Raw genomic sequence first — 72,089 nt, 5'->3', positions numbered from 1 at the left:
GATATGCCGGTTGAGATGTTTTTCTCCACCCAGGAAGAAAATAGGAGGGACTATAAGACACAGATTGGGTCTCCGTTCATAAACACAGCAAATTAATAAGCCTCTTTAAAGCACAAGAGTCAAATTTAAATCTCCCAACAGGCTATACATTTTGTCTTGATTGTGTTCTTTAGATCTAAATGACAATAGGGACATAGACTAAAGAACTATGAAGGCAAATTTTGTGATACGAGGTTTTCACCTTTATTAGAAGCGACGATTACACTGCGCTAGATGAATGGGCAGCCTCTGAGATAAGGTTCCATCCCATCTCTCTCTCTTTCTCTGTCTCTGCCTCTATCTCTGTGTCTGTGTCTGACTCTGTTTCTCTGTCCCTTTTTTCCCAACTAAATTTCTTTAAAAATTGTTGCTGTCCCCACTCACTCCTGAATGAACACTGCCATTTGACTTTGGTCCACAGCATTTCATTAAAACTGCTCTCTGCAGGATCGGTAACATCATCCTTCTGGCTAACTCCTCTAGACAATTTTTGTGTCATGGGGGCATCATTTAGGAACCTCTCTAACCCTTGAGCCCTCAAGGAAATTGCTTTAATATCCCTTAATTCTATGGCCAATAGAAGCCCAAAGCCCTTGCAAAGGGTTTTGTGAAAATAACCAATGTCTATCAAGGGCCTATTAAGTCCAGGCACACATAGTAACTCATTTAACCCCGACAACAATCCTGAGTTAGGAAGCACTATTGTCCTCATTTTTGAGGACAAGGAGACTAAGACCCAGGGTGGCTCCACAGCTGACAAGTGGGGGCCCAGACTTAAACCTAGACAGCCTTTCCCACCTCCACCCGACTCTGCCACCCTGGTCTCCAGGGCTCCTCTGTACCCTCAGCTCTGGGTTTCTTATCTGCTCTCTGATTCCTACCACACTTTCTCCAATGTGAAATTCAGCCCCTCTTCCAGTTTCTATAAAATAATAATAATTATTTCAATCAAGCACACGTTTATTAAATTTCACAGAATTTTTGTGAGGGTCCATGAAAGTGTCCCATCATGCAGAGTCTGGGGCCTTTGTTATCTCCCTGGCTCCTTCCTTTCAGTCTCTTCTCTTTGCCGTCTCCCTCCAGAATTACTCCAAGACCTCTAAATCCTCCTTCTATCCTGAAGGTGAACATTTCCTTGTTTTGAAACCACAACATGAGTGGTTTTATTATCAAGTGTTAACAGAATTTCTTTTTTTTTTTTTCCCAACAAGCCCATATCTCTCTGCAATAGGTATTCTGGTACCATGTCTTAGACAAGCAGAAACAGTAATTTCCCCTAACTTACAACAGTTCTGTGAACATAAATAGCATTTTTGACTCATCACCACTCTCTCTCCTTGACATATTCTCCAGTCTCGGCCTCTGAGGCCCCCGTCTCCGTATTTGTCTTCTGCCTTTCTGATGAATCTTATCTGGGCTCCTTTTGGGGCCATTTCTCCTCTGCTCTTCCTCTAAATATTGGTGTTTTACAAGATTCAGCCTCAAGCCCTCTTTTTTTTTCCCCCTTACCTAACACATTGACTCCAAAATATCTCATCTATAATTATGGGTTCTGTTACATCCACATCTCTCAAATTCATATCCCCAGCACAGCTCTCACTTTCCTGACAGAGAAGGCCAGAGCACTCCACAACCTGTCCCACATTTCACAGCAGATGTACCAAACACCTCAGGCCGAATTCTCCAATAATGAAGGTCTCCTCTTGCAAAACTTCTGCTTCTGTGAAGTTCTCCCTCCACAGCACCACCAGCCAGTGCCCAAGCCGGGAACCTCGGCGTCTTCCGTGCTCCTCCTTCCCTCTCTCCACCCAGTCAGCCTTCACAGTCTCTTTACTCTAACTCTTATTAAGCTCTCTAATCCATTCATTTCTCTCCAGCTCTACAGCCACCGCTAGGAAAGGCCACCGCCGTGGCACACTAACAGGGCTCCTCGTCTTGCCCCACGTCGATGCATTTGCTACGTGACTGTCAGAGAGGTACTTCTAGGATGGAGTTTAGACCTTGCAGTGCCCCAGCGAAGACTCTTCCCCTTGCCTTGAGGATAAAGTTCTACATTGTCCAACCACGCACAACCTCTCCTGCCTTGTGTCTCCGTGGTGCTCCGGCCTCTGCCCCTTCTTGCACTCTGCATGCCAACCGGAGGGAAGGGCTTTTAACTCTCCCACACGCTGTGCTCTCTCTCAGCCCGACATGCTGTTTTCTTTACTGAAAACACTCTCTTTTCCCTCTTAGGCTAACTTGCATTGGGAGACCATTTAGATATGACTTTCCCAGGAAGTTTTTCTGATTTCCTTGGACCACACTAGGCACCTCTGTTGTATGCATTTTCATTGCAGGTGACAGAGACCCTCTCAAAGTGATTTAAGAAAAAAGAGGGATAATTTATTGGCTCACATGACCAAAAAGTCCATAGGCTTAGTTTCAAGCCTAGCTAAACTCAAGTACTCAAAAATGATCTCATTAAAATGTCTCTTTCTTCACCATTCAATTCTTTTTTTTTTTTTTTCTTCTGTGTTCAGCTTTATTTTCATATAACATCTCCACATTTGATGACAAAATGGTCATGAGCAGCTCCAGGACTAAACTCTACCAATTTAGCATTCCTAGGTGAGAGTGCCTTTTCCCAGTAACTCCAGCTAAAATCCCAGGAACTCCTCTCACTGGCCAGACCTGGTTCCCATGTCCTGTCCTGAAGCTAAGGTGGACACTGGGCCTCACTCAACTACATGGGCTGGCAGTGGAAGAAGGTGGACTTCCCAAGAAAAATCAGGGTGCTATTTCCAGGAGAGAGGGAATGAGGTTGAAGCTAGGCAGTCCAAAAATAGTTAGAGAGACATGACAGATACGAGAGATACAATAGATAGACTGGTAAGGAGGTAGTAGGTGAAAAAAGGGAGAAAGGAAATGTTTACTTCCTTAAATTACCCTTGAGAGTAATTCGATCTGTTAGCTGTAAGAGCATGGTTTCTCGTTTCCCTGATGCCTCCAAAGGATCCCTCTGAGAAACACGTGGTATAGTCAAGAAAAAGGTAAAGAAAGGAAACAAGGAGACTACTGTCAGACTGTAAATTCCTTCGTGGGGTCTGTGTCCTGTCTTCACTCTGTACCCACCCCAGCTACGAACTTCATATTTGGTAAATAAATGAACGACTAGGTTAACTCGGGAGTGGGCAATCCTTCCAGAGAGAACTCCTAAACATCCAACCTCTGCTTTCCATCTCAGAGTAATTCATCTTGAGAGAAAGATGCAGCCGGAGAAGGCATTAGCTTCCAAAGAGGTAGCAACAAGTATGGGCAAAGGGGCCAAGCTCATTAATACTAAGTGAAATAATTTAGTATTCTAGAGAAATTAAATATGTGGGTATCCTCAGATTTAAATAGCCATTTTGAAAGAAAAACATATTAAAAGAAAATTTGGTTTTAGAAGGTGGGAAGGATGTGAAACTAAAATTCCTTTTAGAGAAGCATTTCTCAAGTAATTTGTGAGTTTTCATTCGTTTGTGTGTTTTTAATCTTGTTATGGTTTCTAAGGTATATAGACTTCAGCTAAATGACTTGTATTATTGCATTTCCAAGCTGTTCACAGCTCAACTTCTAAATATGATGAATAAATCAGAAAACGATCATGAAAGGAGTTTCAAAAACGATGATAAAAACTATGTGAAATTTTAAAATCTCAAGAAAAAATAAAAAAGTGAAAATGAGCTCACTGATCTCTGCTCCCTGAGTCAGATATAACTATAACTTTTTGGAAAAGTTTTGCAAATTATGCCTGTGGTATGTGCAGCCTCTCATATGTAAATCAAACTGACACAATTCTCTTGTGGTAAAGGGAAAATGGTCTTCTGTAAAGTTTAAATTCTACTATTATATTCATTCAATTGCTTGTGCCTTCTAGAAATTTTCTGTGCCAGAAACGGTCAGGGACTAAGGATACAAAAATTTGTAAGGCCTAAACCTGCCTCTAGGAAGTCTCAGTATAATGGGATAAAGAGATGTTTAAATACATCCTTGCAATAACTGCATTAGGAGTATGTCCTAGACCAGTGTGGGCAGAAGAAAACGTGTGCTCAATTTCACCACAGATTAAATTTAACAAGATACCAGCTCTATTTTCTATTGGAAATAGTTTCAGCCATTTCGTGGTTTATTATAATGTTTGCTATTGGGTTTTGGTAAAAAGAATCTATCATATTTAAATAGTTTCCTTTATTTCTAAATTACTTGGAATTTTTATTGAAAATGACTGTTTAATTTTATGATGCCTTTCAGGCATCTATTGATACAATCATTGACTTTCTTCATTTAATTTGTTGATGTAATAAATTACATTAATAGATTTCCTAATACTGAACCACCCTTATGGTCTTAGAATAAACTCCACTAGGTCTATATTATACTGTTCTCATAACATGCAGCTGGAATCAATTGGTATATGCTATACAGAATTTTTATATTTATATGCATATAGGAAATTATAGTTGTTCCTTTTTTATAATATATTGATCAACTTTTAGTATTCAAGTTATGCTGGCATTATAAAAAGAATCAGGAGAACTTTCTCCGTTTTCCATGGTCTGGAATAAATCAAATAATTTTCAAAAAATTCATTGAATTTTTTTTATTTTAAAGGATAGATAAAAAATAAAATAAAATAAAGTTTCAAAAATAAAGGATAGATAAAATTTCAAAAAACCTACACATGTTCTTTCTTTCACAATCCATCTCTCAGTCTGGCAAAATATTATGTGGAATTTTATACCTTCAAGAACATTATTTGATCAATGAAGATAGGAAATGTTAAAGCAATAGTGTAACAAACTGCAGATATTTCACAATGACTGCTAGGTACTTCAGAGATAAGGTGAAGTTGTGAGGAGAGAAACTCTCATCTGAGAGGCTCAAAGCTTCTCATTCCTGAATGCAAAAATCATTGTATTTGCCAAATGGAGAGATTGTTCATGTACTCTTAGTGGTCCTATTTGAAAATTGCCATGTTGAAGTCCACTGAGCATCCAAGTTTCTAGATAAAATTGTGAGATTAAAGGCACAAGGATGTTTCAGAAAACTTGGAAATTATTGATCCTTGCTAATATTTGTTCTATGGGGACAAAGTGCAAAATTTAGTCCAACTAAAGTATATGCAGTGGATATAGTGGTGCACCACTCAGACCCACTCATTCAGGACCAGCATATGCCCACTGCCTCAGCTGCTACAAGTGTTGGCTGTGGATACCTCACAACTGAGTCTGTCCCACAGATGTGTCCTTGGCCTGAAGGAGCTGACTCCCCCAGGTGAGGTTTCCTGCACAGAGGCGATTCCCATCCAGGGGCTGATTAAGCAAGGATACAAAGACCAAGATACAAAGAACCCTGTTACCTCACCCCATACCACATTTGGGGGTGTGAGGATTAATTTTATGTGTCAACTTGACTGGTCCATGGTGTGGTCAAATATCAATATTTCTGGATATGTCTATGGATTGTATCATGTCATCTGCAAACAGTGACAGTTTTACTTCTTCTTTTCCAATTTGGATTCGTTTTATTTCTTTATCTTCTCTAACTGCTGTGGCTAGGACTTCCAAAGCCATGCTGAAAAAAAAGCGGTGAGAGTAAATATCCTTATCTTAGAGGAAACACTTTCAGGCTCTCACCATTGAGTATGATGTCAGCTGCAGGTTTGCCATCTATGGCCTTTATTATGTTGAGGTATGTTCCCTTTACGCCCACTTTCTGGAGAGTTTTTATCATAAGTGGATATTGAACTTTATCAAAAGCTTTTCCTGCATTTATTGAGATGGGCTTATGGTTTTTATCCTTCAATTTGTTAATGTGGTATATCACACTAATTGATTTGCAGACATTGAAAAATCCTTATACACCTGGGATAAATCCCACTTGATCATGGCATATGATCTTTTTTAATATATTGTTGGAGTTGATTTGCTGGTATGTTGTTGAGGATTTTTGCATCTATATTCATAAGTGATATTGGCCTGTAATTTTCTCCTTTTGTGATACATTTGTCTGGTTTTGATATCAGGATGATGGTTGCCTCATAGAATGAATTCGGAAGTTCCCTCCTCTGCAACTTTTTGGAATAGTTTCAGAAGGATAAGTAGGTATTAACTCTTCTCTAAATGTTTGGTAGAATTCCCCGGTGAAGCCATCTGGTCCTGGGCTTTTGTTTGTTGGGAGTTTTTTAACTACTGATCCAATTTCAGTGCTGGTAATTGATCTGTTCATATTTTCTATTTCTTCCTGATTCAGTCTTGGGAGATTGTACCTTTCTAAGGAGTTGTCCATTTCTTCTAGGTTGTCCATTTTGTTAGCATATAGTTGCTCATAGCAGTCTCTTGTGATCCCTCATATTTCTGTGATGTTGGTTGTAATTTCTCCTTTTTCATTTCTGATTTTATTAATTTGGGCCCTCTCCCTTTTTTTCTAGATGAGTCAAAGAACCAGCTTTTAGTTTCATTGATCCTATTGTTTTTTTAGTCTCTATTTCATTTATTTCTCCTTGAATCTTTATGAATTCTTTCCTTCTAACAACTTTGGCTTGTTTCTTCTTCTTTCTCTAATTGCTTTAGGTGTAAGGTTCAGTTGTTTGAGATTTTTCTTGTTTCCCGAGGTAGGCTTGTATCGTTATAAACTTCCCTCTGAGAACTGCTTTTGCTGCATCCCGTACATTTTGGATCATCATATTTTCACTTTCATTTGTCTCTAAGCAGTTTTGATTTCCTCTTTGATTTCTTCAGTGATCCACTGGTTGTTTAGTAGCATATTGTTGAGCCTCCATATGTGTCTTGACCTACTTTTGAAGCCATCTCTAAAAACTCTCAAGTCCCTTTCCGAGCAGTTTGCTACACCCCACAACAAACACTCCCCTTGTCAGGCTCTCCCTCTCCAAGGCCATGAAGCATACACCCCAATCAGGCCCCTTATGAGGCTCCCACATTCCCAGGCCAGATACTAATGTTCCAGAGCCATGTAATTATTCAAATTAATCAATCCCCAGGAAGCCTGCAAAACCTAGCTAGCACATCCACCCAGTTTGCCATAGGCAAATGTCATCCACAGCTCAGTTACTCAGGAGTAACCCTCTGAGGCCCTATGAGGCAGCCTTCTCTCTTTGGAGGAATAAGTAACAGTGGTCTGCCTTTCATCTACCCCAGTGTCAGTGTGTATGTCCAAACAATCAAAAGAATCTGTAAATTTGATAAAACACAAATCTGCTTATTTGTACGCCCTCTTCTCTGCCTCCAGACATTTACTTACCCTGTTTTTCCCTTGTGTGACATTCTCCTACCTGACTTCATCCTCAGTTGTGAGAAACCTGTCATTTTAATTCAGAAATCAACCTGAAATTCTCTACTTTTAGGGACCCTTTCCCATGTTTATGGTCCTCATGTGTCCTTGGGCCTTTCTTTAGGCCACGTTAAGGCACACATCCCTATGCGTTATATTACAATGCTTTATGGGCAGATTCATTGTCTTCACCATTTAGTGCGCCATTTGAAAACATTACAGTATTTTATTTTCTTTGCCCCACAGTCTCTGGCATGAGGTCTGTTATAGGCTAGTCCCCTCAACAAATATTTATTGAATTCAATTTGTTGGAGCAGTGCTATGCCACTTCAACCCTGCCCGAAAGTGACATGTCACATCCCTGCCATTCTGATGCTTCTTTCTTTTGCCCAACTCTGCTGCAAGGTGGAAGGGCTGCAGGCGCGCAGACGAGGAGGATGGAGGGAAAGCAAATGCGGAGAGGAAGGGCTGCAGTCCTGCCCCAGTGGAAAGGGGTGAACAGAAGCACGGCAACAAGAACAAAATACTTCAGGAGAGTTAAGTGTAAGGACACACAGAAGGTGAACAACAAATATTTGTTGAATGTAACAACCAGATTTCAGAATCTTAAAATGGCTGTTCCAGGATTAGGTCACGTATCACTTGAGTTACATGAATATAGAGGACCACACTGGATCAAAATTTTCCCTTTCGCAGTTAATTTGCCTCGCTGAATTATTCACATGGTAATTAAGTTCACTTGGCTCTTAATTGCATAAGATATTGTTTTAAAGACAAAACCCTTTTTTCTTTATAATTCATGAGTGGTGGGATTTTTTCCCCCTGAAAGATTCTTGAAGTCTTATTCTAAATTATTTTCTTGAGTTCAAAAAAAAAATCTAATAAAATGTTCTCTCTTAAATCACAGCTAATTTAAGATACAGGGTGCTTAACAGACATCTCTAAGGAAAAGATGGTTTTATTTTGTTATTAATGCAAAGTACTATTTGCACTGGCAGATTGGTATAACTATCGTATGGCTAATTAAATGAATGTAATGACAAAAGGCAAGTATGTATATTTAAAGGAATAAGAAGTTACACTGAGTGTGGACAGCTCTCAGCCTGGCTTCCTTTCCAGTCTCAATCTCTCAGTCACTCAGCATGTCTGTCTGTCTCTTTTTCTCTCTCTCTTTCTCTGTCGCTCTACCTCTACCTCTAAAGGCACCTCTCTCATTCCTTGTTTCCTGTTACCTACTCTTTTCCCCATTCTGTGGTCTAATTCTGGAGGCAGTTAGCAAGTAGGCTCACCTCACGACCACCTGACTACTAAACCCTATCATTTTTCAGTGTTATCTCCTGGGTTTGGGCTTCCTTAAGTCTGAAGCACACTCCAGATCTAATCAAGACCTTCCCTGCACAAAGAACAATCCAGTTCTGCTCCCCCAAGCCATGGACTGTTGACACAGAACTTAAAACTAGAAAAAGGAATGCTGAGTGGCAGACAAATTAAGCCAACAATCATTCTTATCTTCCATTTTTCCATGATGGAAAATAGGAGCTAAAAACTTACGATGAGTCTAGGCTTCAAAAATTCGTAACCAAATTGCAGAAATCTTAATCTTTGGTTTATTTCAGCAGGACTTCAGGATGAGTGAAATCAATGGATATTCAGTAACCATCTAGCTCTTTGCTTCATGTTCCACCACATCCAGAAACAGGACAGAACTCCAGAACTGGACAAGAGCTTAGGAATTATTTTTTATTCTCTATAAAGTATAAAAGTTGAGGCCTGGAACACTTGGATTTATTTAGAAGACCTAGCTCTTACCTAAGAGAACGTTTAGACCTAGTTCATGATACAAGGCATAGTCCTTGACACAGCTTAAAAAAAAAAGAAAAAAGGAAAACCCTGAGCACACTTTAATCAATAGCTACATTGCCTAACACAGTCTTCAAATTCTATAGGAATTTAGGGAAGTGGAAAATTACTAAGGTGGCCCAGGCGTAGCCCTGTAAGGAGAGAATTCGGAATGGTGGTGAAGGTACGGCCTCTAGCCTGGAAGGAAGATCTGCAGGAGGAGACAGGCTGGGTAACAAACAGGAGAGGAGCAAGGCTGGACGGCTGGGGTCATGTGCTTAACGATTTTCTGTGTCAGATCAAAGAGTTTGCAATTAATCCTAAAAAGTAATCTATTAATCTTAAAACAAGTCATGGTAAGTTTTGAAGTAGGAACGAAACATCATGAAAACAGCATTTGACCAAAGAAAATCCAACACAGCACAGTGGTTAAGAGCATGAATTTTGGAGCCAGGCAGCCGGGATCTGAATTTGGGCTCCACCACCTACTTGCTCTGCAGCCCTGGCGAGTCACTTAACCTCAGTGTCCTCATCTGTAAAAGCAGAATAGTAATAATACCTGCCTCACAGGGCTATTGAGAGGACTAAGTGAGTTCATATTAATACACATCTAGAGCAATATTTGCTCTTATTAATAGTGTTATGACCCCAGATATCACTGGGAGCAAGGAAGGGGGGTACGAAAATCCCTCTCCAGAGAGATTAGTTTGATGGCTTCTGGCAAAAACCAGAAAGCAGATGATGAGATGTGAATTTAGGACCAGGTGGTAAGGAATCCCAGGTGAGCCCACAAGACTATACTGGAAATATAGGGGGTTCACTAAAATTAGCAACTTTGGAGAAATGAATGCTAGGCATAAGAAAATGTATGTTTTTAAATTGGGAGTTCGAGATTTCCAAATACTAACAACTATATATATGTATAATAGATAAACAACAAGTTTCTCCCATATAGCACAGGGAAGTATAGTCAATATCCTGTAGTAACCTATAATGAAAAAGAATATGAAAATGAATATATGTATGTACATGCATGATTGAAACATTATGCTGTACACCAGAAATTGGCACACTGTAAGTGAGTATACTTCAATAAAAAAAAAAAAGAAAATGTATGTTTTCACAACTTTGGAGTTACCATGATTTATCTTTAACATGATTTATCTAAGACACAATCTTTAATATGATTTATCTAAGACACTTATCCCCAGAGATTCACAGATTCCACCACTTCTCATTATCTCTCACGGTCTCACAGTCTCAGGGTTCAGAACTGCTTGGTTCTTTTCATTCCTCACTTGCATATCCAACAATATCCTCATCAAAAATTCCCCTAGGTGTCTTCTTGCCTCCCGACTTATCTTGCTCACTCCATTTCCCTAAAGTCCCCACTAGTTCCCACCATACCTGGAAGGATCTATATTACAGGTGTCAGAATAAGCACATTCAGTGTCACCACATTTGATTGTAGCATGACCCAGAAGAGAGACTTAAAATCCCATCTCAGTGCCCTCTTGTCTGGTGGTAAGACCGCAGGGCATGCATGTTTGAAGCAAGATGTGAAGGAGGAGGCTTTCTTACCTCCAAACACAGAACTTGGGACATGAGCCACTACCTCGATCCTCCCTTCCACTCACCTTATGTATCCCCTCTGAAGCTCTCCTTTCAAAAAAAAAAAACACAACCAGGGCTCTGTGAGGACCTCATGCATGCTGAGCATGTGCTCTACCACTCGAGCTGTACCCTCCCCACATATAAGTTTTTTATCTTCCTATTTGACACCTCAAGGTCAAACACGTTGGCTGATAAAATCCAGTCAGCACACCAGCATACGGAGCAGAGAAAAATTAGGTAAAGGCGACAAATTTTCTCTATAAATCCTTGCATTTTCATCTGAACAGGAAAATATTTTGAAATGCTCCCTAACAGACTTCCTACTGACAGGTTATTGGGCAGAACTGAATCACATGACCACTTCTGGCTGCAAGGGTGGCTGGGAAAATCTGCTGAAGGGGAAAGGGAACTCCATGACTGACTTAGACCAAAGCTGATTCAATCCTTGGAGCAGGGCACTTGGCCTTTCTGACCAAAATGCAGGTTTGGTTTACAAGGAAGTCGAGGGGAATGGCTATTGGTTAGACTAAAAATATTTGCCATACAGACACTCCATACAGCATGTCTAACATTTTTTTTTTTGCATGATTTATGACTTGGGAAGAGAACCTGTGTGTGTACAAGATCTTAAGTTAAGCAATGGTTCCACTCTGTCAAATGCTTTCTCCTGATCCAGCTTTACAAAGCAACCAAACTCTCTCCTTGTTTCTGTGTGTTTTGTTATTTCCTTTAAAATTTCTGCAAGGTCTACAATTTTTATTGCCCAATTTTGTACTTCACTGTGAGTCATTCTGCCAGTTACCACTATAAAAGGCTTTGCAATCAAATTCCCAGCAAAAAACAAAAAACAAAAAACTTAAGAAAGTCTAATTTTCTTACCCCTCATCCTTAAGCTATAATAATTGAAGCCTGAAGGTGACAAGTCTTCCAGGGCCTTTCCTATAGCAGTGGGCAAATCCCTAATTCAAATCAGCACAAGCACAATCTCTCCTTAAGGGTTTATGTTTTTGAACTTCTCTCTGACACCTACTTTGACCTTTAGAACTTTTTTTTTCTTGCTACATCAAGAGCAAACCAACATGAATTTCCAAATATTCCTTTGTTTCCTCTCTTCTTCCTTCTTCTTTAAAGGAATATAAAAATTAAATTTTTTTTGTTCCTGACTTTATCATTTTTCCTCCTATTTCTCTCTTCCAACTACCTCCTGATTATTCCTGAGTATTTAATGATCCTTACCAAATTGAGAACTCCTCTTCCTCAAAATTCAATTATACACAGGCTGTAAGTCATAAATTCAAAATTACTGGACTTCCATTGTAGTCACCATGATTTGTAGCAAATATTATACATACAAAGCATTATGACTTTTTTGTCTGCACCTCTATACAAATGTTTAATGCAAGTCATTAAAATTATAGAGGTGGACACAAGAGAAGGGCATAGGAAGAAATCCTGAAAAATTTATAAGGAGTGTAGTCTGATAAATGTCAATTAATTACACAGAACTAAGAATAATTTAAAATATAATGAAAATGGGATTTGTACCAGTTAGCGTTAGGTGCAGCTGAGTAACAGAGACCTTTGAAATATAGTAACTTAATGTAGACATTAATTTCTCCCTCATTGCTTATAGCCCACTGGCCCTAACTTGGTCAGGTGGTCAAAGGGAGTCTATAAGGAAGGCTAAGAAAGGTAATCCTTTAGCACAGTGTTTTTGTTCTCAGCTAGCCAAAGGGAAGGTGTCAGGGGGAGACTAGAGAATACATAGTCCTCTAGTTTGATGGTTATGCTTAGTTAAAAATTTGCAACTGGTTACTTAGGAAGAATTGACGATCTCTGCTGCATTACTGCGTCTCTATGAACTGAATAAAGAAACGTATTTTAAGTGCTTTCATAGTTTTACTCCAGTGTGTAACCTTCTAATCCATGCATTCTCAACAGGGTGATATTGCTCCCAATGAGGTAAAATTGGTTCTTGGGAGGGGAAGAGCAGGGCAAAAAGATTTTACTCTTATTATGTATAAAACACAGAAATACACATATAATACATAACAAATATACAATTTAATTGTGGTATTAAAATTTCATGGGGGGAGGCTTTTACTTTAAAAAAAGTCTCAAAAGTCTCTTTGAATGGTGGCAGGGGGAAAGATACTGACAGAAAAGTTGAAAAACATTGTTCTAACCTAACGCAAGGGCTTTCAGAAATACAGACGTCAAGGTTGAAGAAGGAAAGTGTCTCTTGCCAAAGCTTCTTTTTAGTACTTTACATATATACATGGTTATACAGCACAATATATAGAAAGAACTTGCAATTTCAAATTGTACTGATCATTCATTCAACAATTATTTTTTAGTGCACACATATGAAAAATATGCTAAGTTCCGGGGACACAGCCAAAAACAGAGCAGACACTCCTGCTTCCATGGGGCTTACGGGCTATCAGAGATGGGAGATGTTGGACATTAAGGGCAATCACAAGGTCGTGTCCAAGGCATCTAACTCAGCTTCTGAATTTGAATCTTCTTCATGACTTCCTTGCTCAGTGACCTGGGAAAACTATTACTTTCTATAGGCCACAACTTCTGCCTAATGTTCACCTAACAACATCTTTGTAAAGATTCAAGCTGAGGTTGAATATATTATGACCATATCTGGCATACAACAGGTGCTTAAGAAAATAGTATTATTCATATCATTATCTGGTGGTTTCCTCTTACCTGTTTTGGCTGAATCCATGTTATTCTCCTACCTTGAATTTGACTAACTGTGCATTCGTTGCTTTTTCCTCCTTTACTCCTCAACTCATCCTGCTAATATTTTCTGACGGCTCTGGGACTAGACTTTTCAAACCATTTGGGGTTATATATGGTCTAAAAGGCCGAACGCCCAGAAAATCTAGGGCATACAATTATCCATACTATTTCATCTATTCATTCAAAATGTACATTGGGCACCTACCACATGGCAGGATCTATGTTAGGTTAGATGTTAAAGAGGCTGGAAAAAACAAAATGGACCCATCCCTGTACTTGAGGAATGATGCACATTTATAAGTGAGAGTATAAAAGCACTCTTTTATAGAGTAATAAAAAGGACTATATGCTATAGGAACATTTGAAGGTCTTGCCTGATGAGAGAAGTCTCCTTTGAAAGATGGAGGTGTCTGGTGAAGGCAGGGAAAGCACATTTCAAGAAGAGGGAACGGGGTGCACACGTCCATGAAATGAGATAGAACAGAGAATGTTGGGAGGATGTCCGGTAAGAATGGAGCATAGGGACACTAGTCATCTAAGGATACTGGTCTCACTCTCTAATTGTTCCCATGTTCCCACTCTTCTTGTCCTTCTTTTTATTTGTATTATCTTACTAAAATTACAAAGCTACCCTGAAAGGAGTTCAGCTTTGTCTCCATCTCTCCCTGTCTTTGTCTCTGTCTGTCTGTCTGTCTGTCTGTCTCTCCCTCTCTCACACACACATACACGGGCACAACTAGTCTCCTTACATTTTACCCAAACTTCCATGTTTTCTCAATTGTCACCTTTGGTATCATAAAACCTACCTTTGCGACTCAAGGTGAAATCCGTGGACCAGCATCTCTTCCATCACCTAGGAACTTGTTAGAAACGCATGCCCTCAGGTCCTCCCACCCCAGCAACATACACACACACACACACACACACACACACACACACACACACACATACAATGAGTCAGAGCTCCAGCGCCACACCACCACTGAATGAATCAGAATCTGCATTTTAACAAGCTCCTCAGGGCATTCATATGCACATCAAAGCTAAAGAAGCCTGCTTGCTCTAAAGCAAAAGATCCAGGGTTGTACCTCACCCAGGGCTCTGCTATGACCACCCTGATCTCCCATCTGTTTTTTTTTTATCGTGACTTACATTCCTCTAAGAACCAGATCATCTGATCCTTTGATGAAATATTTGTCCAAGGAAGGTTCTAGTCTCCTGAAAAGTGGGATGTTTGATATGAGATCACAAAGAAAAGCATTTTGATGTCATCCCATTTCATCTCCTAAACTTAAACACTGTTTCTCTTTCACTTCCTATTTCAAATAGCTTTTCTTTTGGATGTTTAGATTTTGTCACATTAACTTTCTCTCCCACTCTGCCTAAAAATGAACTTTCTGGCTCTGGAGTGTGTTATGTAACACTAGACATCTTCCTTCCTAAATTCTTAAATCAAGTTTTGAAAAAATTTATTTTGCATGTTTTTTGGTGTGTCATCTCCTACATCTTTTAACCTTCTCAGCAATGTGCTACAGTATAACCTAAACATATTTTTTCCTAATATATGGCATGGGTCCTATAACCCTTTAAATATATTTCCTTGCTTTCTGCCAAGGTGCCATATCTTATGGTCATATCCAATTGATGCACTGGTAGTTCACCGCTCCCCTACTGAAATCACCTCCGTTCATCTTCCTACGGGAATGTCAAATACCGTGCATACCTGCAGGATACAATAAACACACAGAGGATGACAAACGCTGGGGAATTTTTATTCAGGGATTGGAAAAACTCTCCTTCCTGCCTCTACTCCCCCTTGCCTGGCACTGCTGTCTCGGTGTGTCCAGAACAGAGGGCGGGATCACCCCCCATCTTCAAGTATCCTCCTCCTCCATCACTGGTGCTCCCTGCAGAACTGCCACTGCCTCCACAGACTCTTCTCGAACTTGCCTCCATCAAAGGCCTTGAGCTTCTCTGCTTCTTTACTGTGTAAGAACTGGGTGTATTTATTTAGACCTCCTGCTCTCTACTCAGGATACACCTTTCCATTAAAACTGCCCTCAATTAAAACACCCTTATACACTCTTTACCCACTTACACCTTATCCCTTTGCAGTCTTTAACTGGTACTTGTCGTCTTCAAAAGGTTTTTCTTGTATTTGTCACAGAGCGAGATGAGTTACTGACAAAAAGAACAATCGGCATCTATGGTCCAGATGCTATGCCGAGCACTTTACATTTTTTGTCTTGTATCTTCTTCATAATCCCTTGATCAGTGGGATGTGCTCCCAAAGTGCCAGCTTTAAGTCCAACTTGATGGGGTTGAATTCCAGCTCCACCACTTACTGTCTATGAGACCTTGGGTGAAGCACTTAACCTTTCTATACTTCAATTTCCTTTTCTAGAAAGTAAGGATCATAATAGCACCTCCTTCACAGGACTGTTATTCAACATTAAAGTATGTTGCATGTAAAATGCTTTCAGCAGGGCCCAACCCAACCAATTTTAATTATTGTCTCTATTACTATCCCCATCTTACATATGAGAAAAATAAGGCACAAAGAAATGTTATGGCTTGTCCAGGTTACCTACATGCTGGTTATTGACAGCGCATTTTGCTCTGTAATGGGTGCCACCAGAAGAAATTAAGGAACTAAACCAGGTAACTTCAGAAAGGCAGTGAAAGAATCCAACCGTGCAGCCAAGGCTGGACGGTTGATGGTGGTGCACAGGAGGTGCCCAGGGAGGGATTACACTTCTGGACGGGAGGAAGCCTCTTCATGAGTGCTCAGCTCACAAGTTCCCTCTCTCCTACCAAACACCAGGGAAACAGAAGAACCCTCATACAGAGGCGCACAGAGAAGAACACATTTTTAGAAGGTATATGAAAGTATACATTTAGAACAATGCTGCACACTCAGAAATTTCTAACTTGCACAGATTTGTGCAGTATCAAACAGGACAAAAATAGCTACATCCTACATATACATGTGTCTATTCAACACATAGTTACTGAGTGCCTACTACGTGCCAGGTAAGGTTCTAAGTACTGGACACAGAAGGGAAATAAGCCCCGCTTTCACAGAGCTGACATTTAGGGGTGCAAGGAATACACAAACAATCTGAGGTAGTGAGAAGAGTTATGGACAAAATTTAAAGGATTAATGTAATATGATAAAAATTTTTATTCTTTAAATGTTAAGGAACATCAAAGTAGAGACAGAATTCTCTGTAATAAATGAGTATAGTTGTTGTGAGCCAGAGTAGTGACCAGTATCGCATGGACTGACACAGATTAGCACAGAGCCAAGAAACAAATCAAGAAACCACATGGAATCAGGACCTCCAGAAGAGGATCCAGGCAGACGTACTGTAAAGGCATTTTCCTTAGCCACTCTTAATAAGAAGTGATCCACTCTGAAGTTGCCATACATATGTCTGTGCGCCTACATTGTATGTAAGAGCTGCCTTCACAGTCTTTTTTGTCACTTTATAAAATCTGGAATTAAAATAGCCCCTTCAGGTGCTCTTTGATGGTGCTAGAACAGGACAGGGCTAGCTGACAGTTATGGCTGCAGGTTGGAGCCTGGAGGAGATAAACCCCAATAAGCTGCCTCTTCTGCACACAGGTGACTGAGCAGGGATTCTGGCTCTTTCACTCATCACATCTTCGTCAGCATACCTTCCACTCTGTGACCTTTTCCTGTGCTGTCTTTGACCTATGAATTGCACATCGTACACTACAAAACCTGAAGCTCCCATGTTGCTATAAGAACACAAAGAGTACTTAGGTTGTTTCTACCTCGCCTTGAAGTCCACTTCCTGCATCAAAGGATGGCTACTGTGAGCTCATCTTTTAAACTCCTGTTTATATTTCATGTCTCATTTACCTGAGTCCCACACAGTGCCAGATACAACGCCTTAGCAAAGCAAGTTACGTCTGTAAAGTGGGGTACTCTTCCTGCTTTAAAAGAAGCTGGTAACAAAACTTAATTCAAAGTGGATCAAAGACCTAAAAGTAAGCCATGAAGCTCTTAGAAGAAAACAAATCAAAGCTTCATGACACCGGATTTGTGCATGATTTCTGGAATATGACACCAAAAGTACAGGCAACATAAGAAAAAATAAACTGGACTACATCAAAATTTAAAACCTCTGTGCATGAAGGACACTATCAACTGAGTGAATAAGCAACCACAGAATGGAAGAAAATATTTGTAAATCATATATCCGATAAAGTGTTAATAAACAGAATAGATTTTTAAAAAGTCCTATAATTCAACAATAAAACAACAAATAAACCAATATAAAAATGGGCGAAGGAACTTGAAAAGACATCTCTCTGAAGTATCTCTACACATGGACAATTCAGTACATAAAAACATATTCATCATTGCTAATCATTAGAGAATTGCAAATCAAAACCTCCATGAGATGTCACTTCATACACATTAGGATGAACATTTGTGTGGCTTCCACCCATTGGATAAACAAATGTGATATATACATACAGCAACATATTGTTCAGCCTTTAAAAAGGAAGGGCGTTCTGACACATGCTGCACCGTGGATGGACCTTAAAAATATTATGCTGAGTGAAATAAGCCAGCTGCAGAAGGACAAATACAGGATGAATCCACTTATATGAGGTGCCTACACTAGTCAGATTCATACAGACAGACAGCAGAATGGTGGTTTCCAGGGGCTGACAGGGGCCGAGACCAGGAATTATCATTTCATAGGTACTGAGTTTCAGATTTGCAAGATGAAAAAAAAACAGAGACGGATGATGATGATAGTTGCACAATGCTGTGAATGTGCTTAATGTCCCTGAACTGTACACTTAAAAATGGTTAAGATGGTAAATTGTATGTACCCTTTATTATCTGAAAAGAATTTAAAAGAAAGTGAAGAAGGCAATGAGGAAGAAAAAGAGGAAAAGGAAGGAGTAGAAAAAAAAAGGAGGGGGAGGAACAGCAATAAGAACAACCATAATCTGTACCACTACCTGGGAAAGTTGAAAAAATTGCCCTACTGCTTCCATCATCCTGAGGCCCACCTTCCTTTTATTTTCATTGGCTTGTGCCTTGGTACTTCTGCCAAGGAACTGGGATGAATATTAATTTGGAAGGATAATGATGTTAAAGGCATTATGATAAAAGGATCAATGGATGTTATACTTACATCTCTCTCTCATTTTCTCTTTCCCTTTCTCTACACACACACGCACATATACACACACATGCACACATACACACACACTTGATATTATTCACATAGGTAGATAATTTTGCTTACTTTGAACCCAATCTAACAATATCATCTTCCCAAAAAAGTCTGAAATAAATGGGATTAATCATAAAACTATTTATGAACTCCTGCTAGAAAGGAACAATGCAGCTACAATGTGGGTAGATCAACCTTATATATACACAGCAATTCTGCAAAAGAAAACCAAGCCAATGGTTTTACTACGATGTTAGAATAGAAGGAAGATAAGGTTGCTAGGGGCAAAAAAACAGTGGCCTCTCAACTCGCTCCCTGGGGCTTTAAACATTCCAAGTGTGGTGTATTTTTCAGACTTTTCAGAAAGAACAGCCAATCTCTAAAGAATCTGGGTAAAAGCTGTGCCCAGTTATTTCTGTGGTCATTTGTGGTTTGTTGTGACACTCTCCAGTCTACCTCCCGTTGCATGAAACAACCGAAGGAGGCGCTCAGTTGGACCTTCTGCAGAGCTCTCCCTTCGTGCTGCATGTTTCGTTCAGACCGCTGGGGAGAAAAGTTTCTTTGGTCCCTTTACAGTCAGTCGTCACAACAACACTGGGACCCTGCCACTTTTCTCAAGGCTTTGTCCTACCTGAGCTGTGAGGCCGTCTTACCACAGCCGATCTGCATCCACTGTGCTAATCCCTGCCTGCCCGGTGTTTGATCTGATCACACTGAATCCTTGCTTTAGTGTATGGCCAAAAAGAGGCCAAACAAGGGTAAATTGCTATTAGTTTAAATGTCCCACAGCCAACCACCTTCTGGAATCTGTGTTCAGATTCTGTCTCCATTATCCTGGAAAGTAGAAGAAAACCAAAAAGAAGGCTTTCCTCCTTCTGGGTCTTTCCTCAAACATCAACAAGAGGAGGAAAAGTGATGGAAGGTGGGCACTGCCAGCCTCACTTTACAGATGAGAAGTTTGAAAAACTGGAGCAACAAAGAAGAATGACAACTCAGGAAACTGCTCGAGAGCCAGGATCCCAGCCTCAGTCATGACCAAGACCAAACCCTAGCTCTGTCGCTCACCAGGTATGTGATCTTTGGCAAGTTACTTAACTCTCTGCCTCAGTTTTCTCATCTATAAATATACATGATGTTAACGATACATATTCCACCAAACAGCTGTGAAAAAGAAAGCACGGAAGACAATGCCTGGCACGTAGTTAAGTGCCGATTAAAGTTAACTGTTGGTATAATTATTATGATTATCATGACCATTAAGAGACATTCTATCTCTTGGTTCTTGCAAAGCTAATATATTTGTATCTGTCAAGATGCTCTCAGTTACGCCACATTAACAACGAACCCTCAAAATCTCAGTGGCTTACCACAAAGGATGCCTTTTTTTCTCACTCTTGCAACACAATGGTCGCAGCCAGCTGTGGTTCTCCTCCACATCATCTTCATCCTGGGGCCCGGGTGAATGAAGCAGCATCCTCAGGACCACGGCCCAGGTTGTGGCTGAGGAAAAAGAGAACAGGGTGAGGTCGAAACTGGCTTTTTAAGGCTTCTACCTGGAAATGGCCGTGCTCCACTTGCACTCATAGTCCACTGACCAAAGCAAGCCAAAACTCCACAGCATGGAGAATTATAATTCCCCACGTAGGCAGGGAACAGAGTGGGTTAATGGAGATAGATCCACTGCAGTGGAAGAGCCGGGATCAAAGCTCTAAGGCTCTTTCCTCTATGCCACTCTGTCCTGTAAATTAAAGTTTATGATACTGTTTTTCTGTAAAATTAAATTTGGGATACTAAAACATAAAATTTTTAAGAGTGATAGTTGGGAAACTTGCTCTTTTTCTGGGTGCTATTCTTTCCATAAATGTACCCTGATGCCATTATGCCTTCATGCAATGAAGATGAAGTGACCAGAGGCAGCAGCAACTTGAGTCTGCTGAAGCCTTGCAGCCCCTTGGGTCCCCTGCTGCTTGGTGAGTCCTACTTTCTTCACACCCCACACTGACCAGTGGTTATTGTCTGAGGACGATGTCAAAGGGACCGACTTCCATTACATTCATCTTGCCATTTGACCTTTCAGTAACACGAGGTCCTTCCACAAAGAAAGAGACTGACAACACTATCAGCCCTATCCTTTGAGTCCCTGTTTATAAATAAACTCGGGAAATACACTGAGTCACAGTCTTTATCTCATGCCATAGAATCACAAAAGATTAGCATGAACAGGACCCTTGAGTTCAACTAAGTTAACATGAAATGCAAAGCACAGCCAGTCAATTTGAACGCTTGAGTACTTCTCAGCAACCCAGTCTCAGCCAGAATGCCTTCAGCAATGGGAAACTCTCTACCCTAGAGGCAAGCAATTCCACTATTGGAATGTGATGACTTTCAGAATGATTCTCCTCTTGTTGAGCTGAAATCTGGCTGGGCAGGTTCCAACTCCTTGTCCTAACTCAGCATTATGGTGGAACATGGCATCTCAAGAAAGACCTTCCAATACCTGCAGAAAGTCCTTGGAACCTTTTACTGGTCCTCTTTCTTGTTCCTCCCATTATTTTTCACATGACAGGAGTTCCAGAGCCCTCCACACCTACTTTGCCAATCTGGCTACCAGACACCTCATGAAAAACTCAAAACTTCTAAATCAGAGGCAAATACACCCCTAAGCCACTGACAAGGAATTAGGAAGATTGAATAGGAAGATAAGGGAAATCCATAAGGTTTGAGAATGTCATGTATCGTTCTATTTGTATTCAACTAATAAATAGTAATGAGAACCTTCCAGAAATACTTAGTGGTTGAAGAGAAAGACTGAATTTTACATTACATGTTTAGCAATTTATTTTATAATATTAAAAAAAATGTTGTGCTTTTTGAGATTGTCTCACTATAAATTCTTTCAGGAGGGCCTGCCTTTGAATTGTCTTCCAGAAGTAGATCCAAATAAGACAAAACACTTTTTCCCCATAGGACAAACAACCTGCAAAGGTGAACAGCTACACATCTTGGGATGTAGAACTGATTTTCCACACTGAATAGTAAAGCAAGTTGACCCTTAAGGGGAACAGAATTTTCATTTGGAACATCCACTGATCTTATAAGCCCAGTTACAAAAGAATAAGAATGAAGAGATTTCATCAGGTTTCCCTAGGTTGACGTGTGTGTCCAATTACAAAATAAATAAGTCATGTGTGTAATAAATGCGTAGGGAATACAGTCAATAATATTGTAGGAACTTAGTACGGTAATGGATGGTAACGCATCTTTTTGGGGTGATCATTTTGTAACATATAAAAATACCAAATAACTATTTTGTACACTTGAAACTAATCTAATATTGTATGTTAATTATTACTTAATTTTTTTACAAAGATAAAAGAATAATAGTAAGTTTTTTAATCAAAAAAAGTAAGCAGAGTGATGTGATGGCAAATAAAGGGGGCGGTCAGGGAGGGCTTCTTGGAGGTGGTTTCATTTGAGCAGTGATGAAAAAATGAGTTAGCCACTTGAACAGAGATGGCAGAAGTACATCTGGGCAGAGGGAACCTCAAGCATAATGTGTTGACGACAGAACAAGCTGGATTGAGAACAGAAATTGAGCCAAGGGACCTGGAGTGTTATGATCCAAAGAAAAAGGGGTGAAGTCGGAGATACAGACAGGAGCCCAATGCTGGAAAGCTTCCTTCTCTCATTCTCATTACTAATGACAGTGTGGGTCACCAAAGCCCTTTCTGTACCTGATTTGAACATTGTTTCTTAGGCTCTCTAAGCTCTTTCTCATTATTCAGGCCTCTAAGTGGAAATACCACTTCTTCAAAATGGACTTTCCTGGATGTTTGTGTGCACACACACACGCACGCACGCACACGCGCACACACACACACACACCAGCAACAATCTCACTTTATCTTGTTTAATGTCCTTGATAGCATTTATCACTATCTGACATTTTCTTTTGTTTACTGTTGGCCTCACCCCATCCCTTACCAGAATACAAGCCCTATGAGAATAAGGACCTTTTCTCTCTTACTCAGTATTCCCAGAGTCTAGAACCATGCTTAGCACATGATAGAGGCTCAAAATTATTTGATGAACATCTTACATCATTGTCCCTAGGAAGCAGACTCTGAGGCAGAGATTTGTGCTCAGGAAGTTAACAGGGAGTGGTCTTGGGAATAAAGTGAGGTGGAAAGAACTGGACAGAGGGATGAACGCAACCCTCCGATGCAACTGAGCTAGGATGGCCCTTCAGAGATGCTCTGGATGGAAACAATCAGGCTCAGCCTTACAGTTCCATGTGGACAAGTCACAGCAAATGGGCTGCCTCTAGGGAGGGGCTGGGGAGTAATTTGGGGCAAGGCACCTCGCTTCACCAGGACAAAGCCTGAAGAAGCCCTCAGCTGTGACCCATCAGCAACCAACACTTAGGGCAAGTGGGAAATTGAGAGCTTCAGTTCTAAAGGGGGTCATCTAGGCAGCACATATGGCACCCACTGCAATAAATAAACAAATGATGAATGAATGAGGGATTACTACCAAAACTAACAGTATCTCTAATAGAGTTGACTATATCCAATACAGTCTTATCAGCCCTATTTTGGGCACATCCCTTTACTCATCTTAACAATTGTGCATAAAATACATACCTGTATATATAACCCCAGAATTACTTCCGTCTAGAAGATTTTAAAGTCTTTGTTTATGTCACAAATAGCTTTAGCTCATTTCTGTTACCCTATTTCATTGTAGTTCTTGAACATAAAAAAAATTCTTTTGTAGGCATATCACAAGCATTTTCATGTTGATTTTAGTTAAGAAATGAACCTGTATAAGGTTTTATTTCCATCAACAGAGATATTAATATATTCTATAGGCTTGTTTTATTCAGTGTTTCCTTATTACCTGGCTATTTTTTTTCTTTTTGCCTTTAGCCATAATGAAAATTCAAGCTAAATGACTCTCATGGAAACTTATTTGTGAATGGTTTGTATTGTTCCTTCTGGTGTTTTAAATGGTTGAAAGTAGTAACAGTAATACTGAACTGTAAAAAGTCATCTTCTGAAAGTATGCCAGGTAAACATGGAGATGACAATAAAACAGTCCTTTTACTAGAAACACCCATGTCTCAGGGAGCTAGATACAGGCAAATAGTTTGTACCATGTTCTAGAAAGCTATTTTCATGCCCAAGCTCAATGCACAAAATAGAGGAATTTATGACAAAAATGACCTAGCATAATAGCTCCTCCTCTTTTAAACTTTCCTTAAAAACTACTAATGTGTAGCAGAGTAACTAGAAAGCACAAGGAATTATTTTCATTTTCAAGCTGGAAAATCAGTCTCTCACCTACACAGATATGCCTGACGTCCTCCTCCACCCCTAACACATGACACCAGGCACTGGGGCTCCTACTGGACAGAGACTCTGAAGTCACCCAAAAATGGGACCAGGAAGGTGAGAACCATGTGAGCAAGTCACAAACAGGAAGAGAGCAGTCCTGAGTAATTCCCTCAGTAGGAGGTCTGTCTTCCTGAGCCAGAGGGGGCATGGTACATGAGAGGCTTGGCCCTGTTTAAAACATCCAGAAACAGAGTAGACACTGACTATAAAACTGACCACCTTAAAATGTCTGGGAAAGATGCAACCTATGTCATGAACTGTAGTGACTAGTGGTAGGAGAGGAACTGGCTTGCTTATGACGTAAGGAATGTGTTTCTGCCAAATCCATTTTTATTCTATGGCTGGACATGCAGACTAACTGACCTAGGTCTCCACACAATATCCTAAAGTCCTCAGGCCAGCTTCCACTTCCAACAGTGATAAACTTCATCACGTTCATCCATCAGTATGGCTGCATACCCACTGTATTGAATCTTGTCTACAATCATTATTAACAGTTTGCTAAAATGAGAGATAAACGGGAAAGAAAGAAAATACGCAGTGGGAAGAAAGAGAAAGAAATTTGATTGAGGAGTCTTACTGAGTTTGATGACACATAACTTGGCAGCAAGGAGCATTCCTAGCTCTGACACCCACATAAATATGGGAATTCTTCCAGACAGGCTGCTTTACAGAGATAGAGTAAGTTATTGCCTGCATCATGTATGTTTAAGGGCATGGGAAAGCTCACTGTTCTCTAGAATACTCTTCCATTCATTAAATAATGTGAGAAGTGCCACATTTTGAGTTTTGCTCCTTTGGGGTGGTGGCAAAAGAATGAGGAGATGGGGTAACAGTGATCATTTTTTTTCTCCCTCCCCTTTTGTCTACTACCAACCCTGCCTCTTTTGGGTTGTAAGCCAATTTTATGGATAGATGCTGGCTCCAAAAAGGAACCTTACTGATGAGATGATCTAATTTTCACATTCTGTAAGTGAAGAATGGGGTAAGGGGACAAGCCAGAGAGACCAAATGACATGCTCAGGAGATAAAGAGCTAGGTCTAGAATTAGGGTCTCCTGCCACCAGCACAAGGACTATCGCCCCCTTTGATCCTTCTGCAAGGCTCTATTTCCAGAGGGCTGATTTGTGTAGATACATGAAGGACATAAGATGATAGAATATCAAACTCAGTGCAGTATTTAAATGATTCTCGGTGAGTTAGATCATAGATACTCAACCTGGTAGAACTTGGATGTGGTGTGAAGAAAAATCATAACATAATGTTATAGTCGGAAATTCTACAAACCTCCACATTTTATGTATTACAAGCCACAGAAAGAACAACTGGACAAAATCTTCTTGGCTAGTGGGGGCACAGAGAATCTGAAATTTTTTTTTCCTGAACAGGGGTAAGACAAACAGTTAAATCAATTTCCCTTCTCCTCACCCAAGGGCATGCTAGAATCTTCCATGGAACACGTTTGGGGTATTTATCAGAAGTGGGAATAGGTTCAGAACACCAGGCTGAAGCCTACTTCTGATACAGAGAAGGTCAGAGGAGGAATGTTCTTCAAGTTTCACTTTCCTTATGGAGCAAATGCTTAACCTCTTCATTTGTAGCTGACTGCACCCAAAATGTGTACATATGGAAAGAGAACATTGTAAAGCTACTGCCACTGCTCAACCAATAGCCAGAAGCATTCAGCTTTTCCAAGGAAGCTCCACAATATCGCTTCTGCATGTGAAGGACTACATACTTTCCTTAGAACTGTTACAGAATAAAGTCCGCAGTTCTTACCATGAACTTCAGGCTGTGATTTGGCTCTTCTTCCTTGTCACTCTCCTCTTTGCTCCTTCTGTCCCAGACAAGCCCCCTTTCTATTACTCAAACTCCTAAGCTACTACTTGTCCCAAGGCCTTTGCATTTAATGTCCCCTCTCCCTCTTCCCTAGATCTTCAAATGACTGCATCGTTTCCTAAATTAGGTATCGGCTTAACAAAGAGGCCTTTCCTGACCAGCTTATCTAAAATGGAGTGTTCCAGTCAATTCTCCATTTTCTTTTCTTCAAAGCTTTTAGCACCATTTAAAATTATTTATTTCTTTATGTGTGTTTTGATTACCCTCCCAGTAAGCTTCATGAAGACGGGGACCTTATTTCTATTTTCACTGCCATATCCCCAGTCCCAGGGCAATAGCAGAGCCCACAGCCACTCATTAAAAACATTAAAAACAATAGGTCAACTAACATGGCAGTAATTCCCACATCCTCTCCACCCATCCAGAGACACAAAATTTGTGGCACAGACCAGAGAGATCTTGGACCCAGGTATCGGTAGGTATTAAGAGCACTTAATAATAAAAAGGGAAGAGAAATCATCTACTGAAAGCCTCCTCTATTGGGTTATACACACATTCTCCAGGCCCCATAAAACCCCTTGGGGTGGGAATTTTTGTTATTCATTCCATTTTACAAATGAGAAAACTGAGGTAGGAGATCTTAGGAAATTTGCTCTGTGTATTTAGCAGATGGCAAAGTCCAGGTTTGAACCCATGCAATCTGACTCTTAGGAACTATCTTTAGTGTGTTTCCTCATTTGTGCTTTAGTTTCAGTGCTCCATCAACTTCCCCCAGTTCTGGGACACCTGGAGCTTCATTTGCTATATTCTGAAGAGTAGACTTTTTAGAAAATAAACCGTTCTGGAGGTCATCACTTATTTCTCCTTCTTAATGCCATAAAAACTAATATCTTATCTCAGCTGCCTGACGTCTGGAGTCATCTGAGTTTTACCATGGAAGGTAAATATTTTTAAACTTTTATTTGCTACTCTCTGCTGTGATTACCTCATTTTATAGTACTCTGCATCGCTGTGTAAACAAACTCCTTATGACCTAAGGAAGAGAATTTGCTGAAAAGGGACAAAAAAACGGGGAGGAAAACAAAATCTAGCTTTTATTTCTGAACTTTAGGATTCTGCTTTGATAAAGCAAACCAAACAATCAGCTTAAAAGCATTCTGAAAAATCCCTGCAGGTAAAGGCTCTACATTGTTCAAACTTCCAAATCTTATTTTATGACTTGGTTTGTCCCCCATTTTGTATGCTAGTATTTTCAGAGTGAGTAAAGGAATCAAGAGGTAGGTAATCTGTTTCCTCTTTCTGTTTTTAAGAGTATGTTACTAGTCGTAGTTGTGAAACATTTTTTAATTGAGATCTTCAACCAAGCTTATCAAAGTGCCAGGTTATGCCTGCGTGGCACATATATAAAGCTTCCCACTGGAAAAATTAAGCTGTTGCAAAGTCCCTTTGGAGGGAGTTACTCTTCTAAGTGCTGGATTTAAGGTTTGGGAGACTGGATTTTGTGTTTATCAGAGCAAATAAAAATAAAATTTCAGGTCTCTTAATAAATTTAAAGGAAATCCTTGGACCACATATTGTTCCCCTTTAAGCAGGCAGTCTGTGTGAAATTTTTTATTGTAAAATAAATCAATCAATACCTCACAGCAACCAAAATAGTACATATACTTACATAATTCCCCCAGCTTTGAAACTTCTTCTTCTTTATAAACATAATTATTTTTAAAAATCAAATAAAAAGCATCTCTGGTGTATTATTGAACACACCAACAAATCCAAAATAAGTAACTGGAGGAATGGCCTAATTTTATTGGATTGTTCATAGAATGAGAGAATGGCTCAAATTCATTTTCAACCAGAATGGTTTTTTATTAACCTGCAGACCCTGGCTAATCTCAATGGGAATCTCTTTTAAAGCTGACGAGTCTAATGTACACGAAGTTCAGCTTAGCGAAAGTTAAAGACTTTTGGACACAGAGCTGTCTATGTAAGAATTATCCTCTCATCCTTTCCCACAGAAAGTGACAGAGTGTTCGAGCAAAGATGAACTGTAGATGCAATAAAAGTAGAGGGAAGGAGCAGAAAGGAGAATAAAAAGGAAGAGGAAAGGACAGAGGAAGGAAAGAAGGAGAAGGAAGAAAGATGAAAAGAGAAAAATTATATTCTGCCTTTGCAAGATGGCTCATAAGCATTTTGGTTTGGGACCTTTTTTTATCTGCAGGAGGTAAATGGCCTTTGTGCCTGATACAACACATTCCTGAAAGATGGTCTATACAAATGTTTTAGGCTTAAGGATGTAAGGAAACACACACCATACACTTTAAAAGACTAAATGTAGAGCCTTGTATATGTCTATCAAGTTGGAAATACCTTCACCATGTTCAGAATATTAGTCAAATAGTCCTCATGCTATTTGCAGTTGTCTTTGCATTTGCCAGTACCTCAGAACCTTGGCTAGAGCAAGTGGCTAAAAACCTAGGTAATTAATCCTATTCTTGTTACCTGGATGAAGTTGAATAAAGCTTCTGAGTCTAGATTCAGGGAAACATTACTACCATTAAAACTTAAACTGGTGTCTGCAAATTGTAGTCCACAGAACATTAGACCCATGTGATGTTAATCAGTCTTCTAGGGGGAAAGGTGACATCATCCACTAAGTTTGAAAAACTGGTTTCTACAAAATGCAAATCTAACCATGTGGCTCTTCGTGAAGGAGATATTTACGCCAAATTTCCCAAAAGTTTTTGTGCAGAGAATATCCAGGGACAAGTGACCCAAGGAACGTACGTAGGAAACATCAGTCTGGACCAGATCCCCCTACCCTTCCTTCACTGAAAAATTTGTTCGCTTTCAGGGGTAACCGGAAGGCTGCAATACAAGAAGACAAGCTTCCTTTTACTTAGAATTAAATGATTTGAGGAGAAGCAAAAGTCTGTTTTTCAAATGATTTAATGTTCTGATAACCCCCAGAGTTCCAGGAGGAGCTGAAATCACCCCCACTGTAGTAGAAAACCCAGATCCTGGCAAGGCACCATGGCACAATATCAAAACAGACCAAGGTTCAAATCTGGGCCTTAGCAACTGCTTGCTACATGGCCTTGGGTAATAAGGTCTAATCATCTCTGAGCCCCTAAATTTTCCTCTCTCATGTGAGGGCAACGATGCAAACCTCGTAACACTGTATGGGTTTAAACGAAATACCGTGTGGAAAAGCACCTTTTGTAGGGTTGGCCTCAGCATTCATATAGCAATAAAATAAGTTCTTTCGCCTTTTTCCTTCCTCCTACTCTTGAAGCCCAAAGTGAATATAACATCACCGTTTAGCTAAAAGAAAAAAAGTACTGCAAGCCTGAGAAACTCTCTTTGGCATTCCAGTCTGGGTGGAGCAGATACGCAGGTTTGAAGGTTTGATTCCACTCACAGATGATGAAGCTTCTAGCCTGTGCCTCCTGAGACGCCCTTCTGGAAAGGCCTCCTGTCAGAAAACACGGAGATCAATCTCATCCCAAAGGTCAACGTGTTTGTCACCTCCTGTCTAGACTATTGCAATGCTCGCGACCTGGATCTCCCACAGGGAGCCGTCCGCTGACAGCCGATGACCCAGACGTGACAGCATGCCTGTCGCTAGGTCGGCCCGTGGCAAGCCCAGCACACCCAGGCGGACGCCCAGCCTTGGCTGATGTCTTACGTCAAGTCCAATTTACAATCTGGGCTCTTGAATTAAACCGCTAGGCAGTGATGAGCTTGGACTGCTGGAAGACCTTTTCATTCCTCACGGCCCGCTGATAACTTGTTGGACACGGAGGTACTGGGATACAATACAGATATCTCTTCATTCAGGTCTGTTTTCAATTCAAGTAACTGGCCCCACGTGTGCTTCTAGCTAACGGTGTGTGTGTGCCAGGGCCAAGAGGAGTCTGCGTGCAGTTCTGCCTCCCCAGACCAGAGACTGGGGTTCAGGACATCTCAAAGGATTAAAGAAGTAAACTGAGCATAGGGAAATTTTTTTTTTAATAGCTAAAATTAGCATTCTTGCCCCCGGGTCATTGTCTTGAATTGCTTAGAATTCAAAATGCATTCTTGTCTATAAACCTAGAAGGCACCACACTGGTTTTTCAAGTAGGGATGGTATCATCAACATTCTCTATCAGCCCCTCCTATGACCAACATTTCTAATCCATTCATTAAAAAAAAAAAATCACTGTCAAGAAGTTGGGAGAAAGCACAATTATGTGGCATAATGTGACTCACATAAGACCTTTGTCAGTGGAGTAAAGTGGGTCTCTTTGAAAAGAAAATTGGTCCTTTCTAGGATTCAATTTCTATCACCTTGACCAAGACTTAAGCTAATTGACCATCCCTTGGTCTTTTGAAGACAGGAAGCTGATCTTCTCATCACTTTTCAATTTGCCAAAAATATGACTTTTATTTAAATGTACTTGGCTGTGAGCAACAGCAGCAGAAGAAAGTATGTGAAGAGAAAGAAAGAGAGCCCGGTGGAATCAGGAAGAGATTAAAGAGGAGCAGAACACTCTGCCCCAGAAAGCCAGAAATGAGGGGGCATGACGAGAGAGAGAGAGAGATTACCCAGCCTACATGGGGTGACCCCGTCTGCCTCTGCCCTATCAGTCAGCACATGACTGAGAGAACGTGGATGCATAAACCAGATTCCATCCTCCAGCCATAAACTGCATAGACGTGGGCTCCTCAAAGGCTATAGCAATGACTATTTTAAGGAAAATTTCATAAACAAATCATGCCTCATTTTAATCTAAGTGACTCCCTAGTGCTTCATTGATTCAACAGTTTTGATAATCCTTTGCTTTGCACTTCTTCTCTCAACTCAAAACAAGATAGAACATTCTACACAAGAATCTTTGAGATAATCTAAGATTCCACCTGAATGTATACAGTCCCAGGGATCAGAGAGATTTGCTTTTAAGTATTCCAGGCACACAGCTCTTTATACCAGGATAATCAGCAGGATAATCAGCAGGAACTTGCACATAAGTGCCTAGGCATTCGTTTGCCCTCTAGTTTCTCATTAGATAAAACTTAAGGGGGTTAGGAGGTTTCCACACAGTTTTCTTTCCGAGCAGTCTGTCATTCTTGGTGTATCACTCTCACTTTCCGAAAATGGCACAAAATCCAGCCAGACTTTTCCAAGAAGGAATTAGGTTACTCCTCAATCCTATGCTGCTGTTTAACCCAAACAAGCTTCTTTCCCACTGGAAAAATGTATTCCCGGCTCTCGCTACAGGCCAAGGAGAGGACTGTGGATTTCTTGGCTTATTCTTCATTAGTACAATCACAGAAACAAACGAGAGTGATTTCTTTTTTCTAGGTAAACGTTTTGTACCGAGTGACACCCTCTCTTTGTGCTCCATGTTCTCTAAACTGCTGTCTATTCAATATTTCTGTTTCTTGCAATATTCCCTTCCCCTGTGGGTCTCATTCATTCCTGAGGATTTTTGAGAGAGGGCACCTGGACCAATGACATTAGAAGGAATGGAAGACAGAAATGTAGAGTAACAATCCAGTTGGGCAATCATCTTAATTGACCGAAAACCGGGTAAGGCTACACAGGCAAGTGCAAATTATACACATACCATATATAAGTCCTGGACCTCTACCTTCTGGTTTCCTGCACTTCAGTAAGACTTCAGGGCATTAAGGAAGAAGAATCACTTCTTTCATAAAAAATCTGATTTGCATAAACCTTTTTCTTCTTCTCTTTAACGTGTGTATGTGTGTGAGTTGGTTTTATTTGAGGTACAAGAATGATAAGATCTAAGTTCCCTAAGTTATAGTACTATAGAATTATATGTGGAGACCTTCAGAAAATTTCCCCACTGAAACAAATAAACTAGTTTGTTCTTCAAGGCTTAAGACAGAAGTCTTAACTGAATTGGATTATCAATATTGAGGGGATTACTACATAAAAATATATAGTGTGATTTCACTCCATTAAGATTGAAGAGTAGAAGTGTACTAAGAAAAAATCCTAAATAAAAGAAAAGAGGAAAGATGGCACTAAGAAGACAAATGTCTATTTATAAATTTCATACTCTCTTTTCAAGGAAAATTGTATTTTAAAAAATATTAATTCAACAAGCATCTATTGAATACCTGGTAGTATACACAAATACCACAAAAAAGTCAATGAAACATACTTCCTAGATACAGGAAATTCGACATGTAGTTGAGGAGATAATACAAAATATAAACTTACATTATAAAATTTTTACATACATCTTTCCATTTGATATTCAAAATAACCCTGTGAATTAACAAGAAGTGCTCATTCTTATTTAATGTGAAAGAAAACTGAAGCTAAGCAAGGCAAAATGGTTTGCACCAAAATCACACAGAAGTAATAAAAGGCAGAACCCAGACTCAATCCTAAATTATCTGATACCAAGTCTGCTACAGGTCATTGCCTCTACAATTCAAAGTGAAATGTCACCAGTCCCAAAAGGGAGGTATGTGCAGAGTGTTTACTGGCATACCTTCTTGCCGAGAAGATCAGAAACAACTTCATGGAGGTATTTGCTCTGAGCCTTGAAGGACGGCAGAGTTTTGACAGGCACAATGGACGTAGGGGAAATTATAAGCTGAGGAAATCATTTAAAGAGAGCAAAAGGTAAGGAGGCAGGAACAAGTGCACATCTGAGAAACGGTAAGTGGCTTAGTCTGGCTGGAGTACAAGTTCCGTAAAGGAAAGCAATGGGAGGTAAGGCTGGAAATTTGTGCTGGAGTCCAGTCATGGAGGGCCTTGAGTGTCTTGCAAATAAATATGAACACTTTTGGTTGGCAATAGAGAATTACTGAAGGTTTCTGTACAGAGGAATGATACAATCAGAACAGAGTTTTAAAAGATTAATCTGGCAGTAGGATGTAGAATAGTTTGGAAGAGAGTGAAGAGTTACAAGGCCAGGGCAGCGATCCAAGTGAGAAATAACAGGGGTCTGACCTACAATAGTGAGACTAGAAATGGGAAGAAAATTAAGAATAAAGATGAGGAATGTTAAAAATACAGACTCAGAAGGACTAATGAGATGAGAAATGACAGCTTCTGAAATAAAAAATAAACAATAAAAGCAGGTTTGTAAATAAATAAACTGAATACAAATGTGACTGTGTCCAGTGGTCATCACAGATATTTGTCATGAAAACATGTAGCCATAAGAAAAAAATGACCTACTTTCACTGCCACACCCCCAGCCCTGTACACTCAGCCAGAAACATGGTGGTTTGATTAAGCACTTAATCAGGCTTTGTAAGTGGTCAGGTGTTTGTGTAATTACTGAAGCAGCCATTAAGAAGTATGTGCTCAAAAGTGGACCATTACTTATTTCAAGTAAAGGCAGGGTTAGGACAATACTAGCTGCTCTTAACCTGAATCCCTCAAAACTCAGTGCCCAAATACCATGGAACTTCCTTTTCACTCACCTGAGTCCATACTGTCAGGGGAAGGGGGACTCCCTGCAGTCACCTGGGGACTCAGGATTATGGAAGTTCTTCCATCTTTAACACGTGACGTCCAAGGACATCTTAGCATTGACATTCAGCTGACAATTGGGGAACGAGAGCGAAAAGAGAATTTCATGCAAGGGTTTTATGGTCCAAGCCTTAAAATGGTACACATTACTTCTGTCCACATTTCTTTGGCCAGGATGCAATCACACGGCTATAACTTAACTGTACAGGCTTGAAAATATGAAAATAACTCTGAGCCCTGAATGATAAGGAAATAAATTTGTTGAACAAATAGTCAGCATCTGCTTCTAGGCCGCAAAGTTTAAAGATAAGGTGGAAGGGCTAAGGGTAAAAGAGGAACCACAATTCTCTCCATAAAAACATGAACTACATTGCCATGTGGCTGTCTAGCGCGTTATCAGGCAGTTGGCAAGAATGGATCGCCTCTTCCTTATGAGTGGGGCCATACAGTGTCTGAGAATTCATCATTCTTCTTAAAACCTGGGGTGTGTGTGTGTGTGTGTGAGAGAGAGAGAGACAGAGAGACAGCAGTTATATGCTAGACCCAAAAGAATAAAAAGACATATTTGCAACTCCCACCATCAAAGGAACCTCAGTGGAACATGAGGTGAAGTTCTCACCCACCTTAGGCTCTTCCATGGGACTGGGAGTGGCAAAGTCAATACTGGCTCATTTTGTTCATGCCTTATCCCCTTATTTCAATTTCCCCTTACTGTTACGGTGCTATTCTAGATTTGAAAACCCAGACCTAGGAAATTACTGGTGGCAAACACCGCATCCCACAAGGAGTCCGATGATGTAAGGGGATGGAACCTAGTGAAGATGAGACGAAGCCTCCATGGATAGAAGATAAGATTTCCCAAAAGGAGATGGGAGATCTGTACCTTGAAAGGTTAAAGAAGAACTTCCTTGAAGAGAGACAAGGACCTGGGGACAAGGGAGCAAGTTTAGGAATGGTTTTCATGGGGATAGTTCTTACGAATAGTTAACTTTTTGGGTGATTTTTTCTTTCTTTATTTTTTTTTCTAGTTTTATTGAGATATAACTGACACAAACATTCTATTAATTCAAGGTGTACAACATAGTAATTTGATATATATATATATAAATATATAATAATATTATTATATATATGATATATATATGGAAATGATTACAATAAATTTAGTTAATACATCCATATCCTCATAGAGTTATAATTTTTTCTTGTGATGAAAACTTTTAAAAGCTACTCTCTTAGCAACTTAAAAATATACAATAGAGTATGTCAACTATAGCCACCATGCTGTACATCAGGTCCCCAGAATTTACATACCTTATGACTAGAAATGTGTACCTTCTGCACACCTTCACCCATTTTGCCCATTGCTCCCCCTCCACTGCCTCTGATCTGTTCTCTGTTTCTATGATGATCTTTCTGTTTGACTTATTTCACTTAGCATAATGCCCTCAAGGTTCATCCATGTTGTTGGAAATGGCAGGATTTCCATCCTCTTACGGCTGAATAATATTGCACTGTATATATGTATCATTTTTTCTTTATCCATTCATCCGTCAATGGGCATTTAACTTGGAAAAAGTTGTATATAATGTGCAATCTTAAAATATTTCACATATTATTAAACGCTCCATTTTTCCCAACCTTTCTGTAAAGCTTTAAACTTAGCTGAAGTGGTATGTAGAGGCAAATTAGAGAAGGTGCCATAAAGAGACACCCAGCCTGCACCCTGTGTAGCCCTGTCTGTATCCTGCTGTCTGCAGAGGCCTTCAACTGGCAGCAGCGTTAGCCCCAGAAAGACTGCGGGAACACAGCCTTCCCGAAAGTGGGGAAAGGCCCACAGCTGAGTGGAAAGCAGTGAAGCAGGCCACATGGAGGAGTAACAGTCACGCAGGGGACGCAGGGTCAACCTCAGGGTCAACAGAACACTCTCACCACCTCCCACTACCAAGGTGATACTTAGCCAGGAGAGAAATGTTGACAATGGGTCAACTTGTGATATAAAGAGAGTTACAAATTTTAGTAAGAGAAAAGTTTAGTTTAAAGAAAAGGTTTAAGAAACAGACTCACAGATATAGAAAACAGATTTATGGTTACCAAAGGGGAAAGCTGGGAAGGATAAATTAGGAGTTTGGGGTTTGCATATACTAATTACTATATATAAAATAGAGGTACAAGTTCCTACTGAACAGCTCAGGGAGCTATTTTCAATACCTTGTAATGACCTATAATGAAAAAGAATACATATATATATATAGAACTGAATCACTACGCTGTACACCAGAAGCCAACACAATATTGTAAATCAACTGTATTTCAATTTTTTTAAAGCTGCAAGAGAAAAGGTTCAGAAGTCCCTAGCTTCATTACGATATAATTATGGGAGTGTATAAAATGGACAACGGAAAGCATTTAAAGGAGGTATAGAAGGAGAAGGAGGAGAGCACAGTATCATAGACCAGTGGACACTGTTGATGCCCTGCGGAAATTTCCCCAGGTCCCAGTTACAAAGAGCTTGCACCTTTGACTCTCTTCAGAGAATGGACCCATGGTCACTGAAGCTACATTTTCCACAGGCTTAAAAAACTGGAAGTGTCCATGAGTTGATGGCCCCCTGAGAGTGGCTTATAGGCAATGGCTGTCAGGTGTGGTAGTAGGAAAGCCTAACTCCCTTTTCCCGTGTGGCAGAGTTCTGCTGCAGGATGGGGCTAAAGTTGAGACTTCACCTGAGAGTGCACCCCTGCTTTGCTTCATCCTTGCCCATCCTTCCCCATCCTGCTTCCCCTACTCACTTGCTGTTCTCTCTCGGGAGTGATCCCTCAGTAAACCACATGCATCTGAGTTCTTGTCTCCAAGTTCGCTTTTTGTGAACCTGATCTAACACATAAACGTTAAAGGATGCCTCCACTGCCACCTCCCAAGATGGGAGTGGTTATAAAATATAATGTTTTAAGAAACAGACTCATAGACATAGAATACAAACTTGTGGTTGCCAAGGGGGCAGGGGGTGGGAAGGGACAGACTGGGATTTCAAAATGTAGAATAGATAAACAAGATTATACTGTATAGCACAGAGAAATATATACAAGATCTTGTGGTAGCTCACAGTGAAAAAAAAAGTGACAATAAATATATGTATTTTATGTATAACTGAAAAATTGTGCTCTACACTGGAATTTGACATTGTAAAATGACTATAACTCAATAAAAAATGTTTAAAAAAAGACATAATGTTTTAGATCAAGAAAGATAAGCACTATGAAAAGATCATTGGATTTAGCAACTGGGGCTTTACTGTTGATTCTAATTCCCCCACTTGTCATAAAACCTTGACAGGGAATAGCCTGTGCAAATGTCCTGGGCACTGTCACTAACTGTAATCAACCAGCAATCATCCTTCCCAGTGTCCAGAAACTACATGTGCACACTCCTCTCGTTGCTGCTAAAACTGTGAACAAAAAAAAAAAAAAAAAAAGAAAAGAAAAAAAGAAAAGAAAAAGAAAGTCTTAAATTCTTGTAAAAGAATACAGGATAAAATCAGTGACTTGAAGGTGTTAATATCAGACACAGAGTAACTCCATCTTGGATGGTACCAGGGCTGACTTAGTAAGAAGGAGAGTATCTGGGATTTCCTCTTATCCTATCCATAGCACCACAGACAGACATAAGCAGTAGAATAATTGAATGCTTTGAACTAAAAGGGATCTCAGAGGAAGTCCATTTTATCCCCATAGTTTATTATAAAGTCCATGACAATGAAATGCCTTGTCTAAAAGCTGAATTATGATTCAAGTTCAAGTCCTTTGGCTCCCTGATTATCTTTCCAGTACACCACAAGGCCTTTCAAGTTCTTACTTGTTATCAGTACTAGTAAGACTGTTAGTATTACTATGTGAAAAGCACTTGGCTAATTCTTTACATTCAGATTCTTATTTAAAATCTCCAATGATCTTACAAGGGAATCCCTATTCCCGTTTCATAGGAGAAGAAATGAACTTAGAAGAGATCAGCTTAACTGATGTAACATAGCTCTCTGTGACAGAGCCCCATCTAGAAGCAGCCCAGAGACAAAGCTAGAATCCAAATCCCACACTCTTCTGCTCATTCATTGACTGACAAACTGAAAGTCCTATCTTGTCAGACACTGTTCTAGAATAATTATAGGACTGTATAGTCCTATGACTCTCCACTATAAGTTTTACTATCAGATAGATAGGTAGGTATGTGGAAGGATGGATAGCTAGCTAGCTGGCTAGATAGGCAGGCAGGCAAACAGACAGACAGACAGATTCAGCCCATATTTGAGTCACTTACTTAAGCAGAAAAAGGGTAGGAATTTTGCTTGGATTATGCAGCTTTGGGATCAGTTCCTCTTTCTTCTTTTCTTTCTTTCTTCTTTCCTCCTTTCTTTCCTTCCTTCTTTTCTTTATTTCTGTTCTTTCTTTCTTTCTTTCTCTCTTTCTCTTTCTTCCTTCCTTCCTTTCTTTCTCTCTTTCTTCCTTCCTTCCTTTCTTTCTCCCTTCCTTCCTTCCTTTCTTTCTCTCTTTCTCTCTTTCTTTCTTCCTTCCTTTCTTCCTTTCTTCCTTTCTTTCCTTTCTTTCCTTTCTTTCCTTTCTTTTCTTTCTTTGAGAAGACATGATTTGAGGCTTCTTTTTCACCTCGTAGGAAGCTTCTAGTAGAAGGGGTCATCTCACACCATTCTTTCCTCATGACAAAGACATCACTGAGGCACTGGGTAGAGGGGAAGAGCTCTGGACAAAGAGCTGAGAAATCTAAATATTAGTTCCAGCAAAGGGTAGAGCCAACTGTGGCAAATGGCTTCGATTTCTGGAATATTGCCTTTGAGAACTCCACAACTGTCAGATAAAACAATTGCTCGAGTTATTATGAAAATCCTCCTTTGAAAGTACCTCTGAGAGATGGACACAGTCCTGTGAGGTAAACTATTTTCCAGAATAAAGCCTAGTTTCTTATCCAAAATAAAACAGTCCTGGTTTTTACTACTTAACGTGAAACTGAGCAAGAAAATGCACTGCTCTCCAAGACATGCCTGGAGGTATGTCAAAAAAGGAGGTAAAGTTTATATATGTGACTTTGAAACTGTAAAACTCTTTACTCAGGTAAGTCAGCAATGGAAAGTCAATCTTGTTGGTTTTAAGCTGGGCAAAATACCCTGCTTCGTTCATCCCTAGCTGGAAGACAGAAATCATTTAGGAGGTTGTGGTGACACTGACCATTCCTCCTTCTTTATTCCGAGAAATATAAGCACCACATTCAAAAGTTACTTAATACTCCAGTCATTACGAAAAAGTTACCACCAACAGAAAACACTGCGGTGATGCTGGGGGATTTTCTTTAATTTTCCTTTGTTTTCTACGCCTTGAGAGAGAAGAGATCTTTTTGAGCCTTTGACCCTCAGACAAAAATAAAACCTGAGTCTGAAAACCCATAGGCTTCACTTTTCTGTGAACAGCACTGAACATGCACAGCGAAGAATTTATGGCCTATGATGTGAGTCGACTTCTTTGATAAGAGGCCTAAATTTAATTTGTAAACATGTGGCGGTGACCTCCCTAAGCCAGTGGTTGGAGACTCGAAGCAATGTGTGTGGGCCAGCTGTGGAATTTGGCTCAGCTCCTGGTTGAAGTCACCTCCCTTCTCTAAAAATTCTTTAAATGCTGGATGAGTTGTGTGTAAGTAGAGGTTGCAGGGGGAGGAGGAGAGTGGGGAGCTGTTAACAAAAGACAACAGATGAGTTCATGAAACTTTAACAAGCTGTTAGGGAGCATTCCACGTGTGGGGTTTGAAGGCTGGTGATACTAATAAGCTTATTGGAAAGGACAAGATTTTCAAGTGAATTTTATTTTTGGAAAGGGAAGGGTATATGTTACATAGGACAAAGCCTTGAAGGTCCATTGGTTAAAGGGCTTAGGCCGGCTGACTTGACTAGAGTACTTGTATTCAGGCAGAAGCATTGTACACAAGGTCATAATTTACTATAAAATTTCACGTAACTCTCAGGTGCCCACTCGGTACTTAAACTTGTACCTGAACTTTCCTGAAATGTTCATTTCGTATCCACTTACACAATCCCAGGCAGAGATAAATGCAACATTTAGAGTTGCTGATACAGAATATCACTGGAAACTTCTGAGTTTATATTCTAAGCATGACACAGCACATGAGTTCAGTCACAGAATCAGCCGAAAGACCAGTATTCTAATCTGGTCAAATCTTTGACTTGGCTTTTCCATGACAGAAATACTTCCTTAAAACAAATCCTATTTTATGCAATTCCATTTTATTAGCAATGTTGGTTTCATGACATAGTATTAAAAATTTTGCCGATGGGGTATGTTATATGTTTGCTGTTTCCATAAAAGAATATTTTCATAATTAAAAAAGGTTTTAAACAGAAAACCAGAGAGCTAACTTTCTTAGAAAAATATACCTGGGATCCTTTTGTGTATTTGCTTCTTAAATTGTATCTAAAATCATTAACTGAATTGAAACGGCAAAACACCATCATGCCTTTTCTTTAAACATTATTAAAAAGAATAAAATAAGTTATTTTAAAATAAAAATTCTCAGAGCAAATAGCTCACAATCCTTTTCAGAGCTTTAGAAACTTCCATTGTCTGCATGTTCCTCGTTCAAAAAAACTTTTGCAGAATGATCCTATCTGCCCCTATGCACTATTTGGTCTTGGCTAAGTCACTTACACCCCCAGATCTGTTTTCTCATTTGTCTATGGAGAGGTATTACAAATGGTTCTAAGCTACCTTCTAGCCCTAAATGTTCTTGAATAATATGATCTTACGGTTCCAAATAATTCTTTTGAAATTTTTTCATAGCTCATGTATTTAATTGTATATTGCATTATAGCAAATAGTTTATTGTGTTCCAGAGGTCCAGAAGAATTAACAGAGCATTTAGTAACTAATCTGTGTCCCAAGTCTACAAGTATAGGAAGAAGTAATAAAATCATTTTTAAAACTTAATGCATTAATACAATAATTCTCTGTAGAAGTTTAAGGAAAAAAAGTAAAAATAGAATTATTATCCCCATTTAAGAGAGTGATAAACTGATGCATAGATGGCTAAGCAACTTGAGGAAGTATGTCAGATGTATCAGAACCACTCCAGGAAAAGGGAAATATTATTGAGCACCTACTATGCTGCAGGCAACATTTTAGGGTTTTTTTTTTTTTCACATTATATTATCTCAATGATTCTCCAGGACAGTCATTTTTATCTCCATTTCTAACAATAAGATAACCAGGATCAGAAAGATTATGCTATCTGCTGCTTCAAATTATTCTCTGGATACTTTCAAGTATTGAAATTGAAACAGGAGTATTTGGCTACAAGTAACAGAATATCTGATTGAGAGTGACTGAATCAAATAGTGTTATTATTTTTTTTTAATAACAAGAAGCCTGGAATTAAGTAATTCAAGGATTTGTTCAACTGCTCAATGCTGGATCCACTTCTCCGTGATTCTTGTCACCTAACCCTGAGGCTTACGAGATGGTTCCAAGTCTAGATCACTGAGAAGTACCATAAGAACAAAAGATTCAAAATCTTGTGAGTGTATGACCTAAAAATTATCAAAACCTAAAAGTTCCTGGAAAAAACTCATCACTTGTCTCATAATCCAATTTTATCCAGAAAAGCAACTATGGAAGTAGATAGAGAACCACTGGGAAAAACCATCACCACGAGGTGACCCATTTAGAAGCATGAATGAGCTACACACATTCAGTGACAACCAGTCAATGTAAATAAAAGGATACTCTTTTACCCAAGGAAAGTTTCTTTACAGAAACAGATGTCACTGTTGATATGATGGGCTCTCCCTTCAACGTCTCACAGATGGGATCTGCTGCCCATCCATGCTGGTAATAAATGTCAATTCTGGGAATTTGTGTTCATAGTCAGTTAAAAACAACAAAACCTTACAGCAATACACCATGTCACTCTTGACTTGTCCTAAGTCTGCCAGGGCTCTGGCATTGCTCTTGCACAATGTGCTTATGAGCCAGTAGAAACAAGGCACAAACACCTAGGACTGCATAGCTCTAAGCCCTGCCTTTCTGTACATGATGCTGATTTTCCATCCCTAGAAAACAATAGCTTAACATTCCTTTTGTTTTCTGAAACCACCATGAACTTTTCTCTGAGATCTCCCATCTTTTGGTCTTCTTCACCATCTTTTCTCTTTTATTAAAATTTTTTCTTTGGCATTCCCATTTTTTATCCTAAGAAATTCTTTACCAGCTCATAGGATCTATTTTAGAAGTTACAGATATATCACATCCCTGGGTAGATGTGCTTCTTTATATTTTGCTAAAATAATTTCCAGATGTCCCTGAGAATTCATATTCTCAGCAGGTCTGGAGAATTAATGCATTTCCTACTGGCCCTCTGTTTCATGTTGTTCAAGCCGATGAGGTCGAGTTGCTCACAGCACACTATTTCAAAAAGGATTTTTGGTACACAAAGAGGGTAATTTCAAATATTGAATCTCATATGGTCTTTGTCCCCATTTATATGGGAAAAAGTGCCATGAGTATACATGTACTTCAAGAAAAAACAATCACGTATAATTCCTGCATACCTTTTAGATTTTTAAAATTTTAAGACGATTCTTCCTCTTAAAGCACTGAGTGAAAAAGACAGTCCAATAATATATAACCCACAGCTGATAACAACACCCCTCTCTGGTCATGACCTTAGAAAAGAATATCTGGACATACTAACAGCATCAGTTTCTAAGTGCGGCATGGTCAGTGAAGAGCAGCAAACTGGATGCAAGTGCTGGATGTAAAGGCTTCATAACCCTTCTCAGGGATGAATAAGATTAACCTGGTGATTAGATTTGGGCTTTGTGTGTATTCTTCCCTGGATGTGATATGAGACTCTGCTACCTAATGGCACCATCCCAGGCAGGCAGAGCAATAGCTGACTCTCCCCACCAGCAGCTGTGTCCCAGTGCCATGTAAGGATATGCTTGAGAAACAGATGGAAAAGGTGAATGGGGTCTCCTCAAATATAGGTCTAGTCTCAGAACTAATGCTGTCAGTGGGACCTTCCACAAATCACGTCCCCTCTGGAGATCTGCTCCCTGCCCTGTAAAATAAGGAAGTTCTAATATTCAATGTTAGAGCACTCCTGAGGTCGCTTCCAACTGCAAAATGCTACAGGTCCAGCATTATGTGCCATGAAATCTGTAGTCCACCTGTAGAAGGGAGAGGAGAAAGGGCAGATTTGGCTGTTTATTTTCATGTGCCTTCTCCTCTGACTACCCATTCCAACATCTTTGAACCTCACAGCGTTTGTGTAATAATTACCTTTATGTATGACAGGAGAGAGTTTTCTTCTCCTCAGTCTCTCTTTTCTGTCCCCACTTCTCCCACCACCCATTGACATTCCTATCTCTTTCATCAAAAGGGATCTTTGGGCAGATGGAGGAAAACAAAAGAGCATCTGATTCTAAACTTATACCAAAGTTATGCCCCCAGAGAGGTGGTTAATATTACAGAGATTACGCTTTATTTTTCTTATAGAGGGAGGACCTTATAAAGGTTTTACATCCTTCACATGGAGCCTAAGGAACATGTTACCTCCCCTCCAGCTCAGACTTTCTCAGTCCAAGGCACCTTAAATGTCAACTTAATTAAGACCAAATGAAGTACCTAACAGTTCCATTTATAAAGTTATTAATCCACACCCTTAATAAGCACCTTAGGCCTAACAACTTACATCAGTTTGAAAAAATACTATTCATAAATTGAAAGGAAAAATATTTTATTTTATTCTTAAATAACTACAGTCACTTAGCTAAGGAGATGTGTGTGCCTAAGGGGAACCACACAACTTCCTAAACCTCAGATTGGATTGCACATCGCCATTCTCATGTCCTACTGCACACTAATTTTCAAGAGTACTGATTTTTTATCCCAGTAACTATGACTTCATTAAAAGCAAGGTAGCACTTTATGTTAAAACTGTAGTTCACCAGCAATTCCATTCCTGGGTATTTATCCAAAAAAAACAAAAACGCTAATTCAAAAAGATACATGTACCCTGATATTCACAGAGCATTATTTACAATTGTCAAGATATGGAAGCAACCTAAGTGTCCATCATGAATGGACAAAGAAGATGTGTGTGTGTGTGTGTGTGTGTGTGTGTGTGTGTGTGTGTGTGTGTATATGAGTGTGTGTATATATATATATATATATAAAATATATATATATATATATACACACACATATATATATATATTTAATGGGATACTACCCAGCCATAAAAAAAGAATGAAATTTTGCCATTTATAACAACATGGATAGACATGAAGGGTATTGTGCTAAGTGAAATAACTCAGACAAAGAAAGACAAATACATACAATATTGCTTGTATGTGGAATCTAAAAAATAAAACAAACTAGTGAATATAACAAAAAAGAAACAAGCTCACTGATACAGGGAACAAACTAGTCGTTACCAGGGAGGAGAGGGAAATGGGGAGGAGAAAGATAGAGATAGGGGATTAAGAGGTACAAGCTATTATGCACAAAATAAATAAGCTACAAGGATATATTGTACAACACAGGGAATATAGCCAATATTTTATAATAACTATAAATGGAACATAATCTTTAAAAATTGTGAATCACTATGCTCTACACCTGAAACTTATATAATATTGAACATCAAATATACCTCAATTAAAAAGTAATAGCTTAAAAAAAACATAATTCACATGGTTTCCAGCAAAGGGTGTGAACTGTTTTCCTCAAAAACAAAATATCCATGGTGGTAGTGCCCCCTTTGAATTTGCTGCTGTGTCCAAGGGCAACTTGACACAGACTTTGGAACCCACAGGCTTAGATCCTCTCAGAGGAAAAACAGTTGTGCTTGGAACCAATCTGATACTAACTGTCTGAATTCCAGAAAACCAGCAGGACAAAAGATAGGTAAATTACAGACAGGACCATATGGAAAGCAGAGGGAGGGAACCCAAAGAGAGTAAAGACTCTGAGTTGCCCATCCAACATGGACTTTATGAAGTGATAGTTGACTCAATGGGAAAAGTAAAATACTTCACATTCCTATGCCTCAGGCATTATGGACAGAAGAGTTTACATGTGCATCTCTCTCCCTCACTAGATTAAAACAAAGCAAAATATCTTGCTCATTTCAGCATGCTTCTGAATGCCTAACTCAGTACATATTGCTGTATTGGATTCCCTTACCCGGAACACTGAACTTAAATCTAATAGCAGTAGAATGTGCTAATTAATTTGTTCTGATTTATTTTACACCTCTGGAGTCAGGGATTCTTAGAATTCAATACACAGATTAATGGAGAGTATGAGGGGTTTTTTTTTGTTGCTCTGCCTCTGGGATCCCTTCATGTCCCTGCTGGAATGCTGAGAAGAGGACTGGACTTATGGCTTACTTTGTGTTTCAGACTAAATACCTAAAGGGAAAACATGGCTAGCAATGTGTGAAGTCCAAAAGTGTACCCTCATTTATTTTACTTCAGAAATGACATTTTTCAGATTGATCTTATGGCTTTTTACTGTGTGAGCTAAAGCATATGAGAGAACTGCTTGCTCCCTAACTTCCAGCAGCCTTTGACTTACCGATGTAATTAAAATGTCAGCTATGTCATCATTTGCCTGAAAAACATATGTCAAACCATTGTTGCCCAGGAAGATCAAAAGGATGTGGGTTCATTAAAAATATTTTTGGTGATTAAAAAGGACAGAATAAAGAATACAATTAAGTGGCTAAATGTGGAGTGGAATGACTGGTTTATGTTCCCTCTGCATTTGTAAACCCTATTGCTGTTTCAATTTGCAAGTTCCTGAGAGAGGGTGTTTGCTTTTTGTTTCTTTGGGCTTTTTCAGTCTGATTATATCATTCTGTTCACAGTCCCAGAGCTAATCACACTTTGCACTTATCTCTCTCACCTTTCATCAGAAAACTGCCGAGCCACTGATGGCTTGTGTCGCCAGATTCTTCCCCAGAGAGAGCAAGCCAGCTCTCTAAAAATCAAAGGGATGAAGGAATGCAGACCCCCTAGAATCAGCAATCAAAACAGCCTACTGGGAAGAACACCTAATAGTGCACTTACTTTACAAGCAAGGAAGGAATGGGATGAAATCAAATTATCTCAGAGAGTACAGAAACTGAGCACTTAGCATGGGCCCAGAAATATGCTGTGGGCTTATAAACGTTATCTCATTTTCCCACACTTAACAGAAGAAACTGAGGTCATCAGAGATGATATAACTTGCCCTTGATTAGCTACAGGGCAGAACCAAGATCTAAACCTTAGTCAGATCAAGCATCAGGTTAACATCCATTCACCACACAATTTTTTGACATAAAGCAGAGCTGTAGCCAGTGCAAATCTATGGAGAAACGGTGCTGAATTTGAGGGGGAATGCAAGTCCCCTGTTCCCTTTTCAACTAGAAGTTAGGAAAGCCCTTTTAGCGTCACCCCACTTACGGCAGGAGGCAGCTGACCCTTAAGGGAAGGCATGTCAGTAGCAGCACAGAGTGACACCTCAGAGTTAATGACAGTTAGGTCTCAGTCATATAACACGAACTGGCTAGCAATGCATTTCAAACTGGGCTTCCTTCCTCCCTCCCTCCCATAAATTTAAACCCCCTTGTCATTTACATTATAAGAACCTTATCATTCCTTCCCCTCCTGATTTTCAAGATTTGTTAACTTGACCTTATTAATTTTTTTCCATGGCCAAAATCTGGCCTAATCGGGTTCGTATTTTCTTCCTGTTTTCAATCAGTTTTAGAACTAAAAATGTTCAAAGTTGGACAAAGCAATTATTGTTCTTCAAAACGTGTTTTGAACAAAATGGTCCTGCATGCCAAGTCCACAGATACTTTTTCATTTAGTTACAGAGAAGGAACAACTAACCAGAGAACAGATCTCAGTGAACAGCTTTTATTTGAACCTACAAGGCTGCAAAGCAGATGCAATTTAAAATAATCCCTAGAAACCAAAGTCTACATTTTGCCTATTGTCTTAAATAAGGTTCCCTAGAAGCAGAGCCAAAGACAGAGATTTAGGCATCAGAGACTTATTGAGAGTGTATTATTCATGAAAAGCCTGCAAAGGAGTAGGGGGGAAAGGGAGAGGGAAGGGGAAGCGGTCTTGGCACAGAGAGGGTAAGGAAGGAAGGGGAGCCCCCTGGGTTGTGGCTCATATTACAGAACTGTCCTCTACTAAGGAACAGGCCTAAGTCTGCCCCTATCAGTCAATCACTGAATGCTGGAGGCCCTGGGGAGGTGACTGGTGGGGAACAGGTTGGGAACCTTCCAGGCATCTCTATGGACAGCTGCATCAGCCAGGGCAATTTTCTGGGGAAGTCAGCAGGTATCTGCTGTTAACGCAGAGGGATGGATACACCAGCTGATAAAGAGAATCTGGGTGGACATCCAGAGCATCTACTGGAGCATCCCAAAGTGTGGTTTCCTGGAAACTTGTTAGACATGCAGATTCCTCACCCACCCCATACCCATGGAATCAGAAATGCTGAAATGGGAGCAGTGATGTATTTTTTTTAATATCCACCCCACAGTGATGTATTTTTTAACACACCCTCCGGGTGATTCTGATGCACAACCCTCCAGGTGATTCTCTGAGTTTGAAAACCACTGAATAGCTTCCCGCCAAGAATTACATATCACAACACTATTCACTAACGGATTTAAGTTAGTGTAAGTCATGTTGGAAGCTTGAAAGATATTTTGATTCAGATATCCACAAAAGACAACCTCATAAATAGATGTCTAGTTTCTATTAGCCACACATATTTCTTCTACTTTCAGTTATTTTCTCTATTTTCCCCTAATTTTCTGGGCTCTTTCCATAACTTGAAGGTTCTGTGCAGTCTCTTCCCTGGAGTCTTTTTAAAAAGCTTTAATTAGTCTCAAACACACAAGGGTCGTCAACTTCACCTGCTCCCAAAGGGGGGCTTTATGACCCAATAAAGATTTTGTGCTGTGTGATACCCTCCTTTCAGAATACAACTTGTGAACACTAATTGACATTTTGCAGTCATTTTGCTCTATGTTAGATCTTATTATTTTCTTAACTCAGCAAAGTGAAAAAAATTAGGCATCCTACAATCAAATGTCTCTGTTGCAAGAAGTTAATGACCAGGCTATTAGCTAGGCTCATTCATTTCTCTCTAAAGAGTATGGAGGGGAAAGTGGTTCGGAGGATTTTTTTTTCACAGATTTTTCTTTTAACTTTTCCTTTTCACCACCAAAAACCTATATTCAAGTATTATCTTAAATACTGGAAAATATTATAAACACTATTTTAAGGAATCTGCTCTCCAGGGCTAATTATTTCTCCTTTATTACTGATGCTGTAATTATCATGAGCTATTTTAAACATAGAGGAAAGTCCAGAGAACAAAATAACAAACATCTGTAAAAATCACCATGTAGATTTTCAAATTATTAATACTTCGTCACATTTTCTTCTCAGTGTTTCTTAAAAAAAAAAAAAAAAAAAAAAAAAGCTCTACAGACACTGTCAAAGCTCTCTTGACCCAGATGGAAGGCACACAGGTGTCAACTGCATAACCACTAGATTTTTTACCCTATACAGAAATTTTTTCATTATTTTTGTATTATATTTGATAATAAAAATGTTTTAATAGATATAAGATTTTATCTCATTGTGTTATTCTATAAAAACATAAAATCTAATGAGATAATTTAAAACAATTCAAATGATAAAAGAAAAACTTTTCAAAACAAATATTTCAAAATAAAAGTCATAAAGTTATGAATAAAATTTTTCTTAATAACTATAAAGATAAAGTACACTTATTTTTTAAAAAGTAGAAATATGGGTTTATGATTTAAGGAAAACTATATAAAAACAGAGAGGTTAAAGTTAAAGACATTAAAGATAAGAAAATTAATAAGTAAAATAAATAGCAAAAGGGTTAAAAGAGAAGTTTTGTAATCTTGAAGGCAAAGAAGGATTCTTTAAAAAATTATAAAAAACCCAAAAAGTCTAAAGAAAATTTAAAAATTAAGAGCATCAAGATTATTTAGCTATAAGAAGGTTTGTTTGACAATAATACCAAATAAGCCAACTTTTCAAGTAAGCAGTAGATTGGGGTACAATATTCTCAATATATCAAAAAATAATGAATATACAGATACATAAAAATCTCCTACAAAGCAATATAGAAAAGAGACAATGCTCCCAAAAAAGTGTCTAGAAAAAGTTCTAATGACTAAAATTTAACACAAGGCTCCACTAAACAAAAAAAGTAGAAATTGCATGGAGTATAAAGTAGCAATGCTTTTAGGTTAAAGAGTCAAAAATTATTGAGATGTATCTGGTATAAGTATCTATATATACACACACACATAAATATAAGTATTGTGTATATACATTATCGTATATTATTTATTATATTAGTTTGCTCTCACCACTTGCTCTAGGGGAGGCAAGACCTTTCCATAGGACTGCTAACAACATGGCAGCTTGCTATTCCCAGAGCAAGTGATGAGAAAAAGTGAGAGGTACCCAACAGAGAAGCCACAATCTTTAACATTAGGCCTTTATACATTATATAGTATATAATGTGTGTGCATTTTTAAAATATATGGCAAATATTTCTAATTAAAATTTTCTCAAGCCAAGGATTTTTTTTTTAATGTTTGTGTAGGACTTTTCCAAGAGTATTCACAAGAATGCTAGCTCCAATTTGACAATTTAATGGTTTATATTTAATCATACTTCTGTTCACTAAAGTTTTAATCCCATGTACATTTACCCTCTGGCATTAATTTAAAAGTTAATGATTTAGTATCTACATAATTTAAAACATAAAAATAAACTCTATATTTCTACATGTCCCCTACTTTCTTCTCAGACATGCCCACAGCTAACATCATACTAATGGTGAAAAGCTAAAAGCTTTTCCTCTACGATCAGAAATAAAATAAGGATACTCATTCTGATCACTTTTATTAAACATAGTATTGGAAGTCCTAGCCAGAGCAACTAGGCAAGAAAAAGAAATAAAAGACATCCAAATTGGAAAGGCAGAATAAAAACTGTCACTATGTGCAGAGGATATATTATATGTAGAAAACCCTAAAGATGCCACCAAAAAAAAATAGAACTAATAAACAAATTCAGTAAAGTTGCAAGATACAAAATCAACATACAAAAGTCTGTTGCATTTCTGTATACTAACAATGAACTATCAGAATAAGAAATTAAGAAAGCAATCCCATTTACAATTGCATCAAAAAGAATAAAATACCTAGGGATAAATTTAACCAGAGGTGAAAGACCTGTACTGTAAAAATTATGAGACACTGATGAAAGAAACTGAAGACAACACAAATAAATGGAAAAATATTCCATGTATTGGAAGAATTAATTTTTTTAAATGTCCCTCCTACCCAAACTAATCTATAGATTCAATACAATCTCTATGAAAATGCCAATGGCATTTTTCACAGAACAATCTTAAAATTTGTATGGAACCACAAAAGACCCCAAATAGCCAAAGCAACTGAAAAAGCAGAACAAAGATGGAGGTATCTCAGTCTCTGATTTCAAACTATATTACAAACCCTTAATAATCAAAACAGTATGACTTCTTGAATTTTTTTAAAAAGGAGAAAATATGAAAAAAACTGGTATGACATTAGCATAAAAACAGACCTATAGATCCATGGAACAAAATAGAAATAAACCCATGCTTATATGGTCAATTAATTTACAACAAAGGAATCAATAATATACAATGGGGAAAAGAGTCTCTTCAATAAATGATATTGGGAAAACTGAACAGCCATATGCAAAAAGAATTAATAAAACTAGACTATTATCTTACACTATACACACAAAAACCCCACAAAACAAATTAAAGACTTGAATGTGAGACCTGAATCCATAAATTCCTAGAAGAAAGCATACATGGTAAGCTCCCTGACATGAGTCTTGGCAATAATTTTTTGGATCTGACTCCAAAAGCAAAGGTAACAAAATAAAAAATAAACAAGTGAGACTATATCACACTAAAAAATTTCTGCACAGCAAAGGAAATCATCAACAAAGTGGAAAGGCAACCTACTGACTGGGAGAAAATATTTGCAAATCATATATGACAAGGGGTTAATAATCAAAATATGTAAAGAACTCAAACAATTCAGTATCAAAAAACAAACAATTCATTTAAAAATAGGCAAAGAATCTGAATGGACATTTTTACAAAGACGACGTACAGGTGGCCAACAAGTACATGAAAAGATGTTCAACGTCACTAACCATCAGGGAAATGCAAATCAAAACTACAATGAGATAGCACCTCACCCCTGTTAGAATGTCTATTACCAAAAAGACAAGAAATAACAAGTGTTGGGGGGAATGCAGAGGAAAGGGAACCCTTATACATTGTTAGTGAGAATGTAAACTGGTGCAGCCACTATGGAAAACAGTATGCATGTTCCTCAAAAAATTAAAAAGAGAACTACCGTAAGATCCAGCAATTCTACTTCTGGTTACCCACCTGAAAAAATCGAAAATACTAACTTGAAAAGATATATGCAACCTCATGTTCACTGAAGCACTATTTACAATAGCCAAGATATGGAAAAAACCTAAGTATCCATCAATGGATGAATGACTAAAGAAGATGTGATATAGCTACAGGTATATAGATATAATGGAATACTATTCAGCCACTAAAAAAGTATGAAATCTGGGGGGTGGGTATAGCTCAGGGGTAGGGCGCATGCTTAGCATGCACAGGGTTCTGGGTTCAATTCGCAGTACCTCCATTAAAATTAAAAAAAAAAACTATGAAATCTTGCTACTTGCAAAAACATGGATAGACTTTGAGGGCATTATACTAAGTAAAAAAGTCAGACAGAGAAAGACAAGTATCATGTGATCTCACTTACATGTGGAATCTAAAAAACTAACAAACAAACCAAGCCCATGGATAGAAGAGAACAGATTGGTGGTAGCCAGAGATTGGGGAGGGGTGATGAGCAAAATGGGTGAAGGGGGTCAAAAGGTACAAACTTTCAGTTATAAAACAAACAAGTCATGGGAATGTAATGTATAGTATGGTGACTAGAGTTAATAATACTGTGTTACACATTTGGAAGTTGCTAAGAAAATTGATCTTAAAAGTCCTCGTCACAAGAAGTAAAATTTTGTAACTGTATCGTGGCGATGTTAACTAGATTTATTGTAGTGATCATTCTTTTAATATGTACAAATATCACTGTTTTAACACCTGAAGCTAATATAATGTTATATGGCAATTGTACTTCAATTTAAAAATAAATAAAAATACAGCTCTTCCAGTACTGTGTTTTACAAATACAATTATGCTTTTCTCCCAGATCCCAGGAAGTAATTATAAGAAAGAACAACATTTTCTTAATTAAAATTTTATCTCAGGAAAAAAAATTAATTATAAAAATATTCTATATAATTTAAAACATAAAAGTAGACCTTAACTATATGTTTGCATGTTCCCTTCTTTCTTCTCAGAGTATGTGACTTCATTCAAGGATTAGGCTAGGGGACAGGGATGGGAGAAGAAAAAGCCTGATCTTACTATCACTGTTTTTTATTGGTCAAATATATACTGGTAGTTAGTTACTAAGTATCTTCCACTAAGATTACATTTCTACTTATTGCTATAGCAACATCTAATTTGGGACCAGTAGGCAGAATTTTATCATTCATCTTTTATAAACAGGGAGCCCCTAAACATGTCTAGGTTGAAGTTTGTTAACACAGCTTATTTGCAATATTTTATAATGCTATCATATACTGGCATATACTGGGAATCCATGCATTGTAACTGTTAGAACTTTCCAGAGGAACTAGTTTTCTGCCCTTGTTGCCAACATTATATCCTGAGCCATGGAGATTCCTGCTTCTTTCTGGATTCCCTTGTCTGACCACATTAAACAACATGCCTAGTGTCCATGTGGATGGTAATGAATCATTTGTGCTGCTTATCTCTAGGACTTTGAGCTTGGTTTAATTCTTATAAATGACAACTGTTTTTGCTTATCCTTTTATACATTCTTTCTACGGTCTCCCAGATTTGGACCTGGTACCCAGAAGGTGCTCAATTAATGCTGATTGAATGATTTAATGGATTGATGGCTGTCTAGATTTATATACACCTTCTATCCAGGTGCTGATCTCTAGATCATAGTGCTGTGAATCTATAGAATCTTAACATTTGGTAGACCTAATGAGTTCAATTAGAATTTCGATCTTTGAAATAAAGTCATCTAAGCCTCAGTTTCTGTGCTTATAAAATCAGGAAATACAACTTACCCTGCCAAGGATGGTCAAAGTATGAAAATGTGGTAATGTATGTGAAAAAGTTTTGTAAACAGTAATATCTGTTAAAATATTATTGCATTATTATTGTCATCCATCACACCAGATATAATTTATATCTCATTATAATAAACCCCAAGGATTTGGGGCCATAATAGTGGCTCACTGCAAGAAATACCTATCTCATTAATATGCAATAACCTGAGGCTTGAGAGCATCATTGCTAGTTCAACGTATAGAATACTTTTATCAAGATATATTTATAAAACAGCTTGTTTTATAGTAATATGACCAAGATTAAATCTCAGAAACCTTCAATACACCAGTTTTAAACAATCAAGTTAAAAAGAAAAGGGATAGGCACCAGACATGACATTAAATCAATGAACAAGCATTTGGAGGTATTGCATTCTTCAACCTGCTATGTATCCAGCTGTCGACAAGACACTCTAGGCAGCATCATGACCAAGTGAGTCAGGGGACCAGAGTTCTGCTCATGACTCAGTCATTATCTATGTAAGATGCCTCCTTTAACAAGGTGCTTCACACTTCAGATTTCCCACCCAAGAAAGATGAGTAGTAGACTGGATCTGGATTCTGAAGTACATTTTATAGAACTCTAAGAACTCAAGGACCACTCCAGAGGGCCAGAGCAGGGTTAGGGTATGTCGGAATAGGTAGGACTCAGGGACATTGGTGCTTGCTTCATTCTGATTTCCATTTTAGTATATCCCATACATTTTCATTAGAAAGGGGACTCTTAGTTTTTGTTGTTGTTTGTGGTACAACTACCTTAAACTTGTTGTGTCCAAAATTTAACTCAAAACGTTTTCTTTTCCTCTCCATCAAACAGCACTATTCCCCTATCCCAAACTCCATCTCCAGAGCCTCCCAGGCGAGAAGGCTCAATATCCTAACTCCTCCCTTTTCCTCACCAGATCACCCTCTCCCCCACCCCAAGATCCAATCAATCAACAAGTCTTATCTAGATGGAACTGAAAATATGGAAAGCAGAAACAGAAACTTAAGGCTTTAGTCTCTTTTACTTACCAAAGTTATAAACTTGGTTGGGGGTGTATCTCAAGTGGTAGAGCGCATGCTTTACACAAGGTCCTGGGTTCAATCCCCAGTACCTCCTCTAAAAATAAATAAATAAGAAAACCTAACCACTTCCCCCTTCCAAAAACAATAAATTAAATTTTTTTTAAGTTATAAACATGGAATTTACCATTATATTTGATGAAAATTATTAAGAATAGTAATCCAGTACTGAGCTGGTTATTGCTCCTCCCAATAAGATAAGGAGGATAAAATTATAAGAGACTGATATTTTGAGCACAGAAGATTTTTAAAAAGCACTTCTAGAAAACTAGCATAATATCTCTATGTGTTCTAATTCTTGATATGATTAATTATAATTCCTCTTTTTAATGTCTACCTATACTGTAAGATATTTAACTCAACCATAAAATAATTTCTGCTCATTTGTTTATTTTTTGTTTATTAGATTTCCAAGGAATATAATTCTTAAACTTGAAGTCTATAATTATCATGAAGCTTCTTTATATGGAAAATTGGCTTTGTTCACTTCATCATAGAATATTTTCATATGGGAAATTTTATTTGTTTGAATGATCTATACAAATGTTATAAGAAGCTCTAATTTATAAAATACATTTATAAGAGGAAACTGAATTTTTTTCACTAAAAATAAATTCACCAACCATGGTGGTAATTAACCCACCCCTCTGCAAATGAATTTATGAGCCTTGTGATAACTAATCCTTCATTGTAGCTTGTTGTATATGCTCTTTATTAAACAGGAAGCATTTTTCCTGGCTCTGACCTACCTACAGCTGCAAAAAATAAAAATTCTCAGCTTTTATCAAAAAAAATAAAATCTAGGTTTGATTTCTTCCACAAGCTTGCACAGCAGCTGAAACATACGCATGGAGTCATGGCCTGTGGACAGAAGCCTGTTTGAAGTAAAGACAAACTTTATGCCATATTTTTTCATGCTGTTCCCTTTATCAAGAATGCCCTTCCCCTAACAATTCTATCTGGCAACCACCTATCAGCTGTTCAATTGTGTGTGTATGTCCCATTCTCTCTCTCTCTCCAGGTAGGATTTATTGCTTTCTCTCATGTTTACCTAGTAGTTAGATAATTTTTCAACTATGACACTCAGCATATATATGCTATTTACTTACGGTAATAACTATGTCTTATCACTTTTGTAACCTCAAGGTCAAGCAGGGGAACTAGAGTATAAGAGACATTCAGCCAAGTCATTAATTGAATTTAAAAAGACTGAATAATTACAGTAAAGTCAAATCACAGAGAGCTTTGAAAGTCAGGGAGAGGAATTTTGACTTGATGGGGTCGGCTTTGGGGAGCTATTACAGGAGCGAAAGTTTTATAGGATACTAATTAATCTCCCAAACTCTTCCATGGGATCTAACCAATTTGAGAAATACATGGTGATTAAAACAAGATATTATATTTATGTTCTAAGCACTAGGATCCTTGATAAAACTGGAATGGCTAATGCAGCTCAGATCTGTGACCAAAAATATTCATGCTAGCCCTTCTTTCCTGAATTGAACTTACCTGCCCAGTCACAAGAGGGGCTGACAGAGATTGGAGGGGTGGGGAAGTGTGTTTACCACACAAGAGGCAAAAGCAGAGATATGAATGTCATTTATAGACATGCATGCCTAAGAAAGAAGCAGGGCCACACATGAGGAAAAACTGTTAACATATTATCCCCTCCCAACAGAGAAACTTGGTCCAGTAGATTTTTCCGACTCTCTATCCAATTAGGTTACTACCCAACAAAGAGGACTCGGTGAAGGATGATGTCTTCCCTCTGAAAACTGCTATCTCCTAGAAGGCAGAGGAAACACTCTTCATGATAAAAAGGAGAGAAGGAGAACAAGAGTTTCCTTCTGATATTAGTGCCATCACTCCAGCGAGAGAATGTTCTAGAGCAGCACTGTCCAACAGAACTTTCTGCCCTAATGGAAAAGAAATGTTTATATATCTCCCATCCAACATGGTAGCCACTATGAGCATGTGTGGCTACCGAATACTTGTTAATTGACTAGACTGACTGAGACCAAATGTTTAACTTTCTTTAATTTTAATTAAAATAGCCATGTATTTAAATTAAATATTAATATTTAAATTAGAATTAAATTTAAATAGCTACATATGGCTAATAGTGGCATCCATATTAAACAGTGTAGGTCTCTAAGAACAGCTTTCAAGTTATTGTGACAATGGTACGCATATCTGGGTTAGGGCAGAGGCACTCAGGACAAAGAATAGATTAGTAAAATCTAGCATTCACTTGGCACTTCCTGTATGCTGGTCATTGTTTCTGCTGCAAATTGTTTAACATGGGTTAAATAATTTAATCTTCACAACAACCCAATGCAGTCAATACCTTTATTACTTCCCTCTTTCATAAATAAGAAAATAGTTCCCAAGATCACAACTGATGTATGGCAGAAGTAAGATTTGAACCCTGGAAGTCTGGCTTTGCCTGGGAGGGACACCACATAGATTACAGTAGTAATGCAAATGTCAGGGCAACAGAGAAGAGGTAAAGTCAAGATTTTGAAAGAATTAATAGGATATAGCAAATGAGAAAAATGGTCCTACCATTGCCAATGACATTTTTCACTCACTATTAGGCTCACAGCAAGATTAAGGTAACATTATGGTCTATTGTCACATCTGAAAAATGCTTTGAGAACAAAATCCCATTAGAGAACCAAGCCACTCTATTTCCAGAGAAGTAATAGATAACAATCTAATGATAGCACAATAGATAAGACTATTACAAACTGAAGAAAGAGAACATGGAAACCGTGCTCCATAGAATTCACCAGTAAGTAATGAGATCATCACCCAGCAGTATTTCAAAGCTTACAATACCAAGGTTTCTCTTCATTTATTATGGGGAATTAGAGGATAAATCTCCAAATTTTAAAATGAAAGAGGACCCTAGACATGATCTTATCCAATACCTACATTTAACAGGTTAAAAAAATTATACTACAAAAGAGATTTTTCAGACAACTTGAGCACAAGCCAGGCATCAGATAAAATTAAGGACTCACTGGTAATTTTATTATGTGTAAAAACAGCATTGCTATTATGTGTTTTTTAAAGTTATATGTATTAGAGTTATGTACTGAAGTTCTTAAATGTACAGGGCAGTAGTAGAGAGTATCAGATGAAATAATATTGATACAATGTTGACAATTAATGAAGCTAGCTATTAGAAATATGGAGGATCATTAAATGGTCTGTCTACTTCTGTGCACGTTTAAAATTTTCCATAGTAATGTTTTTAATTACAATCTAAAAGCCATAAAGAGAGTTTTTAAATACCACATAACCATATGAAAAAATATTCAACTTCTTTTGTAAAAAGAATTAGAAATGCTGAGATACCATTTAGGACCTATGTGGTTGGAAAATATTCAAAAGCTTGGCAACAGTCTTTTGGCAGGACTATGGGGAAGCAAACGCTCTTATATGTTGCTGATGGTACCATGAGTTGAACTGTGCTCACCGAAGAGCATGTTCAAGGCCTAAGTCCCAGAAATTGCGATTGTGACCTTATTGGGAAAAAAGGTCTTTACAAACGTACTTAAGTAAAGATGAGGTCATACTGTCCGTATATGAAGAGGGAAACCTGACACAGACACATACACACAGAGGAAAGTACACCATGTGAACACAGAGGCAGAGGCTGGAGTGATGCATCCACAGGCTAAGGAATACCATGAAGTGCTGGCAGCTCACCAAAAGGGAGGACAAGGCAAGGGAGCATCCTCTCTGGATCTTTAGAGAGAGTACAACCCTGTTAACACTTTGATTTAAGACTTCTCAAAAACTGGGGAGGAACTTCTGGCATGGTTGTGTAAGGAGCTCACAGACTCGCTGCCCAGTGAAACCTAAATAACTGACACAAATCATTTTCAAAACAACAGTCTCTAGAAATTGTCCTAAGCACATACGCAAATGAAGAAATACTTATTCAAGAAAAGCTACTAAAAAAAAAGAAAAGCTACTAAAACTTGGTAAAAACTGGGAGCAATCATGGCATTTAAAGCACAACCTGCTCCCTCTCTTCCCCTGACACCCAACTTAGCTTGACACTCTCGGTGGGTGTGGCCAAAACTGAAGGCTTTCTGCTCTCTCATCTGCCAATCAACAAACAGTTTCTCACCCACAGGGGCAGGTCACCAGTGTATCTCATTCTCTCCAACTCTGAATTTAGTCAAGAGGCTAAATTCTTGGTGAGTGCAGTCAAAAGACCAGCAGAGCCCTTCCTCTACCCAGCACCCAGGACAGAGAGGGAAGAGGCAGTTCATCAGAATAGAAAGCGCTAAAAGTCTCCCCAAAGAAATTGCCTTTATTTGTAACAGAGGGCAGAGAAGCTCAAGCCTCAGAATACTCTCAAAAACAATAATAGCTCCTCTTAATTAAGCGCAACAAACCATAGGCCAACTAGCTCACCAGAAACAGGGAAAAGCTAAGAGCCCTCCTGAGGTTAGAATAACCCTCAAAGATGGAACTCAGAAACTCCCAGCTCAAATTTAATTGGATCAGAGTGCAGAGCAATTTATGCCCCAGGGCATTGTCTAAAGAATAGAGCAATCATCTGGCAATTAGTGGGGCTCAATAGCTGGCTGTGATAAAAAAAAATGAGGCCAACGGCTTAACAGAGAGATCAGAAAAGACAGAGTCCCAGAGTGACTGTGCACACACCCAAACCTGCACTCTATGAGAAGCAAAACCAAAAGCTTCCCACTACAGGAGACATATAACTCATTAAAATTGTCTAACCAGGTTATTAAACAAATAAACAAGCAAACATGAAAAATCAGAGCCAGAGGCAGTGGAGAATCAGTATGTAGAAAGGCCTACTTCTCAACAAAAAAGGATGAGACATACAAAGAACAGAAAAGAATGACCCATACACAGGGGAAAGAAACAGGTGGAAAAAGTCTTTGAGAAGGCTCTATTTAACAGAGTTGCCTTTGTAAATATGTTCTAAGAACAAAAGGCACTCCTACTTCAAGATACTAAGGAAGTTATGATGAAAATATCGCATCAAATACAGAACATAAAGAGATAGGACTTTTTAAAAATAAAAAAGAACCAAATACAAATTCTAGCATTAAAAATACAATAACTAAATTTTAAAAAATCAATGAAGGGGCGCAATAGTAGATAGATGCAGCAAAAGAAAAAAAATCAGAAAACCTAAACATAGATTGATAGAGAAGATACAATCCAAAGAACAAAAAGTGTAAAGAAAAATGAACAAAACTTCAAAATAAGAACATTCAATAAACAGGGAAGAGAAGTAAACTATCTCAACATATGAAAAGCTATATATGAAAAGCCCATAGCTTACATCATACTCAACAGTGAAATACTGAAAGCTTTTCCTGTAAGATAGGAACCTGAGAAGGGTACCTGCTTTTGCCATTTATATTCAACATAGTCCTGGAAGTCCTAGCAAGAGCAATTAGGTAAGAAGAAGAAATAAAAGGCATCCAAATTGGAAAGGAAGAACTAAAATCATCTCTGTTCACAGATAACACGATCTTATATATATAGAAAACCCTAAATGTTCCATAAAAAGAAGCTGTTAGAATAAATGAATTCAGAAAAGTTGCAGAGCATAAAATCAACACAAGAATCAGTTGTCTTTCTATACACTAAGAATGAACCATCCAGTGTTGATCACTTTGTAATGTATAAAAATATTAAACCATTATGTTATATACCTAAAACTAATATAATATTATAAGTCAATTGTACTTCAGTTGAAAAATAATGAAAATTAAGTAAACAAGCAATGAAGCATCCAAAAAGAAAATTTAAGGCAATAATCTCACTTACAATAGCATCAAAAAGAATAAATTTAGGAATAAACTTGACCAAGAATGTGGAAGATTTGTACACTAAAAACTACAAAATACTGCTAAAAGAAAATAAAGAAGACACAAATAAATGGAAAGACATCCCATGCTCATGGACTAGATTTAACATTGTAAAAATGTCAATACTACCCAAAGCTATCTCCAGACTTAATGCAATCCCAGTCAAAATCCCAGTGGCATTTTTTTTTTTTTTTTGCAGAAATAGAAAAATCCATCCTAAAATTCATATGAAATCTCAAGGGATCTCAAACAGACAAAACAATCCTGAAAAAGAAGAACAAAACTGGAGGTCTCACACTTCCTGATTGTAATACTTATCACAAAGCTGCAGCAATCAAAATAATGTGGTAATGCCATAAAGACAGACACATAGACCAATGGAATAAGATAAAAAGACAAGAAATAAACCCCTACATATATGGTCAAGTGATTTTTGACAAGGGTTCCAAGACCATTCAATGTATAAAGAACTGCCCTTTCAACAAATAGTATTGGGAACACTGGATATCTACATGTAAAAGAATGAAATTGAACCCTTACCTTACACCATATATAAAATAACTCAAAATAGAAAAGACTTGAAAGTAAAACCTTAAACTATAAAACTCTTAGAAGAAGACAGAGGGGGAAAAACTTCATGATACTGGATTTGGCAATGATTTCTTGGTTATGACACCAAAAGCACAAGTAACAGAAGGAAAAATGGGTAAATTGGATTCCATCAACATTTAAAATTTCTGTGCATCAAAGAACACAATCAAGAGTGAAAAGGTAGTGCCATCATTCAAAAATCCACAAATGACAAATGCTGGAGAGGCTGTGGAGAAAAGGGAACCCTCCTTCACTGCTGGTGAGAATGCAGTTGGGTGCAGCCACTGTGGAAAACAGTATGGAGATTCCTCAAAAGACTAGGAATAGACTTAACCGTATAACCCAGAAATCCTGCTCCTGGGCATATATCCAGAAGGAACCCTACTTCAGGATGATACGTGCACCCCAATGTTCATAGCAGCATTATTCACAATAGCCAAGACATAGAAACAGCCTAAATGTCCATCAACAGATGACTGGATAAAGAAGAGGTGGTATATTTATACAATGGAATACTACTCAGCCATAAAAACCGACAACATAACGCCATTTGCAGCAACATGGATGCTCCTGAAGAATGTCATTCTAAGTGAAGTAAGTCAGAAAGAGAAAGAAAAATACCATATGAGATCGCTCATATGTGGAATTAAAAAAAAAAGAGTGAAAAGGTAGCATATGGAATCAGAAAAAAAAAATTGCAAATCCTGTATGTGATGAAGGGTTAATATCCAGTATATTTAAACAACTCCTACAACTCGACAACAAAAAACAAACCAATTCAAAATTGGACAAAGAACTTGAACAGACATTTCCCTAAAGATAATACACAAGATGCTTAACATCTCTCATCATTAGGGCAATGCAAAGCAAAACCACAATGAAACACCACCTCCCACCCACTAGAATGGCTACTGTCAAAAAAACAGTAAATAGCATGTGTTACTGACAAATTTGAAGGGAGGAATAAACAATTCAACAGTAAGATCTGGAGATTTCAATATTCCATTTTCAATCATGGATAGAACATCAATTTAATACTGAACCAAGCAAGGATCATTCATGGATAATAAAACAATTGGGTGAAATCTGCTGGAAAATAAAATACACGATCTCAAAAAGTGACCCTCCTATTAACTAAAAATGTAAAACTGTATCTTTTACAATAGAGAAATCTAGAGGACACCACCTCAACCAACTGGTCATGCTTAATAACACAACCAATGAGATAATTAATACCACGTGCCTCCTAAAGGGGCACAATAAAAAGTATATAATGTCATCTGTGTAATATTCTTGCCCCCAAAATTATCAGCTTGAATTTAGAACTCAGAAAACAATCAGAATAATTTCAAAGTAAAAGACAAATGAACATAAATACAGGATAGAGGCAGACTCATAGACATAGAATACAGACTTGTCGTTGCCAGTGGGGAGGGGGTTGGGAAGGGACAGACTGGGTGTTGGAAATTTGTAGATACTGACAGGTATATATAGAATAGATAAACAAGATTATACTGTACAGCACAGGTAAATGTATACAAGATCTTGTGGTAGCTCATGGTGAAAAAGAATGTGACAATGAATATATGTATGTTCATGTATAACTGAAAAATTATGCTCTACACTGGAATTTGACACAATTGTAAACTGACTATAACTCAATAAAATAAAATTAAAAAAATAATTTCAAAGTGAAATAACAGCTACAAAATCACTGGCTTAAACTCCAGATTAGAAGAAACATGACAACTAAAAGCAATGCATGATGTTTGTTTAGATTCTAAACTGAGAGGAAAAGCTCTGAAGAACATATCTGAAGCAACTGGGAAAGTCTGAACTTAGATAATATTTCTATCTCAATGTTAAATATCTTGACCAATAAGGTATGGGGCTATATAGTTATATAGGAGAATGTCTTTGTTTTTAGGTGGTACATGTCAGCTTATTTAGGCATGTTACGTCATGTCTGCTCTTATTTTCAAGTGGTTTAGAAAAAAATGCAAATACACATAAAGCAAATACAGATAGATAATGATACATAGAGAAATGGAACAAATGTGTCAAAATTTTATCTATTGGTGAATCTAGAGGATTATATAAATGTCTTGTATTTTTCTGAGAGTCTTGAAATTTTTCAAATTTTTGTTTTAAGGTGAGAGAGGAGGGAATGAACGCTTAGGGGAAAAGTGACTTTTCCCATTGCAGGGGTCAGCAGGAGCATAAGCTCTTCTGCTTTCCAGTCCAGAACTATAGTTACTGTGCCACTAAGTTCCCTAAACACCCACATTTTATTCTTTTTATCCTCCATGGTGCATTCGACATCATGAGTTTTCGCCACCAACTGGAGAATCAAGTAAAACGGCAAATTTGCAAAGTTGTTAATGTTTCCAGTGCAAGCTTAGAAACTATAGTTTAAATTTTCAAGCTACCCACTAAACTTTCAGGCTCAAATATTTTGCATACCAGTAAAATAAGTGCTCATCTTCCAACCAAACTCTTATAACAAAATGTCTCTTTTCATGCCAACTACTGAGGCTTGGATAGGAATGAAGGTCCACCCTAATGAAGCATGGAGAAATAAAACGTTTTCCTTAATGCTGAAATTATATAAATGTGTAAAAATACAAACTGAACAGCAATCTGAACTCCTTCCAGAGAGAGTTCAGATCTTATCTCTTTGGTCCCAGTGCAGAACCTGGTGCTAAATACTGTTAACTTACAGGAAGAATCTCATTTCAGCATTATTTGATAATGCATCCTGTAGTATTCATAGTAAAGACTCTTCCATTATGTCAATGTGGAACACAAGTGGACATATAATACAGGCCATCAATTTGTATGTCATCATATACCTGTTTCTCCTACATTTAAGGAATATACCAGTTTGCCTCTGCCTAGATTTACATGTAACATTGCTTTATTGGAGCGTGTTTGGCATTTTCCTTGGGGAAAATACATATGAACAGTTGATCTTTCTTCTTCAGGCCTGTTGACCACTATTTTTCAACTATTTAGCTATCTTAATTCTCACTTGCCATGACCACCGCCTCTGCTAATCATTGTTATCCACTCATCATATTAGGGTGCACTGCTTTTTCTCTTTAATCTTCCTCTATTATTTCTCCTAATCTCTGTAAGTATCCCTTCTTTCTTCTACCACTACCCCCAGCCTCTTTTCTGTTTTTCTTTTTCTTTCTGCCCAGCCTACTTCAACCTTTCCTTCTCTCCTTCTTTTATTCAGTGAAACCACACTCCTTCACATCACTGAGGTCGGATGAACTTGACCTCGCTTCATATGTACGTACACCCATATACATACGTGTACACACTGTTGCTCTCTGTCTCCTTGTTATGAGCTGAACTGTGTCCCCTGTCCCAGATTTATGTGTTTAAGTCCCAAGCCCCAGTACCTCAGAATGTGACTATATTTAGAGGTAGAATCTTCAAATAAGTAATTAAGTTAAAATGAGGTCATTTCATGGGCCCTAATCCAATATGACTGGTAATCTTATAAGAAGAGATCAGAATACAGACATGCACAGAGAAACCCTGTGAAGACAAGGAGGGGGAAAGACAGCCATGTAACAACCAAGTGGAGAAGCTACAGAAGAAACTAACCCAACCAACACCTTGATCTCAGACTTCAAGTCTCCAAAACTATGAGCAATAAATGTATGTTTTTAAGGCACACAATCTGTGGTACTTTGTTATGGCAGCCCTAGCAAACTGATATACTTCCCAGTCCTAACCCACAATGATCTCACTATGCCGTCAGTGTATAGCTGAATTGGCTCATACGACTCTATCCCTGCATTGTTCAGTTCTAGCCTCACCTTTTTGTTATAGTTCTAGAGCTCTGTGCTGAGATCATGAGTCCCAAACACATGGGACCCAATTTTTGTGTAAGCAGATCTGTATCTAGTACCACTGGATGGGCACCAGAAACTCTATCTTCTTCCCACTCCCAGCATTCTCCCCTAGCTCTGTTGCTTCCTTCATGCTAAAGCACTGAAGACTGGGCTTAAACACAGATGTTATCTAATAAAAGAGCAAGTTATTTGGGACATTTTAGCTTGATTAGAATTAGTCTATCATAGAGTCAGCAAAATACAGCCGGTGGGTCAAATCCAGCTAGCCACCTATTTTGTAAATAAAGTTTTACTAGAACAGAGCCACACTCAATCATGTACATAGTATCTATGGCTGGTTTCACACTACAGTGGCAGAGCTGAATACAACCCATAAAGCCTAACACATTTACCATCTAGTCCTTTACAGAGAAAGTCTGCAGGCCCCTGATCTATACAAGCATAAGCTCCCCTGATCAGAGGGCAGAGAACTTGTTTGGGAATGGGTGACACCTTGGTGATATTTCTCTATGAGTGAACCAGCTGAGGATTTCCCTATGCGTGGAGCACTAATGGATCCACTTTGCAATTGTTACATTTTGTCCCAACTTTTATGAACTTTACATCTTCTTAATATGAAGTATTTCAGGAAGATTTATTATGCCTTTCAACGGTATCTATCATTGCTCCCTCCTCCTGCGAAATCAGAGTAAAAGTTGTCTGTCCTCTCATCATACTTTGTATTTTCCAATCTGTTGTCTGTGTCGATAATGTTTCCCCTGCAGAATTATTTATCCTTTAGGGCACTCTTGCAACGTTCTTCACCAGAATTCTTCCGATCTACTTTGGAACCCCACAGCACATTTCTTTTAGCTTGAAAAGTGCTGACCCCCATCTTAATGTATATGCACTTCTCTTCAATACTGGATTGTGAGCTCTTGAGGGAAGGGGACAAATGTCCCATTCAACTTTGTATCTTCTAAAAGGTATCTTCATTGTATCTTCATTGCTTTTCATATAGTAAATGTGCTATAAATGGTTAAACTGTTGGCCACATTTCCACATAGTGACTCACAATGTATGCTTCCAATTGCCTGATGGTGGTCTGGAAGTGCAATACATGTTAAAAACTAAAGTTGGAAGCCTAGAAAAGCAACTTAATAAGATAATATTTTTAAATAGCCATACTTTTAGTATACAAGGTAATCAGAAGACAATAATAAAACTTATACTTTAGGAAAGGAAATGACCTTTTTCCAACTTACTTCCATTTCAATATAGAGCACGTGATTCGTCATTTAGAAACAGTTCAGAACACTTGTAAAGCTTTTGTGAACTTTGTTTCCTTTCTGTCTTGGTTTGGGTTGTCCAGAAGCAGACCTTGAGGCAAGGTTTTAAGTGCAAGAAGTTTATTGGGGAAGTAACAGGAAAGCAGTAAGGGAGCTAGGAAGTGAAGCAAGGAAGGAATGAAGAGCAGCTAATAAAAGGTGTAGAGTCGAGGCAGCTAGTGATCAAAGCTTAATTTCACTACAGCAACTCTGGGAGCCAGTGTGAAAAGGCTCCAGATTATCCCACTCAAGGGACAAGGAGCTAGGGTATCTAGACACCAACTCCAATCAGTCCGTGGTTGAGGGCTGCTTCTAGGGGCATGTGCATTTCCAGACACTTCCAGCCTGCTGCGTGGATGGAAAGCAGAATCCAGTGGTTAAAAACAAACAAAAAACAAAAGACACACACACACACACACACACACACACACACACACACACACACACACCAAAAACACCCTCAGGTAATTAAGTGCAGATACTGGCAGTTGAAAAGAGTTGGAGTGCCCTTCAGTGGCAATGGCAAGGAGACAGGGGCAGAGCATCGATATCATCTGTTAGACGCACTTTGAGTATTTCAAAACCGCGCATTCATTCATGGAACAAGTAACTACTGGGGCCTCTGCTTGTGTCACCAGCTTCAGGGCTGGGTGCTGGAGAAGGGTGGTGAGCCAAAGCAGACGTTGTAGCCACAGTGATGCAGCTATGTTCCAGTGGGGAAAGCAGATAATACACATATAAACCACCAAATAAGATAATTACAGACTGGAATAGATAACTTCAAGGGAAGAAATAAGTTGCTATAATAAAGAACAATCAGAGTACAGACAAACTCAGATAATGTGGTCAGAAAAGTCAGATTCCAAAATAAGGGGGTTAACATAGACTAAGCAAGAACTAATTTCCTTGCTTCAAAGAGAACTAGTGCAGATCCTTTCTCTCTGAGTAAATGGGAGCTTACAGAGACTTAGGTTTCCTAAGTGTTATCATCAGAGATGAGTCAGAACTGACTCCCCGTCTGAGTCCACTGGGGCTGCACTAACAAAAATACCACAGATTGCCTCACGGTTCTGGAGACTGGGAAGTCCAAGATCAAGGCACTGCCAGATTCGGTGTCTGATGAGAGCCCGCTTCCTGGTTCACAGACAGCATCCTTTTACAGTGGTCTCACATGGCAGAAGGGGCTAGGGAGCTCTCTGGGGACTCTTTTACAAGGGCACTAATCCCATTCATGAGGGCTGCATCTTCATGATCTAATCATCTCCCAAAGGCCCCAGCTCCAAGTACCATCACATTGGGGTTTAGGTTTCAACATAGGAATTTTGAGGACACAAACATTCAGTCTACAGTAATTTCATTTCCCTAAGACCCAGTGGGGAGGAAACAAAAGTCTCAATCAAAATGCGGGTAGTAATATCAATGCAGATTAAGGGTATATTAAACGGCAAGGTTACTGGATAGAGCTCCAAACAAAATATACCATTATCCATCTAGCACAACCAGTTTCCTATAGACTTACACCACATTTCTTCAAAAATCTTTTGAGCAAGCCACAACCATCCTCACTAATCCTAGCTGAAGAATACAGCCACACTTCTGAATGTTCTAAAACCCAGAATCAACTCTCAAATAAGTCTAAAGCTGGAGTTTCCAAGAGATGGAGCAGTAGGACCACGAGCTCACCTTCCCTCATGACTAAACAAAACCACAATGGACAACTAAACAACCATTGAACAAAAAAGACTGGAACCTAGCAAAAACGATTCTCTTCAACTGGAAACATAAGGAGAGAACCTCAGTGGGACAGTAGGAGGGGTGTGCTCACTATATAACCAAGCCCCATACCCACCAGGTGGGAGACCCACAGCTGAAGAATAATTAAGTCGCAGAGGCCCTCCCACAGGAGTGAGAGTTCTGAGCCCCACATCAGGCTCCCCAGCTCAGGGTTCTGGCATTGAGAAGAGGAGTCCCCAGGACATCTGATTTTGAAGTCCAGTGGGGCTTAACTTCAGGAGCCCCACAGGACTAGGGGAAACACAGACTTCATTCTCTTGGGAAGCGTACACAGAATCTTGTGTGCACCAGGTCCAAGGGCAGAGGCAGTGACTTCATAAGAACCTGGGCCAGACCTGCCTGCTGGTTTTGGAAGGTCTCCTGGGGAAGCAGGGGGCGGCTGTGGCTCACCCTAAGGTCGTAAAAGCTGTTGGCAGACATTTGGTGAGTGTTCATCTACATGAGCTTTCCTGGAGGCTGACATCTTGCTTGGATCATTAGCTCCAAGACCTAGCCCCACCCAACAGCCTGTAGGCTTAAGGGCTGGGAAGCCTCAGGCCAAACAACATACTGGGTGGGAACGCAGCCCCACCCATCAGCAGACTTCCTGAACTCACAGCTACCTCTAGCCGTGCCCCTAGACACGCCCTACACACCAAAGGGCCAGGACCAAGCTCCACCCAGCACTCGGCAGGCACCAACTCCTCCTGCCAGGAAACCTGCATAAGCCTCTAGTCCAGCCCCACCCACCAGGGGGCAGATACCAAAAATGAAAAAACAACAATCCCAAACCTTGTGGAAGGAATCCGCAAAAGCAAGCCAGACTCTACCCTAGCTGGACCCTGGCCCTTGAGTGACAAGAGAGAAGTGTACTGCTGGGACATATAGGACATCTCCCACAGAGGGTCACCTCTCCAAGGTCAAAAAACATAACTAACCTACCTAAAAATACAAACAGAAAGTTAGACAATATGAGGCAGCAGAGGAATATCTTCCAAGCCAAGGCACAAGCTAAAATTCCAGAAGAAAAAAGTGATGAGGAGATAGGCAATCTACCTGAGAAAGAGTTCAGAGTAATGATGGCATAGATGTTCAAAGAAATCAGGAGAAGTATAGCTACACAGAAGGTACACAGAGGGAAGTTTTTAACAGAGTTAGAAAATATAAAGAATATCCAGAGTTGAAGAGTACAACTACTGAAATGAATAACAGATTAAAGGAACCAAGAATAGACTAAATGAGGCAGAAGAATGGATCACTGAGCTAGAAGACAGATTAGTGGAAATCACTACCACAGAACAGAAAAAAGAAAAAAGAATGAAAAAAAAACGAGGATAGTTTAAGAGACTTCTGGGACAACATGAAGCACACTAATATTTGCATTATAAGGGTCCTAGAGAGAGAATAGAGAGAGAAAGGACCTGAGAAAATATTCAAAGAAATAATAACCAAAAACTTCCCTAACTTGGAAAGTGGAACAGTCACCCAAATCCAGGAAGCGCTGAGAGTTCCACACAGGATTAATCCAAAGAGGAACACACCAAGGCACATAGTAATCAAATTCACAAAAATTAAGGATAAGGAGAAAATATAAAAATTAGCAAGAGAAAAGCAACAAATAACATACAAGGGAACTCCCATAAGGTTATCAGCTGACTTTTCAGCAGAAACTCTACAAGCCAGAAGAGATTGTCACAATATATTTAAAGTGATGAAAGGGAAAAACTTACAACTAAGAATACTCTATCGAGCAAGGCTCTCGTTCATATTTGATGGAGAAATCAAAAGATTCACAGATAAACAAAAGCTAAAAGAATACAGCACCACCAAACCAGTTTTACAACAAATGTGAAAGGAACTTCTCTAGTTATCAAACCACAAGAAAAGAGAGTAAAAAGAATAAAGGGTCCAAAGCTGATTCCGTGTGAATTAGACCCAGTTGAACCTGACATGCTGAGACACTGAAGTGCTATATAGTAGTTTAACACCCATTATCATGCTCATCAAATTGAATCAACCTTCTGAAGGTCTACCTAACTGCACATAATTAAAGCAGGTAACTATTATTTCCTAAAAGATATATCTTCAGTGACCAAGCAGTGACTTTTCAGCCAGATGAAACACTGTCAGGTTATTGAGAGCAATTTTTGCCTTTAAAAATTGCCTTAAAAAATGTAGCTGGCTTGCTGAATAAGCATATTCCTTCTTTATTGGGAAAGAGGGAGCAGGGGACTGCTGCAGAAGAAGAACTCAGTGATATTCTCCTTCTGGCAGAATAAAAACCAATCTTTATTACTACGATGGTCAAGATATGCTGTAATCATCAAAATTTCTTCTTTCTCAAAAAAAAGATTCTGTTGTTCTGTGGTTAAAACCCAATTTCTATTGTTCAAAGGTTAGAGATCAGCTTCAAAGTATCTGTTCTCACTACGTGGTCAGGTATAAGGTTCAGCTCTACCTTTTATTATCCCCAACATGAAAATCTGGGGCTCCTGGAACTTCAGTCCACAAAGGCCTGTGTGTGATGAGAGACAACAAAGAACAGAGGTGAAGACCCAGTGATGAAACTCAACCCTACCACTTCCGAGTTAAGTAGCCCTGGGCTTGTCACTTAATCTCAGTTAGGGTCAGTTTCTTCACCTGTAAAATATAAATAACAATGTAAATGTTGTGGGGATTAAGTAAATTTGCCTAGTTCATTGTCTAGTGCAAAAAAGTTACACTACAAACATTCGTCAAATAGATGTTGAGCTTGAAGGACAAACATTTGGGACAAATATTTACATACATTAGAAAAGAATTCTAACCATACTTTTTCTCACTGCTATAAAACAGTGAAGGTTATTCAGTTTTTATGTGAGTAGGAGGTCCATCTATTTGTCTTTACTCAGACCCATCATGGGCCCCAGATCTTCAGTGGTGTTTACTGATTCCTGCATCCACTGTCTGCCTGGGTACTACATAATCATGTGGTACCCAGCCTCTGAGTTGTTTACCAATGACTCTCGTCTCCTGATATTCATCTCCTTGTGCAGTTTCCTCCCAGGTGGACTAGGGCTGAGCTGTATAGCCAACAGGATTTTGTGGACATGATAGTGTGACTTCTAAATCTGGTTCATAAAAGACACTGCAGTTTCAGCCTCGCTCCCTTTTGAATCACTTGCTCTGGAGCAAGCCAGCTACCGTGTCAGGATGACACTCAGCAGCCCCGTGGGGAGGTTCACAGGCTGAGGAACTGAAGCCTCCTAACCAGCACTAACTTGCCGTCAGTGTGAGTGAGTCACCTTGAAAGCAGATTCACGAGTCCCAGGCAAGCCTCCTGACTACCACAACAGCCATCTTCTAGACTGAGCTCTCTCTCTGGGCCAGAATTAGCTAAGTCACTCCTGAATTCCTAACCCACAGAAACTGTGAAAAAATAAGTTTATTGTTGTTTTAAGCCAACTTTTGAGGTAATTTGTCACTCAGGAATAGACAACTAATAAGTCATGCAAAATCCCCTTCCTTCACCCCACAAAAGAAATGCTTGTTCTCTATCAGTAGTGAGTGATTTGCATCAGTGGTACAAAGCAGCTCATAATATACTTGGTGTTTGAAATGATATGAAAGTCACATAAGAGTGCAAAGATCACAGTTGCTCCATTCTGTTCCCCAAAGCTTTGTCAGAAGGCAGAAAGCACTTAGCTTTCAGAATCACTAAACAGGGAATTTATTTCCAAACACTGATAGCCCTACTAATAATATTAATATCACTAGGCTCAAAGAATAATACAGCATTTGCATATCTTTATTATTATTTTGCCCAAAATTCTGCCTTCAGTTGTCTATAGGACTAACACAGATACCTGTTTAAATAACTAGATAAGCCATTTGTTAGCTTCATAACCTTGAAACAATTATTTCTCATTTCTGAATCTCATACTCCTCTCCTGTAAAATGTAATTCAACTCACGTCATATATATAGAACTGTTGTGAAAATCAGGGATATAATTCATGACAAAAACTATTTGCTCCATGAGTGAAACCAAATAACCATCATCACACCTCCAAAACCAACAGAACATGTCTTGAGTTGGATAATGACTTCACTTTTGAAACTAGCAAAGATTAACTAAATTGATAACACGCATTGTCAGTGAGGCTTGAGAAATGGGCCTCTTTCACCTGCTGTGTTTGGGAATGTAACTAGTACAACATTTCTGAAGGATAATGTGTCAAAGGCCATAACAAACAAAGCCTTTTGATTTAGCAATTCTGTATCTAAAAATGTATTCTAAAGAAATCGTTGGAAAAGTGTCCCAAAATGTATGTAAAAGATGTTTTTCATAGGTTTGTCCAAAATAATAAAAATTAGGACTAACTTAAATTTTCACCAGTGTGGAATTGATTAATTTGACCAAAATTGAATCTAACTCAAAAGGAAGCCCTTACATAGGCTGGCCGGTGATGCAACGTTTACGTGACCTGACTTACAGGATGAGTTGGGCACAGAGACTTCTCGTTAAAGCTTTGGTTTTCTTCTCTCTTAGCCAAAGACCCATTCAAATAATGGTCAAAAAGTTAAAAATGTATAATCCCATGCCAGAAAGGAAGATAAGATTATGGTGTAAATGGATGGAGGATATCAACAAATTTCTGGTAGACATAAGCATGAAGTTGA

The sequence above is a fragment of the Camelus bactrianus genome, chromosome 4, assembly GCF_048773025.1.
Source record: "Camelus bactrianus isolate YW-2024 breed Bactrian camel chromosome 4, ASM4877302v1, whole genome shotgun sequence".
Taxonomy (NCBI): domain Eukaryota; kingdom Metazoa; phylum Chordata; class Mammalia; order Artiodactyla; family Camelidae; genus Camelus; species Camelus bactrianus.
The sequence above is the reverse complement of the archived record's forward strand: the minus strand, read 5'-3'. Positions refer to the sequence as shown.